General features: G+C 40.3%; 2 protein-coding genes across 3 annotated transcripts; one reads left to right on the forward strand and one right to left on the reverse strand.

Moving 5' to 3' along the window:
• Nucleotides 1–7,227: 7,227 nt before the first annotated feature.
• On the forward strand, nucleotides 7,228–23,184 carry LOC131224693 (uncharacterized). The gene is made up of 4 exons (XM_058219998.1): nucleotides 7,228–7,583; nucleotides 8,033–8,215; nucleotides 11,628–11,866; nucleotides 22,678–23,184. Exons 1-4 carry the CDS (start codon nucleotides 7,302–7,304, stop codon nucleotides 22,922–22,924), a joined length of 951 nt encoding a protein of 316 aa, XP_058075981.1. The 5' UTR covers nucleotides 7,228–7,301; the 3' UTR covers nucleotides 22,925–23,184.
• A 1,559-nt stretch (nucleotides 23,185–24,743) lies between these two features.
• On the reverse strand, nucleotides 24,744–57,593 carry LOC131225097 (probable acylpyruvase FAHD1, mitochondrial). 2 transcript variants are annotated; one of them, XM_058220517.1, is made up of 7 exons: nucleotides 57,399–57,592; nucleotides 53,704–53,869; nucleotides 38,485–38,537; nucleotides 28,521–28,583; nucleotides 26,674–26,724; nucleotides 26,482–26,599; nucleotides 24,744–25,105 (listed from the first exon to the last, which is right to left on the reverse strand). In XM_058220517.1, exons 1-7 carry the CDS (start codon nucleotides 57,579–57,581, stop codon nucleotides 24,993–24,995), a joined length of 747 nt encoding a protein of 248 aa, XP_058076500.1. In that variant the 5' UTR covers nucleotides 57,582–57,592; the 3' UTR covers nucleotides 24,744–24,992. The 2 variants fall into 2 exon arrangements, with proteins under 2 accessions (XP_058076500.1, XP_058076501.1); XM_058220518.1 differs by lacking the exon at nucleotides 28,521–28,583 and having other exon boundaries at nucleotides 57,399–57,593.
• Nucleotides 57,594–72,089: the final 14,496 nt, after the last annotated feature.

The raw sequence follows: 72,089 nt of genomic DNA on the forward strand, positions 1-72,089 counted from the left end.
GTGAAGTGAAGTGAATTGACAGCGAAGTGAAGTGAAATGACCGCGAAGTGCGTGGAAATGGTCGTGAAGTGAAGTGAATTGACCATGAAGTGTGTCGAATTGACCGTGAATCAACACAGAATCGCCGGAAATGACCGTGAAATGCATGGAAATGACGGTGAAGTGAAGTGAATTGACCGCGAAGTGAGTGGAAATGGCCGTGAAGTGAAGTGAATTGACCGTGAAGTGCGTCGAATTGACCGTGAATCAACACGGAATTGTCGGGAATGACTGTGAAATGCATGGAAATGGGCGTGAAGTGAAGTGAATTGACCGCGAAGTGCGTGAAAATGGGCGTGAAGTGAAGTGAATTGACCATGAAGTGCGTGAAATTAACCATGAATGAACATGGAATCGCCGGAAATGACCGTGAAGTGCGTGGAAATGACGGTAAAGTGAAGTGAATTGACCGCGAAGTGCGTGGAAATGGCCGTGAAGTGAAGTGAATTGACCGTGAAGTGCGTCGAATTGACCGTGAATCAACACGGAATTACCGGGAATGACCGTGAAATGCATGGAAATTACTATGAAGTGAAGTGAATTGACCGCGAAGTGCGTGGAAATGGCCGTGAAGTGAAGTGAATTGACCGTGAAGTGTGTCGAATTGACCGTGAATTAACACGGAACCGCTGGGAATGACCGTTAAATGCATGAAAATGATGGTGAAGTTAAGTGAATTGACCCCGAAGTGCGTGGAAATGGCCGTGAAGTGAAGTGAATTAACCATGAAGTGGATTTTTAACCATCAACTCGATGGATTCTTGGAAAATTACTATGTTGGTTGGCTAAATTAGCTTCTCCTACCCCAAAATCTTATATGGTATGTTAAGTAACTCATTCTAATTTTGGAGATATACCTGTTAAATAAATAGGTAAAAAAATAAATTAAGAGATAGAAAAATATTTTTATATACTTATATATACATATTTACATAATTATGTATTTGAGAAAAATGTAAGGAAGAAAGAGTTCTCCACGTAAAAAATAAAAATAAAATAATAAAAAATAAAATAAAATTACAAAGTAAAACAGCGAGTCGGGGTGGACCCGGTCACTGGGACAGGGAATCGGGGTCGACGACCCGGTCGACCGGATCAAGGCTTTTTTTTTTATTCATGTTGTAATCCTATTGCTATTTATGGGTTTCATTATGATGTATTAATTATATCCAAACTGTCCATCTATTTGGCATACTTGTATTAAGGCTTGAGACGAAAAATAAGTCAGATATAGCTATCAAGGGGACCACACCTTAAAAGGCAGTGGAGGATTGAACGTTTACCATTGAAATCCTTTCATTGGTCACAGAAGTTTTGGATTATTATGAATTTTTTTTTTCCTCTTCATTCAGGTCTTTGTGACCTTATGAATAGATTGGATGGAAAATATATGTTACGGTGGGCCCTACAAAATTTTTAACGGTGAAAATCAATTTTCCCGTTGCTTGTTGTGGTGTGGTCCGGTTGATCTTTGGGTATGATTTTTTTTTTTGATAATGCTCCGAAATGATCTCGAAGTATGGATGAACGTTGTGGATATAATAAATACATAACTGTGGGGCCCATGCAACGTTGATATCGTTTGAACCGTTCGTACAATTCGGAGTTCGAGGAGCGTAAGCGCTCGCCTTCGAGCACCAGGCGATCCGCCTCAGGCAGGAAAGCAGGCGCATTTTCGACCTGAGAAATGGGGCCGTACAGCTGGGGAGTGTTCTTGGAAGCTAAAAAAACGAGTGGGCTTAAAAAGGTTGTGGGCCATATACTAGTCGTACATTTGGAAATTTCTCTTTTTCCCTTGTCATTTTAACGTGAAAGCAAAAAATGAGGCAGTTACAAAGGTTAAGTGGACCACAAAGTGGGGATTGAAAGTCCACCATTAAAAACTTCTTATGAGGTGGAGAAGTATAGGATCAAAGCTGACATTTGTTTTTTAACTTCATCCACGTTTACATGACCTTATCCTTATGAATAGGTTGGACGGTAAACAAACATCACGGTGGCCGTTAGAAAGGTTTCAACTAAGGTTGTCATCATCACTTCAGCTTTCTTAGGTGTGATCCACTGGAGGTGTCGACCCGCTTCATTTTTAGTATCATACCTTAAAATGATACGAGAAAAGTAATGAACGGCATGGATAAAAAATTACATCACGGTGGGATGGTAGGACGCAATCTGCGTCCCAAGCTCAGGAAGGTTGCAACGGCAGTTATTTCTTTCCCCAAATTTTCCTTTTGTCTAACCCACTTGAGTTTTGTATCAACATAAAATTTGGCTGCACATCCTAAAATGAGCTCGTAAAATGGATGGACGAAATGGATTTTTCACATACATTACAGTGGGCCCCACCCAGCATCCTTCCGCTGGAACTTCCTGAAAGGCTTTAGCAGGAAATCCTCGTTAACTAACGAGTTCCATATAAACACGCTTGGTATCTGCAGCACCCTTTGCATGGAAACGGATCTACTCCCCCTGCCACCAGCTCCGTGGATGGTGTTCGGTTCTCTGTGGGCCCACCATGATTTATATGTTTCATTCATTCTGTTCGTACATCCCAAAAATTAGAGGGATATAAATCTCAAGCTGACCGCACCACAGGAAAACAACAGTGATTGGATATCCACCATTAAAATTGTCCTAAGCCTGCTGTATGGTTTATTTGACATCCAAAAGTTGTTAGGTCATACAGTCCCAGATAAAGGGAAAAAACAAATATCAACTTGAACCAAAACTTTCATGGCCCCTAAAAAGTTTTTAATGGTCTACAATCATTCAACACTATTTCTTGTAATGTGGTCCACTTAAGATTGAGATATATCTCATTTTTGGTCTCATTACATAAAATGATCTATGAAAATAGATAAACGTCATGAATGAAATACATACATCATGGTTGGGCCCACAGAGCACCGACCATCAGCCTTTGGATGGTGGCAGGGGGAGTAGCCAATCCGTTCCCCCTTTGCACGATTCAAAGGACACGGATTTCCTGCGAAAGCCTTTCGCAGGAACACCCTTTATAAGAATGTTGGGCAAGGCCCACCGGAATATTTTGGAGAAATACGCTTTGTTCATCTGTTTTAGGAAATCATTTTAGGACAGTGACCAAAAATTAGGTCGAACCAAATCTCAAGTGAGCCACTGGAGAGTTCCGTATCAGGATATTTTTTCGATTCTTCCACTTTATCTTACTGAGAGTGACCTTATAAGCTGTTTGAATGGCCTATAGACATCATAATATAGCCTTGGAAGGTTTCAACGGTACAAATTTTTTATGGACATGAAATTCCGTACCAGGATTTTTTTTCGATTCTTTCACTTTATCTTATTGGGAGTGACCTTATAAACGGTTTGAATGGCCCATAGACATTAGAATGGAGCCTAGGAAGGTTTCAATGGTACAAATTTCTTTCCCTAATTTTTTCTCTTGTGTGACTCAAGTGAGTTGTGGATCCAACTCATTTTTGATCAGACATCTTACAATGAACTATAAAAACGTATGGAAGGGATGGATTGATCAAAAACATAACGGTGGGTCCCACCCAGCATGCTTGTGAAAGAACTTGGTGCGAAAGGCTTTCGCAGCGAATCCGCGTCCCGATTCAAGTGCCCATTGCTTGCATTCAATGCGGCATTTACTCTCCAGAGAATCAATCACATCACATGCATGCACGGTACCGAACCATCTTCCCTATCCCCATGCCTCCTCCGTTAGAGGGACATCCGTGCCATGAGAAACCTAGTCCCTTCTGTTAAAATCACCTGGATCAGAAATCAGGCCACTCCGATCATCATGTGGGCTGACTCAACATACAAGTGCGGCCCACCTAATCAGTGGATCAGTCTTATTCTTGGTGATAGTAACCTTCATGGTGGGGTGGCCTACCGTTTCAATGGTACTGATGTCCTCCATAAGTGGTATCTTGTTGCGAAAGATGGCATGTACTCAAGTTGTGGTACCGCTGCAAGTTGTGGAACCCGAGTCCGAGTGGATTAGGGCCTGTTTGGGAGCGTGGATTTGGAGGCCCCAGGATTGGCAACCCACCGGATTGGCAATCGCCCGGCATGTTTGGCACCCTGGACTGTAAATCAACTTTAATTCAAAAATACCTATGCATGCATGGTATATTTATATGGGTTTGAGTTTAATTATTAAATCAACTTTAATATTCCTAATTAGTGAGATATATAATTTTTGACACTATGGTTGTGATAAGCCTGCTGAAATATATGCTTTGCCTGAAAATGATGAAATTCCAAGTCTCAGATGGACTGCAAGCACGAGATCATGTCTGAGTGACTAACCAACGATTTTTAATCGTTGATTAATATGGACAATGTTTGGATGGTGCTGGACAATGTTTGGAAGGTGCTGATTTACATGGATAATGTTTGGACGGTGCTGATCATCATTAGTGGGCCTTATGCCCAATAAAATGATGGTGTACAGTGACATACATGTTACACCTGCAACTATTGAAATGATTTTAGGTGTAATCCAAGCTCTCACCTTGGATTGCAAACCCCCTCAAAAAGGGGATTGGAAACCCCTGGATTTGCAATCCCCGATTACTTTATGCTGCCAAATAGTAAGGGGATTGCCAATCCCCTCCATCCCCCACCAATCCACGGTGCCAAATGACCCCTTATAAATGGCAAGGACTGAAATGAATCCATACCATTCATTTAATCTATTCTTCGATTAACAGTCAACAATTGAAAAATCAAACAGAATCTTATTCGTTTGGACAATGACCTTAAAATTAACGACGATGAGAACGGTGTGAGCAGAAGAAACTGTTAGATTGAATCTAGTCAACCGGCCCTTCAATGTAGCTTTCATCAATGAAGTACGTAGTTCCCACATGCACCTCTGCAGTTGCACACGTGCCAGCCAATCATGTATGCAGATTTTTTTTTTAATTTTTTTTTACGCACGCATCGGCTAGTGCACACGGGTTGGTTCGATCCGGTTCTGGGGTGAAACCGGAACCGAACCGTTCCTAACGGTTCTCGGATTTTCAAAATCGGAACCAGACTATTAGCACCCTAGAATCGAACCGGAACCGGACCATGAAAACCGGTTCGGTTCCGAAACGGTTCCACGATTTTGGACTTTTTAAAATCCAGCCCAATTGTGACTTTGCTTGATTGAATTTACAGTATCAATATATTATACTTGTACACTTAAAGCTCATATGAGTTGACAATTGGTCATTTCAAACATTGTATCATTTGATACATGTGCTCCTAATATCTCATGTATATTAAAAACATATTTCAAAAAAAGAAAAAGAAAAAAAGATTGAAATATTGGCCATAACAACTGGTATTTGGCTCATAATGATTAGTCATTTGACTGGTATAACTTGATATAACAGGAGTTGAAATCTTAATTTGGATATTTCTATTCAGTGTGAGGGCCATAGCCAAAAAGAAAAGAAAAAGATAATCGATGGTCTAGATCAATGGTGAGAGCATTTTGTAAAATGATCAATACATCCTATGATTTTGGATTCACAGTTCGGGTCCACGGTTTGGATTAACGGTTCGGTTCGGTTTTATGCGCCTTTAAATCGAAACCAAACCGTATCCAATGGTTCTTGAATTTTTAGAACCGGAAACGGAACTGGTGCAATCTATAACCGAACCAAACTAGACCATTTGATCGGTTCCTATCCGGTTCCACGGTTCTACCGGTTCGATGTGCATCCCTACCGGCCACACACGTCGTGGTGGGATTTCGAACCCACGAACTCGTGTTGAAACTCCTAAGAATCTGCCACTGAAGCAAGGACCGGAACCTTGTAAATGACCATATGGCAAAATCAGCCCGGTTAACTCATCATGTGAGCCACTCCAATACTAAACGAACGAACCGTTTCAAAAAACTTGCAGAAGGCCCCCATTCTTTGCATTCAGATAACAGGACCGTCCATATTTTCAGTTTTCATGCATGTTCATAATAAAAAACGTCCACGAACCACTCAGATCTGCCACGAACGAGTTAGATTGGTACATGTTGGCTGCGTGTAAGGGTGCGCGTCAAACAAATTTATGGACGTGGATTGGGTACTACCCGTTCGTCCCTGGCCAGGAATGGATGAGAACGGATTGGCTACTCCCCTGCCACTAGCCCGGTGGCTGATGGTCGGTGTTCAGTGGGCCCCACCATGATGTATGTGATTCATCCATTCCGTTCATCCATTTTTACAAATAAATTTAGAGCCTGATCCCAAACATGAGAGGGATATAAATCTCAGGTGGACCACACCACAGGAAAACAATAGCGATTGGATATCCATCATTAAAATCCTCTTAAGGCCAAATGTACTTTTTATTTGACACCCAATCTGTTGATTAGGTCATACAGACGCAGACGGGAAAAAGGAAAGGTTAGCTTGATCCAAAACTTTTATGCCCCGAAAGGTTTTTAATGGTCGACGTTCATTCAACACTATTTCCTGTAACGTGGTCCACTTGAGAGTGGGATATATCTCATTTTTGGTCTAAAACCATAATATGATCTAGAACAATATATGGACGGCATGGATGAAACACATACATCATGGTGGGCCCAGAGCACGGACCAATAGCCATTTTGGCTGGCGGCAGGGGAGTAGCCAATCCGTTTTCGGAATGGACAGGGCTCTGAGTGGCCACCGTAATGTATGGGTTTTATCCACACCGCCTATCAATTTTTCCATGTCATTTTAGGTGAAAATCAAAACGGGAGTCAGATCCAAGGCTCCAGTGGACCCTACCAGAGGAAGCAGCGGTGATAAGACACCCACCATTGAAACCTTCTTAGGACCGACCGTGATGGTTAGTTGAAATCCAACCTTTTCATAAGGCCACGTATACCTGGTTGAAGGGGAACAACAAATATCAGCTTGGATCCGAAACTTCCGTGGGCCCCAAAATTTTTTCAACGGTGTACGTTTAATCCCACTGTGTGGCCCAATTGAGCTTTGAAACTGACTCTTCTTTTTTTTTTTTTTATATACTAATATGATATGGAAAATTGATGGACGGTGTGGACAAAACCCATACGTCACCATGGCCCAATCCGGGTCCGTATCCCCAAATCTACCAACTCGATGCAGACTGCAGAGATAGATAAATGCAATCTGACACACATCAGTTGCGGGCGACAAATGTCCCTTATCCAGCGCGATTGACCGGAGCAAGCCTCTTCCTTAAAAGAGAACCAAGAGAGGAAACCCAGAAGATAAAGTAAACGGAATCGAGAGATATACAGAGAGATGGATGGGATCGAGCATAGGATCGTGGCCGTTAATGGCATAAACATGCATATAGCAGAAAAGGGAGATGGCCCAGTGATCCTCTTCCTCCATGGCTTTCCTGATATCTGGTACACGTGGCGGCACCAGATCAACGGCCTCGCGGCGCGCGGCTACCGAGCCGTGGCTCCAGACCTACGCGGCTACGGCGACACGGACGCGCCACCTTCAAAAGACGCCTACACCATCTTCCACATCGTCGGCGATCTCATCGCTCTCATCGATGCTCTTTCTCTACCCCAAGTAAATAAAAAAAAATCCATTAATTAATATTAACTGAAATATTAAATAATGAGAAGTGATCTTTTGCTCGTAGGCGCATGCAATCTGTAGTCGTGCTTGTTGCTCTAAGAGGCTTGCCCAATCTAATCGGTTCATCTGAGCCGTCCATTAGTTCATGCCCACTCTTCATGGTCTATTTGGAAAAAATTAAAAATAAAAATGTACCAATTGGATGGTTCTGATTAGAGTGGATCTTTTTTGTGGCTGATGTGGTGCAGTTTGAACTTGGGCTGGACTAAATGGACGGTGCTGATCAATTGATCGGACTGCCCAGGTTTGTCTATGCAAATAGCAGTATGGGAGCACTAGGTACTGGTTTCTCAAAAGTTATTATGATTATGGTTTTGTTTTTGTATTTTTTTTTTCTTTTTATTTATACTGTTTTGGATGGACGGTGATGATGGGGTCAGGTGTTCTTGGTGGGCCACGACTGGGGTGCTTTGGTGGCTTGGTATTTTTGCTTGTTTCGACCGGACCGGATTAAGGCGCTGGTTAATCTGAGCGTTTGCTTTAGGCCACGTAATCCACAGAGAAAGCCGATTGAAACGCTCAGGGCCGTCCTTGGCAAGGATTACTACATTTGTAGATTCCAGGTTCTCCTTTGCTTTTTTTTCTGTTTGTGAATTTCTTCTTTTCTTATGTGAATTTCTGTTTGATGATCTGGACCGTTGATTCATAGTGAACGGCCATTAATGGTCATGGGCCAAACATTCCAGTGGACCCACATTGGTAACCTTTTGGAAGAAAAGGGGGAAGATTGTGTGCGCACAGTGTGCACTGGGAGATCGTACGCACACTGAATGTTAATAGGTTTTTTTTTTTGAAATGGGCATTTGAAAATTTGCATTTTGAGCTCATTTTGAAATGTTCTGGACTGTTCATTCCTAGTGGACGGCCATGAATGCTCATGGGCCAAAAATTCCAGTGGACCCACATTGGTGGTCTTTGAAAGAAAAGGGGGGAAGATTGTGTGTGCACAGTGTGCACGGGGAGTTGTTGCGCACACTTCTCCTGCTGTTCAGGTGGTGCTTGGCGGGAATCTTAATAGGTTTTTTGAAATGGGCATTTGAAATTTTGCATTTGGAGTTCATTTTGAAATTTTTGTTTAATGGTGAGAGATAATATGCTCACTCTCTGTGCTCACTGTGCGCATTGAAATCATTCTCTTTAGAAAAGGGTCTACAAAACTCGGTTGCTGCTTCATACAAAATTATAGTTCCCCATGATTGTGGTTTCTCAATAATTGTGATTTTTGATCTATAGCCCATTCATGGATCCTTCCGATGAGTGAATGGTTTGGATTGTCTGTGGCTCATTCATGAAGCCTTAGGATGAATGAACGGTTTGGATTCATCATATGGATGCGAACCTTGGAGGAAAGTGCGACCTATGTTACCTCGAGGTGAATTGCGATAAAAGATGGGATATGCGGATATAGCAAGGGAAATCCGACATGGAAGGATGGGGTCTGCCAAAATCTGGTTAGGCTTAATACTGATTTTGCGGCCTCTCATACCTGAGTGGATGCCTTAACATTGTACTGTTTTTTATTAAGATTATTTCACACACACACACACACACACACACACACACACACACATATATATATATATATATATATATATATATACATACATATGGCGCTGTATGCACCAACCCTGGTTGATTTGCATACACTCCATTTTGATTTTGGCAATTGCATGGTACAAGTGAGAATTAATGTGTGTATGCCAATCAGTGAATCAATGAATTAATGTGGTGCTGTATGCACCAACCCTGATCGATTTTAAATGCATTTTTATAGCAACAATTATGCTTTTACATAGATTATAAATGAATATACGTACATAGATTATAAATGAATATCTGATCCATTTAAAATGTGGGCCTCACACCCACACTGAGAATAATACGCATCTTATGGGCATGGGTATGTTAAAGAAGGGATCTTTTGGTAGCTTGGATACATCCAAGGCAGTAATTGCAAGGTAAGACAACCAGGGATCAAACTCCAGATCACTCACAGACATGATGCTGTCTCTACCAACGCAATTAACGAGCCGGAGAGATTAAGGCAATTTATATTGAAAAAATTCCTAAGGACCTAGTTTGAGAGTATTTTGCCGATTTTAGAAAGGAATGATGTTTGTGAAGCCTTGTGGAGTATGTGGTATTTATCCAAAAGCTAGACTCATGTGCTGTTGTTATTTAAGTACAATGATTTTTTGTTCGAAGATGTGATTTAGGTTTTGAGATCATTGTCTAATTGGGTATTTGCTTAATTCCCTTTTAGTTAGGATGACGAGGTCTATCACGGTATTGATGGAAGGAAGGTTAATCTTGTAAATCAAGTATCTGTAATTGGAATGGCCATTACGGGTCACTTTTCCATAATGCCCGTAAGGACTCTATAACGTGTAACGGTTGCTGCCGCCACCTTTACGTAACAGCCTTTACGGCCCCGTAATGCCGTTATGGCACGCCATGGCTAGGAGCTGAAATTAGAAAGGCAATTTTACTTTCTGAAATTCAATATTTTCAAGAGTCTGCTTGCTCAATGATTATTTTGCTTTTTTTTTTTTCCCTATGAAAAAGAAAGCTCATCTGTGTTGACTTAGTTGAGATTTGACTTGTGTGTTATTGCACACTAGTCTGGCAATCGGGCTGTTTGGATGAGTCCTCTCAATTATGTGGCAGCTGGAAGAAGTCTAGGTTGAACCCAATTAGAAGGGTCTATTTAAATTGGAAGCTGGAGACATTTCAGTTCAAGTGGTTTGGATTATTGGGGATGTGAATGTGCTGCTTGGGTCTTATAATAACCATGGAATTCCTCATGGTACACAAGGCAAACATTTGTGGGGATTGGGACTGTTCATTTTGTGGACTGTCTCATGATGGTAAGTAGCCAAAATTGCAGTAAATGAACAGCACAGCGATTCAGTTCTTTTGAGTTGTTCTGGTTGAATGTGGATCAATGCTATGTTTTGAACCAACCATTCCTTCCTCATTAGGTCTTGTTTGGCAGCATGGAATCGGAGGATTTGTGGGGATTTGCTGTTTTTGGGTAGCAAGGCATTGGAATGATTTGGATTTGAGAGGAATTCAAATCCCCCAAAAGAGCTCCTTTTGAACTCCCACCTAAGAGCTATGATTTCAAATCCACTTGGATTCTGTACAAACTCAAATTCACCTGATTCCACAGGATTTCAAATCGTGTTGTGAAACAAGCCATTACAGCAGTTGTATGACTACAAATAGTCCAATCTACTTGAGGTGGCCCACCAGATCAACAATACCAATCACAATATGTGTTTGCCATGTGAACTGAAGGGCAGCTGCAGAGAAGAGTGGCATACTAACGTTCCTCTTAAACTAAAGATCAATTCATTATGGAGCAGAGAATTTTGCAATGAGAGTAGGCGTATGAATCCATTCAGGCAGACAGGTGTGTGTTATATCAGAGCCGCTCATCCAGACATCTCACAATTTAAATGGCATGTCTCAGAATTCAGTCCTATGATCATCAAGTGCGTCGTATGTATACAAGATAAATGCATTGCTAATAGGATCAATGGCCCACATTAAACACACGCATGTAGCCTACCTGATGGTCAGCTTGGCCCGATCCTTGGTAGACAAGAATATTCCTAGTGGGGATGGCCTGACATCTTCACACTGGAGCTAGCATGTGTCGTGTCACATCTTATTTCCATGGAATTTTTTGTGGTAACACAAGGAAATTTTGGGAACCAAACCTGGCATTCCGCTAATAATTCTACTCCAAGGTGAACACCATTTTCTAGCGATTACATTCCTACCTTTTCAACATGGAATTTAATTCTGTATTTGCCGAAGCTGTTTGTAGGCATTCTCATCTTGTGTAAAGTCATCTTGGGGAACATGCTGTAAATGTAGGCAGTGTTGTTATTGGTTGTACATAGTTATGTCTTTCAATGCCATTTTTTTTTTTTCTGGGCTAACAAAACATCAGTTGTTATGATGCAGGAACCTGGAGCAGCTGAATCTGAGTTTGCTATGATTGATATGGGAACACTCATCAAGAAATCTCTAACTCTTCGCAATCCAGGTCCTCTAATTGTACCTAAAGGAGCTCTTGCAGAATCGCCGCCCGAACCAATTACCTTGCCCCCATGGTTGTGTGAAGAGGATATTGATTATTATGTCAGTAAATTCAGCAAGTCAGGCTTTACTGGAGGACTGAACTACTACCGAAATATAGATCGGTATGTTTTCTACCAACTTCTTTTTAATTGTTATAAGTTGCTGATTTGAAATATGTCTCTTATTAGAATGACTACTTATCTATGTTTTCCATGTGAATAAAATGCCTTTTCTTTTTCTTTTCTTTTTTACCTGTTTTGATGGAAGCAGTTCTGACCCCCATAGTTCAAAAACCTGAAAACTTGACTTGACTCAATGTCCCATCAGCTTGGGTTGACTCGATGTCTTAAGATGACTCGACTCAATATTTTAATATATAAATTAAAAGTGTTTGGAGTGTTATAAATACTTGAAAATATTTGACAGGGATAAATACCAAAAAAAGAGAGTAGCGGTTTAACACAATATTTGTTAATAGCACACTTGCCAGTCCTTGCTTGTGGAGGTCAGGTTGTGAGTTTGACTATAGCTGGCCACATTTTGCCTTTTATGCCTAAAAGGCAGTTGACCCAGCCATTAATTTGGATCGAGTCATGCTGAGTCATTTGAGTTGACTGAGTTTTCAAGCAGATCCGATGAGTTTACCAAGTCTAGACCGAGTTCCCAACAGACTCGGCTCAAAATCTCATTGAATCTAGTTGACTCAACTCACCAAGTTTTATAACTATTTTCTGACTTCAAGAAACTCTGCTATGCCTTTTATATATGGCCGTCAGTCTCGAAGGCCCTTTTTTTTAACGATTTCTAAGCTTAACAAATTGTAAAAGAATCATAATTTGTTAATGTACAATGTTCTCGTGTGGCTCATAGTTTTACATTTGAAGTGAAATGTTATGAGCTTGATGTCTTCATGAGATGTTCACTGTAGAGTTTTAATCTATATCATGTTCAAACGTACTTTAAGGTACTTTAAGACGTGGATGTTGTCAACTGTATTGGATGCTATTAGGTATTAGGAACATTCAAATCACATTCAAACAAGGGGGACATTCCATATTCAAGTGGAATAAACTGAGTTGCAGGATTTGAATTGGTTCTCTTTGGGACATACCATTGTTGTCCTTGTATTTCATTGATCTTGAACTTGCAATGGTAGTTACTTGAAAACAAGAATCCCATTGACCACATTACAATGGCACAAGGGGGAAATGCCATATTCAAGTGGAATCAACTGAGTTGTGGGATTTGGGCCGTTCTTGTTTAGGACATACCTTTGTTGTCTCAGTTCTTCACTAATCCTGAGCCTGAAATGGTAGTTATTTGATGACTACAATGCCAACACCAGTTAGGATTTCCCTATTTGGATCCTAGGAAGCATTGATCTCGAGCCTGCTATGTTAGTACTTGAGGGCAATGTGTCACATTCTTACCTGAGGAGCCGTACGCTCCTCATGATCTAGGATATCGTGAATGAGTGAAACCCTGTTTAGTTAATGTTACCACCTGAACTTGCCTATGCTAGCAAGCTAGAAATGACCAACTAAGGCTTGCCACCTCACATACACTGCCTGAAGCTGTCAATGGCACCTCGTAAATACAACTTTCAAGGGGCTCGTGTTCTCCTTTTAGGACCCAAGTTCTCCTTAAGTTTCATCATCTGCAATAGGTATGTGTCTCTTTCCTCATCTTTTTGAGGGGACCCAAATATTGTTACAAATATCACTGAGATTTTAAAAATATCCTGATACTTTTAAGAAAAATTGTCCAGGCGATATTATCATGTTAATAGCACGAGTTTTCAAAATTTAAGTTCTTAATTATTTATTATTTTGTGACGAAATAATACATATCATGATTACTTAGTCAAAATTTGTTGTCCACTGTATACACACATATATGATTACAATTTTAAAATATCTCATTAAATCTATAATAAATAAACATTATATATATAATTTTATTTTTAGTGAGATTTTCTTGATAATTCCCCCCCCAAAAAAAAAAAAAAAAAAAAAACCTCAAAAGTATAAAACATCTTCAGAGAAATTCCAAATTGAGAAATTGCCAAGGCTGATATATCATGATGGGTAAGAGGGGATCTAGGCCATGTCCTCTTATCATAGAAAGACCTCATGAAAAACTAAGTGTTGGATTCCGATTTAGAAATGTGGTGGAATTAAGGGTTTTTGAAAATTTGGATTTAATGCGTACAACATCCTGTTGTAATAATCCTAGATTTCCATAAATATACCATTAATCAATAGTTTAAATCATAATTCCATGCAATGTAAATCACAATATAGTTTTTCTCCTTTCTTTTTGTCGATGCAAATCCTCTAACGTAAGAGGCCTCTCCACGATCCATCTTAGGTGAAGGGAAACCGACAGTCGCCATTTAAACCTTAGGTAGGGGTTGAGGTTTAGGTATTCTATAACGGTAACGGTGGCTGTAATGTCCACCACCGTTACCTTTACAATACGGGTAGTAATGGATGTTACGACCCCCATAATGGCCATTACGGTTTATATATATATATATATATATATATATATATATATATATATATATATATATATATATATATATATATATATATATATAATTTTTATTATTGAAATAAAACTCAAAAAAACCTATCTTCTCTTCCACATAATGTTGAAAGAAAAATCCAAAAAACCTATATTTGTCCCGTAACAAACCATTATAGGGTTGTTAGCCCCTTTACAGGGGGCGTAATAAGCCGTTAATGGTAGTTACGAGACATGTTTTCCATAACGGCTATTGTGGCTGTTATGACTCAAGTGTAACGGTTGCCACCATTACATTTACGTAATGGCCTTGGGATCATAACATTCCATCATGCTTTATAGCCAACGTCCATGGCGGCCCACTCTGTGGTGACACTCACTTAGGCATCTTTTCCAAGTAGCCCTTTCCAGGCATGGTAGCTGCACTCTGGTTGTCTATGTGGCTCTCTCCACTCATGATAACTGCACTTTGGTTGTCTAGGTAGCCCTCTCCACGTCCTTACAGCTTCCACTCTGGTCTAGGTTTCCTTTTACATAGGTTGCCCCTTCTAGGACTTGGACATGATACCTGATGTTGGCTTTGATGCCAATTGTTAAGAACCTCACCAATACGTCGAAAGCCCCAAGGTTGATGGTATGTGTAAATTTAGGCTATTAAACGGTTGGGATCCTAAAAAAATGTCTAGGACTCTCTAGTCTTACTCCCCTCTGAGATAGGATTTGCTTATATGATGCTCCACCACCTTACAAGTAACTTTTGTGTACCTTAGTCTGAAGTTTGTCAATCCGCCTCATCCATGCATGCACTCACCATCCAATCCCTCCACTGTCATGACCATCCATCAAAGATCTATATCTCATGGAGATCAAATAGTGGACGATTAGATCTGGACCATCGGGTCATCATCAAGTGTGATCAAAGTATTTTTAATGGTTAAAACAAAACTTCAATGGTTTAAAACATTTGCAAAGCAATTTGAAACCTCTTTTAAGTATTGGACCTGGTGGAAAACTTCTTGATAAGTCCTTAATCTAATTAGATCTAGCTATAAACATGTCCATAGGTAAAATCCAATGGATTCCTTATTAGCCTGTGCGAGAATCAACTGACCCTGATGTATTCCTTGATTTTTTTCAAATGTAGTCATAAACATGTTTGTAGGTAAAACCCAGTAGATTCTTTATTGGCTCGTGCAAGAATCAACTGACCCTAATGGATGTACCTAGATCTACAACCATTTTTAATGGCCACACGGTAGCTTGATAAAGAGAGCGAAAACCATCCAATTAGGTTCATGCATCATGCACATCCTCGACTCTAAAAATTAATCATCTTTCTATGTAACATCAAGTCCAATCATCTCGATCTCAGTCTAAGCTAATGGGCCCCTAAACTAATGACTTGAGCTTGATCAGTGTTCGAAATATCGGTATCGCACCATGTATCGCACCCTTGGGATCAGATACATATCGGTTATCGCACGGGATATATTGTTTGTATCGCGTAATTTATCGCACTTTTCGGGAAACATGGGGAAACATTGGGAAAATTGTTGAATTTTTCAATGAAACTTCAGGGACTATTAAAAAATATCTTAACACACACTTTTAAATTATAAAATCTGAAAAAAGAAATGTATATAATAGGCTTCCTTTGTAAAGAGTCCTAAGCTATGCGCTGGCTGATTGAACTAATGTAACTATATTCAAATTGAATGCATACCATTAATAAATGTATTAAAACATGTATGAAAATATAATTAATTCATAAACATACCCATCAATAATGTGACTAGCTGATTTTTGGGGCATGATGGACGTTTAATGCTCACTGTTTCATGTCGTGCGGCCCACTTGATCTTAGGATCTGCCTGATTTTTGGTATCATGCCTTAATATGCTATGGAAAAATGGATGGACTGAGCGGATTTCTCACAAACATCATTGTGGGCCCCACCACGAGCCCCATAGGTTCATCCATCTCTAACTTGGTCCTAGCGAGATGCGAATTGCCTACTGATCTTAGGGCCTCACCATAATATATACATTTTATCCACTTTGTCCGTCTATTTTTTCAAATAGTTTTAGACCATAATCCCAAATATTAGGCAGATTCAAATATCATGTGGACCACACCGTTGGAAGCATGGGCAATATGAAGTTTTTAATGATGTGTTAGTGGAATTTGGTCTGCTTAAATTTTAGGAGATATATATATATATATATATATATATATAGTGAGGCACTCAATCACCACTATTTCTTATGGTGTGGTCCACCTAAGATTTGGATCTGCATAATTTTTGGGACCACGCCTGATTCCTAATATGGGTTGGAGAAACGGATGGATAACATAGATATACTACACATCGGTAATGTGATGTATATGTTTTATCAGGGGTTTGTGGGGCCCAATTTAATGTATATGTTTTATCCACGCCATCCATTCATTTTAACAGCTAATTTTAAATCATGAGCTAAAAATGTAGGGAGATCTAAGGCTCAAGTGGACCACACCATATGAAGCAGTGAGGATTGAACGGCTATAGTTGAAAATGTCTCGGGGGCCACATAATTTTTGGATCAAGATAATATTTATGTTTTCTCTTCATCTAGGTCTATCGGATCTTATGAACAAATTGGATGGCAAATAAACATCATGATGGGCCCTAGGAAAGTTTCAACAGCGGGCATCATTGTCACCACGGCTTCCCGTGGCGTGGTTCACTTGAGCCTTAGATCTGCCTACTTTTTAGGCTCATGCCTTAAAATAAGGTAAACAAATGGATGGACGGTGTGGATAAACCACATACATCATGGTGAGCCCTATATATTCTGATGCAGGACAATTAACCACTTGCTCTAAAAGCTCGAACTGTTAGAGTATGATAAATTAATCCCTTTATCTCATAGCTCAGGCCCCACATCTCATGGGTTAGGACCTCGGCCGAACCCCCTTCGTGGGCCCCAAATCACATGGGCCGCCCACCCCGAGTGTGTCCCCGCATCCCACGAGCTACCCCACTCGAGCCCGGTGTGAAATGCGCATTAATCACCCCTGGTAAGGAGTCTCGAACACGAGACCTCCCCCGTGGGCCCCAAATCGCATGGGTCACCCACCCCGAGTGTGCCCCTGCATCCAACAGGCGACCCCACTCGAGCCCAGTGTGAAAATGCCCCTGCATTAATCACTCCCGGTGAGGAGTCTGGAACACGAGACCTCCCGCTCTGATACCAATTTGATGCAGGACAATTAACCACTTGCTCTAAAAGCTCGAACTATTAGAGTATGACAAATTAATCCCTTTATCTCATAGCCCAGGCCCCACATCTCATGGGTTAGGACCTCGGCCGAACCCCCTTCGTGGGCCCCAAATCACATGGGCCGCCCACCCCGAGTGTGTCCCTGCATTCCACGAGCTACCCCACTCGAGCCCGGTGTGAAATACGCATTAATCATCCCTGGTAAGGAGTTTCGAACATGAGACATCCCCCGTGGGCCCCAAATCGCATGGGTCACCCACCCCGAGTGTGCCCCTGCATCCAACAGGCGACCCCACTCGAGCCCAGTGTGAAAATGCCCCTACATTAGATTCCCCCCAACAAGACCGTCAATACCCTCTGTCGAATTTGCATGCGTCCGTGTAAAAAAAAAGACGCGGATTAGCCTTACAGGTTGAGTAGCGAGACTCGCTACTAAAGTAACGTCACCAAGTTCTGTGGGCCCCACCATGATTTATGTGTTGTATCCACACCGTCCATCCATTTGGAGAGATCATATTAAGGCATTATACAAAGAATGAGGCAGATCCAGAGCAGTAGTGGACCCCACCAGAGAAAATAGTGGGGAGAGTGACTCCCACCGTTGAAACCTTCCTAAGGTCCACCATGATGTTTATTTGATATCTAACCTTTCCATAAGTCAACAGAGACATGAAATAAGGGAAAAAACAAATATCAGCTTGATCGAAAACTTTTGTAGCCATTAGAAGTGTTTAATGGTGGGTGTCACTCTCCCTGCTGTTTTCTATGATGGGGTCCACTGGAGCTTTGGATCCGAATCATTCTTTGTATCATGCCTTAAAATATTTCTCCAATTGTATGGACGGTGTGGATACAACACATACATCATGGTGGGGCCCACATAACTTGGTGACGTCACTTTAGTAGCGAGTCTCGCTACTCTAAACCTGTCAGTAGCTAATCCGCGTCTGTAAAAAGGCACGCGTGGCCTTTTTTTTTTTTTCGAAACAGAGGTACCCTAAATCCCCAAAATCTCATTTTTTTTCTCTTAAATACACTCCACATCTCCGATTTTTCATATTATTTGCCGAAATTGAAGGGAATCGAAGATTTTCTTCATAGTTACCTACGAACGGCGCATGGCTTCAATCGATTGCCCACCAAATGCAACTTTCGATAGGCAATCTCTTTTACGGGTAACCAAATACACTATTTTGAAAGTATTCCCCTTATATATATATATATATATATATATCGATTTTCTAGGGCTGTTACTTTTTTTTTCCTTGACATTCCCGGCCCTTTAATTGTGAAGGAAATGTTAAAATTCCTGATAAAAAACGGTAGAAATGATAATATCTATTGATATCGCACGATATTTTGCGATATCTCACGATATTTTGCAATATATCGTACGACACAGGATTTTTCGAATTTTTTGTATTTCAAGGGCCTTCCAAGAGGTTTCGTATCGCTCGCCATTGATGCCGATAGTATTGATATTACGAACATTGAGTTCGATCCACCAATGCAATTGCCAAATCCTATATCCATGGCACACTCACACTTCCATATGGGGTAGAGGAGAATGCACAATTGACACCTAGTCGATTTTCGATCTATAGTGATAACTCTACCCATCCTGACCCAAGTAAGTCCCATCACAAGATGACCGTACATCTCATCATAGGATGTCCACATGTATGTCCTAAGTACATGTAATGGTCATTGCACAACAAGGTACCGAGATCCATGGATCACAACTCTCATTGGTTAATGATTGTCGTGTCCAATCTCTAATTCCCTAAGACTACTAGAGGAGTCACTCCTCACATAACCCATATCTATGTATATTTAAGGTGAAACCATTAACTGGTGCACATCTTCCTGTCTACAATGGACACATGGTCATCATGATCTATAGGTGAGATCGCCCGTGGCACATCCACATGCCAGTGGATTCATATTGGTTTTCTAGGACACAACTTCAACACTAAGGATACCATGGTGTCTACATCAAGTAAAAGATCTCTTTCCTAGAGAAAGGATACAATGGTATCTACGAGGGGGATGATAACTCTTTGGCTTCTAAACCATAACTGGTCTCCCTTCACTCATGCACAGGGATGTTTGCTTAAATGCATCCTTCATGAACACCGGTATTCCTCATTATGGCCCACTACAGGACTTGTTGCACCTACCCCTATCTCCCTTCGAGCACAATGGTGATCTTAAGCTCTGCTATGAGTTAAAAGGAGTACACCAGATGCACTCACCTCATCATCACTCTGTTAAGAGTCTACCTTGGCGTATGCCCTTCTCTGAAGTACCACCATGCTCACCTTCATAAACTATGGAAAAGAGCTAAGCCACATGGCATAACCTTCATTGACCACTTCGGCATTAGCATACCTTCACTATGGTTCTGACCGAACTCGACAGGGTGCAAATAGATGTGCTATAACATTCAGACCCTGTCCAGGCACAACCTCTCAGCTTCTGTGCTTGTTTTGTGGACCAAGGTGTTAAGAGTCTTAAGACTTGATGAGTCCACTGCAACATATCCAAGTCGACTCAGACATGGTCTGACTGGTCCCAAGTCAACTCAGACATGGTCAGATCCATTCCTGTTTGACACCATGAGTCAGTCGGATGAGTCATCCCTACTTGACTGAGTTGCGACTTGACTTGAGAGTCGAGACTGAACGAGTTGGTCTGGGTTGCCGAGTCTTTTAACCTTGGTGTGGACCTCTACACCTTCCAACTTTTCTACTACTATAATGCCACTGTCCAGATTTGAGGCTCCCAAAACATTGGTGTTTCAACTCAAACCTTGGTACCAAGCTGCGAGTGGTTGGGGGTGACCAGTATAACCACTGGGCTGTGGCTTGTTCACCATGGAACTCAAGGTTGTTCTACAAAAACACCCTAGTGCTTTGCTTACACTTTTCCAATTGTTCTATGATGCTTTGCTTGCACTTGGAGAGTTGTTCCATGAAGCTTATCTGTGCTTCCTTCACATGTCCTGATGAGTTCATTGAACACTCTTGTTTTCTTTTTCTAGTTCTACAAGCTCTATGGACTCTAGCAATATTGATCTTGACACTTAATGATGAGCACCATTATGCTTTTCTTGGGTGCTTTTGAGGGACTTGTTGTTCCCAACACTCTCATACATGCAACCAGCTCCACTGGGTGTAAACCCGTGATTGAACCATGGCAAGCCGATTTAGGATGAGATCCGAGTCAACTCAGACTCGGTTGAGTCCGCTCAGGTTCGGCCACATGAGTCAGCATTGAAAATATGCCTGACCTGGCCAAGCCCTGACCTGACTCAGGATCGGAAGAGTTACGGAGTCTTCATTCCATGGACTGAACATGGTCATATGTGAACCTAACACCATATAGACGCTCTCTGCCCATGGCTCCATAGTAGTGAATGATATCGAACACAAGTGGTACGTCTCTATAGTGCATCCAATTCAATTGTATATCCAAACACTGCCATTTTTGCACACGGGGCAGAGGCCATTGATTCAGTTAGGTATTCATATCCACTTCGTCCTGAGAGGGAGATCAATGGAAAGTGAATCAGAAAAGCTGCCCCCTTTTTAACCGGTTTCATGTTCATTCCCTGCATGTTTTGGGAAACCAAAACCAGAATTTTCAGATTCAGCCTCTGCAGATTAAACATAAAAATCCAAAAAAGTTGGGATAGGCCTGAAACCTCTTGAACCGGTGAATTTTTAAAACATGTATACTATATATAATGCAAGCAACAAGGGGAAAATGTCCCATGCAATTAAGCTTACGCTGCTCCATCCTTCTGCTTCTCCCTCTTCTCCTCCTCCTCTTCCTCCTCCTCCTCCTCCTCACCCAATTACAATCAACAAGGCCAAAGCTCAAAACAAACATAGAACACAAGACATGCACTAGAGAGCTAGTCAGCACAGAGACTATGGCAGGCTAAGACGGCAATCCTGCCGCACAACCCAGAATCTGCTTAAGAACTGAGGAAATGGAGGATTTCATGTCTCTCCAAGGTTTGGAAATCACTCATCATGGAGGCTGCCCACAAAAATTTTCTTTTTTCCTTCGAGAGGGGGCTACAATCAGATTCACTTCATAGTAGTGAGAGATGATATAACAGATTATATTACTAGAAAGTGAACCAAAGGTCCAGAAATACAAAGCAGAAAAGCAAAGGCAAGATAAACAGAAATAGTGGGTTGGGTCCGATGATGGCCATTTAGACAACGACAAAACTGAACCTAAGCCACACCAAGGGACCAATCAAAGCTTATATCTGCAGCTGACATTCTTCTGAAGATAGAGAGGCCCACTCAATGCGTTGGTGGGGACTCTCTTGCTTTTAACTCTGGTACAGTAACATGGTTCATATTCTTGCAGTAAAAAAAAATAAAATACAGGTGGAATACCATGAACTCAAAATAAATCATATAAACATGGGAATTGATTTAGATGGATCTTAAACATAGATATATAATTATTGCTATTTTAATTGGGTGATTGGTGGATAGTTAATGGGCGGCAGAACAAAAGCAGTCAATGGTCCAAATTCAACAAATAAATGCTTACTGATATGCTTACAGTAAAAAAAATAAAAATACACGTGGAATACCATGAACTCAAAATAAATCTTATAAATCATGGGAATTGATTTAGATGGATCTTAAACATAGATATATAATTATTGCTATTTTAATTGGGTGCTTGGTGGATGGTTAATGGACAGCCGAACAAAAGCAGTCAATGGTCAAAATTCAATGAATAAATAATTACTGATCAGCGATTACGAATGTCAAATCAATTCTAATTTTGAAAACCAGCATATCTAATGTGGGCCTCACAACTACAATTGTTTCATTGAGCTGATATATATGCTATGCACATTGCCAACATATCAATAATCACACTCTGTTAGGTAATCAAATAGCTACTGCTTCTCCACCCATGTCTTCAAAACCGCCTTCCTCTATTCACATGCAAGGCATGTGCCACGTCCCTAGTCACTCGCAATAGACACAAGCTTCAGATTTCTCTATGCACCTCCTTAATGATAGGCAATGCCACATCACGAAATGCCTCATGTTTTCAAATCCTATGTTCTGTCTATGCTATCTCACATGATGCATGTGCAGCAATTGGGAGCTCACAGCGCCGTGGACTGGGGTTCAAGTGAAAGTACCTGTGAAGTTTATCGTGGGCGACCTGGACTTGACTTACACCACTCTTGGTGCCAAGGATTATATACACAATGGCAGCTTCAAGAGAGATGTTCCATTCCTGCAGGATGTAGTTGTGATGGAAGGAGTGGGCCACTTCCTCAACCAGGAAAGGTCAGATGAAGTCACCGATCATATCTATGATTTCTTCCAGAAGTTCTGATTTCTTCCAGTTCTGATCTTTGTTTTGGTGAGTCGACCGTCATCTTTAAATAAAGCGACTGCTTGACCAGTGGGCCTTCCCTACTTTCGAGTTGGAATCTACTGATGTTGTGTACAATCTCGGTGGCATATAATCTTGTTCTCAAGATTCATTAGTTCGCATCCAATTACTGCGATTTGCCCGATGTTTCTTGCCATTCCAGAAACTCTTTTTATCAGAATTTGTTTTCATCTTTATACACATCGTGAGATCATCTGAGATGACGCAATAATCCGGATCTTGTTTTAGTGGCTGCTACAAGCACCCTAGGGCCTGTTTGGATTCGCATATAGTATTGTATTGTATTTGGGTACTGTTCATGTATACATTGGACGGTTTTCAGAATACATCCAAATCAATCAGATACTAATCAATGTTTGGATAGGAGGTATTGTTTGGCATCGTATACAATACTTTATACAGATCAATGTTTGGATAGGACGTATTATGTCTGCGTATTGTACAATCTTAATTGGGTCGGGTGGCATGTTTGACGTATGAAACTTTTTGATTTCTAGCCTAGATGATTTTCACGTTGAAATGTACCAAATGAACAGTTCCGATCTTACACCGCATAGGTACCAGATATCTTGTAATCGTACAAATTTCAAACTTTCATCCGCTACCGAATACAGCGTAATGAATACGAAGTATTGATGGCAACAGAACCTACTGACAATACTCTACCGTCGGTTCGAAAATTTGGTTGGAGTTTGTATTTGCACGCATGGGATTCAACTCCTATTCACTCCAATCCAAACACGGTAAATGTCAAATCATAACTTCTAATACGATACAATACATCCCAAAATGCGTATCCAAACAGGCCCTAGTGTATTAAGGATTCTCAGGACGCTCTTCTCACCATGTTTTGGCAATACATACAAACACTGCCCAAATCTCAATTTTCTCAACCAATTGTTTGTATAGTTCTTTTCATGGTGACTGGAAGTTCAGTTTCCAGAACAGGGACCCACAATGTTACTCATCCTTTTCTACAGGGCTACATACCATCAAAGACACCAAATGCTTGTTTTATGCCACTGCACCGAAGTTGTAGTAACGCACACTTGGTCTGTCACGGTTGGTATCTCAGCTCCCTATATTAGGGCCTGTTTGGATGCATTTCTGTTAAAGGGTTATCTGCAAAGTGTTTTCATGCCTGCCTTATGGGTTAGAGAGTCAGCTTTTCAGTAAAGATTGGTTTTCAAGGGTTGGCTTTTTGGTGTCTATTTTGCCGAGCAGGGGATTGAGACACATCACCAGGGTATGCAAAAGTGTAGTGATCAAAATGCTGTTTAGGCCTCCAATGGCCCTTTTGAGGGTACATCCAAACAGACCATGGGGACTTGGATAAAGCATGCTATGTACAAGCAGGCCTCCGGGGCTTCGAAATGAATGTTAGAAGCCCTTGATCACATGCCATTGAATCATGAGTTTAGTTTGACAGATGGGTAGAACATGCTAACGTTGATTGATGCTAACGCTAACGTTGATTCGGACACCCCAACTATTCCATTAACGGCTTACAAAATGGATATCAGGCTGGATAAGAGGACAGTGTAGACTGTCTCTTTTTTTTTTTTTACACACACCCACGCACGTTGTAGTGGGATTACACCACCTATGGGTATCGAACCCAAGACCTCTTGTTGAAACTCATCAGAGTCTACCACTGAGGTAAGTAATGTGTCCAATACAGCTTATTTTCACCAAAACATGGTGCAAACGAATTTTGGGCCATCTGTCATGTTTATGGTGTAGATGTTTCATTGCATAGTTCAAGAAAGCTTGGGCAGTTTTATTCAGCAAACTCGGCCAATTATCCGAAGTCCATATCAAAGAAGTGAAACATACAGGAAGCTCAAGTCTAATCAGTCTTTATTCAGAACAACGCTATTTCTTAAAACAGTTGAGGGTGGATGGCTTCGAAAATTTGGTGTCACAATCGATGCCCGCAGTTTGATAATGCCTCCCATTGACAGGAATGTTTACCACAGAAACTGACTCATGGCCACTGTAAGGGCTGTCAACAGCTTCCAGGCCTTCGCTTCTCAACATTGAAGTTGACATCTATAAGTCCTGTTATGCCTGCAGTCACCTTCTGGCCTGCTCTTACGGGACCCACACCCTTTGGAGTACCTGCACAAAGAGAACATAATTTGTTATCATAAGCTGAGGGTGTGTTTGGATGCAATATTGATTTGAATTGCAATAGTCTAACAAAGTGGAAATGGTGAAATTGTGATTTCTTCATCATTCATACTGAGGGACTGATTGGCTATGAATATCATTTTCTGGATAGCGGTGTGTATCTGGATCAACATAAAACTGGATCACTTGCTTGCATACATGATTATGCAGTTGGTTCTGTCGCTTCAGTGGAAGAGCCAGAAGCATAGCCTGCATTATTTTCAAGTCAAACATGATTAAGCATAACTGCCATTTGAATTTTATCACTTAGAAACTTCCTTGGTGTCTGTCAGCTCCTCTCGATTAAGTGACTATTCACAATTCACTTCACTTGTACATCCAAAAAATGCTTGAAATATCAAGCTAGTGATGTGATCCGGTATCAAAGCTCGACGTATCCAGACTAGCCCAAGTAGGGCAGGTTGCGTCCAGTCAGGTTCTAGTCTGGGTGCCATGTATTACCTGAGGTACTGGATCCTGTCTAGACAGTTCGGCAGCCATCTTATATTGCTTTTTGGAGTGGAACGGGCGGGTGAAGGTTTTTTTTATTTTATTTTATTTTATTTTTCTTTTTGTGTTTTCATGTTAAGGAATCCAAATATGGCAGAGACAAACCCCTATCCCTAATCTCTTTCAATACCTTTCTCTGAAACATTATCTTCTGAAATAAAATGAAGAAACCCTAATCTTTGGAATTAAGAATGAATTTCGAAAATATCAGAACGAATCAAAGAATAATAGAAAATCGATCACCTCAACCCAAAATCAGAATGAAATGGAACACTAAACACCATTGCAATATCAGAAAGTGCAGTTTTCGATTTAGAACACTAAATCCAGAGATAAATGGGGATTGATCTCTGAGAACGGCCTCTCTATCTCTATATAATATTAATTATATTGCACATGCACACACAGTATTAACAGGGTATCTGGCTGCTACCTGTTTAGGTAACTGAGTCTGAAAATTGGATCCAGATCTGTTTAAATAGGGCCTACAGATCTGAGTAACCGTTGATAGCCCTATTTGCCAATTGATATTCTAGACATGCTCATACCACCATGGGTAAATCTTACTACTGCTCAATCAATATCGGAAAGCAATAGTGTCACCTCTGCTGCTGAATCTTTACGAGGTGGACCAAGCAGGGAGGCAATTTCCATCACTGTCCAGTATCGATCAGATAGTGATGAGATTTGATACATTTTCTATGGGTGTTTCACACCAGATACCCATTCCTCTCTTCAAGTTAGCTTCTAATGTGCCAAGAATAAATATATTAAAAGGTGAAAAGAAGGTGATATTGGCAACAAAACTTCCATACCAGTTAAGATAACATCTCCTTCCAGAAGTGTCATGATGGAACTGATATGGCTCACCAGGAATGGGATCTTAAAGATCATATCCTTGGTTGTGCCCTTTTGTTTTATTTCATCATCAACCTGGAAAAAAAAACAGTCAGTTCTTACCACGTATGGTTTTTGCAAAAAAAAAGAAGAAGCATGAACTAGGGAACCTTTAACCATAGCTCCAGGTTATCAGGATCCGGCACCATTGACTTGGGCAGCTGCAGAGAAAAAAAGTCACGAGTCATTATAAAAGAGAGGCACGTGCTCCAGCTTAGAGGAAGTGTCAGAAAGTAGCATCAATTAGGCTCACATCAATTGGATGAGCTACTTCTCTATTTGCTTACTAGTAAAAAGGACAACACTGAAATTCACATTGTCACGGGAACATTTGGATATTATTCATAAAAAGGACAAGCAGTGTTCTAGTTATCACCAATATTATTGATAAAAACAGTGATAATATCGGTATTGCAAAGCTGGTGATACAGATATCACTAGAAATACCAATTTTGCAAGTATCCGCAAAATATCAGTGATATGTCGCTAATGTATCGATGTTGTCCGCTCTCTTTACAAAATCTCCAATGTATAGATTATATCGACGATATTATCACTGATACAGCTCAAGAAGGGGGAATAACATGTGTAATACTATGTAAATCAGAAAAAAAGAAAAAGAAAAGGAAATTTGTTGTTTTTTTTTTTTTTTTCCTTTTCTTTGAAACTTTTTTGTGGGGATCCGGTTGGGGAGTAGAATTCGACCACTACTCTTCAATTTCTGTGAATCAAATACTTCATTTTGGGAGAAAAATAAGGAAAGGGGAAAACATGCGCAAAAATTGCAAAAATCAGAAAAATATTTTAAAAAATGGGAAATTTACTACTATTATTATTTGAAAAAATTTATAGGGATCTGATTGGGGAGTAGATTTCGAGCACTACTCTTCAAATTTTGTAAATCCAATCCCTTCATTTTGAGGGAAAAAATAGAAAGCAGGAAACATGCATAAATACTTGAACAAAAAAAAAAAAAGGGAATTCGTTTTTTTTTTTTTTTTGGGACATCTAGTTGGGGAGTGGACTTCGACCACTCTTCAATTTTCATGAATTAAATACCTCATTTGGAAAAATTAGGAGGAGAAAAACATGCATAAATATTGCAAAACTAGAAAAAATTCAGAAGAAATAGGATTTTTTATTTTTTATTTTTTTGGAGATCTAGCTAGGCTTCAATTTTTAGAGTTTTTTAATTATTTAAAATTTCCTTAAATTTTCTAAATGAAAAAAAAAAATCGATTTTATTCAGAAGAATGCATGTATGAAAGAATGTATGTATGTGTGCACAGATGGTTGGATGATGGATCTATGTATGTATGCATGCATAAATAATAGTTACTATTGCACTTAAATTTTTTTTTTTTTTAATTTTTAATTTTATTTTAATGATAGCACATGGTTTAGGCCCCTACTAAATGGAAACTCATTATGTATGGTTTTTTTTTTTTTCTTACAATCTTTTGATTACTATGTAAACATGCGTCTTTCAGCATCTCCTGAAGTTTCGCTGAAAAATTCCACATTTTTTCGCCGAAGTTTCATTATCGATATATTTCCAGGTACTGGTGATATTATCAGCGATATTGATGCATGCATCTTTCAAAAATAAATAATAAAAAATCTCTGGTCAACAATACATATAACGGCAATCTAACATTGTTTGCTAAGTACCCCCAAATTGGCTTTTGGTTGAATCTGTCACTGGAAGCGACTTGCGTTTGAGCAGAAGGATCATATGGGGAAGTGCAAAAAATGAAAAATGGATGGGTTATCCCGTTTCAGCCCCCAAAATAATATTTTGTTTGCTTCAAGTACTACATGAATGAAACCCCATCCACAAAAAAAGTACTAATAATTAATAGTGTCACGGCTGGAAAAGCATTTTGCTCTCTGATTCCTGAGGCACTACCAAGTTCCAAACATATAATAAAAGGTATTTGTGAAACCATTTTCTTACAAGTTCACTAATGGGTGTGAAGGTATCCTGCCCCTTAGCCACTGTCCATGGAAGACCTGCAGACTAGTGAATGAACAAGAAAACTGCATGTCAATGTTCACAACACTGATTGGAATGTGATGAACCATGAAAGAATGTCACTGTAGATACTGATCTCTAATGAGAACAAAGCTGACCAAAGAATATAATATGAACAAAAAGAATACAACAAGAGTCATTACAATCAATATACTTAATGATCTCATAGTAGAATGCAAAAATATGAGATTCACTAAGAGGCAAGAGCCCATATGAGTGCACAAAGGAGCCCATGTGCACGCCACCCATATGCCAAGGTAGCGCATGTTTGCAAGATCCAACTCATCCATCAGGTGGGTCCTGCAGTGCAGATGGCCTTGACCAAAAATCGGGCCCATCTACTGCTTAGTTGAGCTACAGTTTACAAAACAAGTGGATGGTATTAGCAAAGTTTTCCCAACTCATCCTTCCATTTCAATCTCACAACATGTTTGGTGAGTGGATTGGTCTGGTTTCTGGGCAGGAGCATCCGCACAGTGGAGCCCAACCGATGGATGGCTTGGATCTCACATGCATTTGCCATGCTGGCGCAATGGGTAGCGTGTATTGCAAGTAAATAAAAGCAGTCTTCTAGGAGTCTTCTATGAGTAAGCTACGGTCTTCTATGAGTAAAAATAAATAAATCAGCCTAACGATTAATTTAAAGATGGTAACTAGAAAAAGTTAATACAAGTTACTAAATAATTAAACTACCACAAACACACAGCATTGCGATTCCAAGATGCCATTATCAAGAATCATTCACCACCATGTATTGAACAAAATATGCTTGATTCTTGTACGAGCAAGGCATAAGGCTGTCAACAGGACAAGTCCAGGCATATTCATGTTAGATTTGCTCAATGACTCTCAATCGAGTGGTCCTCTTCTTATATAGAAATTATTTTCCCTAATTACAATATATCCCTTAATTACAGTATCCCCTAATTACAACATAATATCTCCTAATTACAATAGCATCTATATCCCCTAATTACAGCATAATATCTCCAAATTACAACATCTATATCCCCTGATTACAGCATAATATCACCTAATTACAGCATCTATATCTCCTAATTACAGCATAAAATCACCTAATTACAGCATCTATATCGCCTAATTCATGAAAGATATTTACAGACCTATTTCCTAAATAACTGTACAATTTATTTATGGTAAGTATGTTATCAATCCTACTAACATCCCCCCTCAAATTGATGCTGGTAGATCAAGAAGCATTAATTTGCCAACAAGAAACTGATGACGTAATCGTGTCATAGTTTTGGTGAAGACATCTACTATCTTAAGGTCGCTTGAGACATGTGGAAGAGAGATAACCCGAGTATCAACAGTTTCCCGAATAGAATGACAGTCCACCTCGATATGTTTGGTACGCTCGTGATAGACGGGATTGGTAGCGATCTGAATAGCACTCGTATTATTAGCATGAAGAGGAGTGAGAGTAGACTGAGGAAAACTTATTTCAGCAAGCCACGGAGCCACATAATCTCTGAGCAGGTTGCCGACATGGCACGGTACTCGGACTCGGTCGAATATTTGGAAACACGATCTTGTTTCTTACTCTTCCAAGAGATAAGTGAATCATCAAGAAACATACACCACCCGGTGACAGACCAGCGAGTATCAGGACATCCTGCCTAGTTAGCATCACTAAAAGCCATAAGGCGAAGAGGAGTACCAGTAGAGAAGAACAAGCCACGGTGAGAGGAACCCCGGAGATATCGAATAATTCGGCGGACCGTGGCAAGATGAAGGTGGTGAGGAGACTGCATAAATTGACTGACTTGTTGGACAACAAAGGAGATGTCAGGTCGTATAATAGTGTGATAATTGAGATTACTAACTAACTGTCGAAACACCATGGGATCAGGAAGGAGATCCCCCTCCTCACATTGATACTTGAAATTCACTTCCAAAGGGGTATCCACGGAAGAGGAGTCCTGCAAACCAGATAAGGAAATCAAGTCCTTCGTGTATTTATGCTGAAGCAGGAAAACTCCAGAGGAATTGGACTGAACTTCCAAACCGAGGAAATACCGGAGAGGACCAAGATCCTTCATGTGGAATGAATCATGAAGATGCTTCTTGAGTTGATCAATGAGGGCAGAATCAGTCCCAGTGATGATAATGTCGTCGACATAAACCAGAAGAAGAACGATACTAACAAAAGTCGTATGAAGAAACAACGAAGAAGCATATTGGCTTTGGATGAAAGAAAATCGAAGTAAAGTAGCCCGGAACTTATCAAACCAGGCCCGGGGAGCCTGTTTCAAACCATACAAAGAGCGCTTCAGGTTACACACATTCGACGTCGACGACGAGCAAAGGCCAGGAGGAGGTGTCATGTAAACATATTCCTGTAAATCAACGTGAAGAAATGCGTTCTTCACATCCATCTGGCAAAGGGACCATCCCTGAGAGGCTGCAATGGCAATAATAGTACGCACAGTATCATTTTAGCGACAGGAGCAAAGGTCTCCTCATAGTCAAACCCATACTCCTGGCGGTTACCAAGGGCAACCAAACGAGCCTTATAACGGTCCACAGACCCATCGGGCTGAAGTTTCATTGAAAAAACCCACTTACACCCAATTAGCTTGACATGAGAAGGATAGGGGACCATGTCCCAAGTCTGATTTTCTTGAAGAGCTTGAAGTTCTTCCTGCATAGCCTTTCTCCAACACTCATGTTTATCAGCTTGTGAGTAGGAATTAGGAATCGACACAGTTGATAAGGTAGCCGCGAAGGAGGTATGAGGGAAACCATACCTATCCGGTTGATGAGAAGTACGACCAAATCGTCGATGATGGTGTAAAACGAGATCAGGTGGCAGATCAGACTCAGGAAGGGGTAGAGTTGGTCGACAGCGTTCATACACAAAACTAGGCTTGAAGCGTTCAGGAGGGCACATCAAATCATCAAAGTGAGGAAGAACAGAAACAGCAGGAGATGATGTAATAGAACTAGGAAAGAAATATTGATGCTCAAAGAAAACGACATTACGAGATATATGAAATTTATTAGAAGAAGCATCACAGCACACAAATCCTTTTTGAGATAAGTTATATCCCATAAAGACACATTTCATAGATTGCGCAGAGAGTTTGTGACGTTGATGCGAAGGTAGATGCACAAAATAGACACAACTAAAAGTGTGTAAGTCAAGAAAGCTTGGGTGTTGTTTATGCAAACGATAGAATGGAGAGTCGAAATTTAGTACTTTAGAAGGCAACCTATTAATTAAGTATACTGCTATAGCTAAAGCTTCAACCCAAAATTTAGGAGGAACAAAAGATGCAAGTAATAAGGTCCTAGCAACATCTAACAAATGTCGATTTTTGCGCTCAGCCACGCCATTCTATAGAGGCGTATAAGGACACGAGTGGTGAGAAACAATTCCTTTGTGACGAAGAAACTCAAGAAATTCATTAGACATATTCTCCACCAGAATCAGATCGTAAAGTCTTAATGCTAGTGGTAAATTGATTCTTAACATATGCTAGAAACGATTTGAAAACAGCAAAGACTTCAGACTTATAGCACAGAAAATATACCCAAGTATGCCGACTATGGTCATTTATGAATGTCACAAAATATTTATAATGAGCATGAGAAATGACAGGAGTAATGCCCTATACATCACTATGAACAAAGTCAAAGAAATTCTTTGCCCTACTCCCGGAAGAAGGGAAGGGAAAAATCTTACTTTTTCAGATTTTACACGTAGAATAATCAAAAGAAAAAGTATGAGACAAAGAAGAATCTTTTTTTCCCAGCGAACCAGAATTCAGCAAATGAAATATAACAACATTGTTTGGATAGCCTAAATGTTTGTGCCATACTTCACAATTATTGGAGACAATAGTACAAGCCAAAGAAATGATACTAGGAATGGAAAAGTATAATGGAAACAGTCTCCCAACTTTAGGCCCCTTCGCTATTGTCCTTTCCGACACCGGATCCTGCAGATGACAACCATCACGAGAAAACTGAACATTGTAATTATCATCCACTAATTGTCCAACCGAGATAAGATTCGTAGAAAGCCCAGGTGATACAAAAATATTAGTAAGTGATGGTGCGATATCACCAACCTCAGTAATCGGTAAACGATGGCCATTAGCAACTTGAATATTAGAAGAACTAGTGTACTTACGAACATTGCTAAGCATATCAGGAGAACTGGTCATGTGATTGGATGCGGCGGAGTCAACAAGCCAAGATTGAGAGGGTATAGTATGTATAGTACCCTTACCTTGCAACCCTAAAGCGGAAAATGCTGATACAATCATTTGCTGCACCATTTCTGGTGTAAGGGCAGGTGTAGCAGTAGTGGAATATGACACTGGAGCGAGATTTTGAGTGCTGGTTACCCCATCCGAAGTGTGGCCAGTAGCAGTAGCATCATAAGCATTCACGGGTCGGTTTTGAGGATGTGTTGGGCATTCTTTGATGATGTGCCCCTTCTGTTTACAGTAGTTGCAGAACTTTTTAGCACACTGGGCAGCAATATGCCCATAATCTTTGCAACTTTAGCACTGAATTATACGCATGTCCCAAACCCTCCCTTTGCCTTGAGCAGTGTATGCGACAACATTCTCTTGTGGAAGCGAAGATTGAGTAAGAAGACGTTGTTCCTCTCGAAGAAGTGCTCCAAAACACACGTCAAGAGATGGTGAAGGATCCCTGTGCATCAGGTTGGAGCGAATAGACTCGAATTCTGGCCTTAGTTTCATTAAAAACTAGTTTCTTTTGCTAACTTCATGGATTGCTTGAACAGCAGAGAGGGATTCGGCCGACACGTCGGCATACACAATGTCGGAAAACTCAGTCCAAAGATTCTGAAAACCACAAAAATATTCCTGAACAGAGAGTGTACCTTGGGAATAGGCAGCAAGATCAGTTTCCAACTGAAATCGCCGGGTGGAATGATCGTGATGATAGACCTTTTTCAAGTACTCCCACATCGATTTAGCCGTCTTGTGCGGCCTTAAATTGAGTATAAGCAGTGGATCAATAGACCCAAGAATCCAAGTCATCACGCGAGCATCTTTCACCTTCCATTGAACCAACGTTGTAGGATCGGTAGGTGCTGGATCACTCCCATCAACATGACCCCACAACTCCTTTCCCATGACAAAAAGTTGAAACTGAAACTCCCAAGCAGCATAATTCTTTCATGTAAACCGAGTTTAAAAGACTTCTGAGTTGGAGTTGTTAGCCATAACTAGAATCTCTTGAAATGCACTAAAAAAAAACTACAAACCAAAACCCGCACCCAAGAAACCAGAAAACCAGAGCCTAGAACCACGAAAATTAGACCAAAGACAAGGTTGCAGAGAGTGGCTCTGATACCATGTCAGATTTGCTCAATGACCCTCAATCGAGTGGTCCTTTTCTTATATAGAAAATTTTCCTAATTACAATATATCCCTTAATTACAGTATCCCCTAATTACAGCATAATATCTCCTAATTATAGTAGCATCTATATCCCCTAATTACAACATCTATATCACCTAATTATAACATCTATATCCCCTAATAACAGCATAATATCACCAAATTACAACATCTATATCCCCTAATTACAGCATAATATCACCTAATTACAACATCTATATTGCCTAATTCAGGAAAGATATTTACAGATCTGTTTCCTAAATAACTGTACAATTTATTTATGGTAAGTATGTTATCGATCCTACTAACGATTCATACCTGGCTAGTTCGGGCTCCAACTCATGTTGAGTTGGGTACCACCGGGTCCAAGTCTTCGATATTTTAGATTCCAGACCTGGAAGTGGCCAGGTTTCGAGTATCCATCAGGTATGTGGAACTCAGGTACAGGGCAGGTCTTTAGCAGCAAGTAACCACAGAAGGAAATGTACAATCACGCCTAAAACAATGTCCCCATTGTTTCCTTTTGTGTGGCACACCTGAGTTATGGATTAGTCTGAAATTCGGGTGTAGGGCTAACATAAGCGGTTTCATCAGATGAACAGGTTGGATGGCACACATGCATCAAGATAGACCCCAAGCAACTTTATGATAATGCTAAATATTCCTCTGGTTTAGTAATGATTACTTATTGCATTGAGCCATTTTAGTAATAAATAATTAGTGTAGTTACCAAAATAATAATAAGAAGAAATAAATAAATACTTAGTGTGTCCATTGATAGCTTGAGGCGTGCTGGCACATAGTTTTGTGCTCTTGTTGAGTATGATGCTTAATACACACAATAGAAATGTACATGTGGCCGTACACTAACCCAAGCTAAACTGACTAAATTCTGGAACCCACCGTTTCTAAGCCACAATCCCAAAATCAGATTGGTTGAGAAATTCTAACCTTCGATTTGTGGACACTTGTTGGTTAAAATGGGACCACTGGATAATTTTCATTTTGACATAGATTAGTATTTGGCCAGGGACTCGAGACCCGACCCGACCTGACCCGATTTTAAATGGATCTGATGTCCCAGCCAAACAAGACCTGATTTCTAAGTTCGGGTCTGAAAATAGACCCAGACCCATTTGAACAAGGGTGAGGTCCTTCAGGAGACCACAGATAAGTTAAAAGGGCCAAAAGCATAACAGACCCTAAACACACCATGCTTCCTAAAGTACTGTTACCATTTGGTGAAAAATCCAATGTAGACTGCAGAGAAATAGAAGGTACAAAGTCTGCAACATGTAAGGCTTTTTTGAAGGTCTCGATGTAACCTTGATGAGATTTCAAAGGGGGGGTGCATCCCACAGGCCACCCCACTCGAGCCCGGTGTGAAAATGCCCCTGCATTAATCACCCCTGGTGATGAGTCTTGAACACGAGACTTTCCACTTTGATACTACTTTGATGCAGGACAACTAACCACTTGCTCTAAAAGCTTGAACTGATAGAGCATGGCGAATTAATCCCTTTATCTCATAGCCCAGGCCCTACGTCCCATGGGTTAGGACCTCGGCCGAACCCCTCTTGTGGGCCCCACTTCACATGGGTTCCGCTTCGCACGAGCCACCCGCCTGACACAGGCAGCCTACCTCGAGTGTGTCTCTGCATCCCACAGGCCACCCCATTCAAGCTCGGTGTGAAAATGGCCTTGCATTAGAAAGCCACCCTTTTTTTTTTTTTTTAAACTTTTTATTTTAATATGTAAGTTTGGCTCAAACCCGAGACTGCTGAAATACACCCTGTCTACCATTAAGGTACATGCATAACCCAATAATGGTCATATTCAGATAAGGTGTGTCAGTTGAAGAATTCAATGAGAGGCCTAAAGCAGTCCCCTCATACATGGTTTTTGATGAATTTAACAAGGTGGGGATGGCTTGTAGGTTTCAACACAGCCAAGTTGATCACTCAATGTTTATTTGGCAAAGTGGATTGAACCTAATTGTGTTGGTCATGTTTGTAGATGATATTATGATCATAGGGAGTGACATCAAAGGTACTGAAGAAATAAAGGAATTTCTTCAACAACATTTCTAGACAAGATTTGGTACAGCTTAGGTACATCTGGGGTATGGAAGTTGCCAAAACAAAAGTCAGCATTAATTTATGTAAAAGGAAGCATGCTACAGATCTACTAACAAAGACTGGGCTGCGAAAAGCCTGTTGAAGCCCCTTTGGATCCAACTCATACGTTAGTGATTGAGCAAAGAGAGTTATTTAATGACACCAGTAGGTACTGCAGGCTGGTACATAGGGCTAGCAATGGGCAGGCTTCGGGTTGGTTAAAGCCAGGATTTTGAACTAATCAGGCCAGGCCTCCCGGGCTAAGGCGATTCAAAATATTGATTTTTCCTAGCCCAGGCTTGGCCCATTGCCAGCACTACCAGTAGGTAGACTCGTCTACCTAAAAATTACTTGGCTAGATATAACTTCTGTCGTTAGCATTGTGGGTCAATTCATGCATGCTCCCAGGGAGCCAAACTAGGATGTTGTTTGTATTTTGAGCATGGTGTGCCGTAACGGCCGTTACGTAAAGGTAATAGTGGCAACCATTATACATTACAGGGTTGTAAAGGCCATAACAACTGTTATGGAAAAAATAACCCGTAACAGCCCGTTACACCCCTCATAAAGGCTGTAATGGCCTTATAACAGTGTTATGGGATCAATACAGGATTTTCGGGTTTTTTATTAATAAAAATAAAAGAGACTGTAACGGCCGTTATAGCCCATATCATAAAGGTAACGGTGGTGGCTGTTACGGCCACCATTACCGTCATGGAATACCTTGATTTTGAGGTATCTCAAGGAGCTCTAGGGTGAGTGTCGTTGGTCAACTTCAGATAGAAGACTAATCTGACGCCAACTTGGCTAGATCATTGTTTGATAGGAGGTTGGCGACTAGGTATTGCACGTTTGTGGGTGAACTTGGTCACACAGAAAAGTAAAAATCATTGTTTTGGCCTGGTCAAGTGCAGAAGCGGAGTAAAGACCTACATTTGACACTGCCTTATTGACTTTATTTTGCATACCAATGACTGATGTTTAGGTTTAGGTTTATTGATTTATATGGGGAATTTTTTTACTTATAAGCAATAACAATATACTATTAAAAATATTCATCCAGATCATTTGCTCAATTGGTTAATGTATGCCGCTACTAGAGGGGAGGTTGGAGCTTGAGTCCCGCTCATGTACTGGTTCTAGTCCTGCCTAAACTGATTGTGTAATCCAGACCATAAGGAAGAAGAAGAAGAAGAAGCGTTTAGAATTGTGACATTTTATTATTTAAACATTTGCGTGAACAATGTTGTTGAATCGCACTTTTAAAACTTTGACACTTTGTTATGAGGCCATAACGGCCTCATAACAGTGTTATGGGGTCGATGCAGGATTTTTGGTTTTTTTTTTTTTAATCAATAAAAATAAAAGAGACCATAACGGCCTTTATGGGGTTGTAACGGTTATCAATAAAAATAAAAGAGACCATAACGGCCTTTACGGGGCTGTAACGTCCGTTACAGCCTGTATCGTAAAGGTAACAGTGGTGGCCGTTACGGCCACCGTTACCGTTACGGAAAACCTTGATTTTGAGGTATCTCAAGGAGCTCCAGGGTAAGTGTTGTTGGTCAACTTCAGATTGAAGACTAATCTGATGCCAACTTGGTTAGATCATTGTCCGATGGGAGGTTGGTAACTAGGTATTGTACGCTTGTGGGTGAACTTGGTCATATGAAAAAGTAATAATCATTGTTTTGGCCTGGTCAAGTGCAGAAGCGGAGTAAAGACCTACATTTGACACCGCCTTATCGACTATATTTTACATACTAATGACTGATGTTTGGGTTTAGGTTTATTGATTTATATGGGGGATTTTTTTACTTATAAGCAATAACAATATAATATTAAAAATATTCATCCAGCTCATTTGCTCAATTGGTTACTGTATGCTGCTACTACAGGGGAGGTTGGGGCTTGAGTCCTGCTGATGTACTGGTTCTAGACCTGCCTAAGCTGATTGTGTAATCTAGACCAAAAAAGAAGAAGAAGTGATTAGAATTGTGATATTTTATTATTTAAACATTTGCATGAACAATGTCGTTGAATCTCACTTTTAAAACTTTGACACTTTGTATACATGTCCAACAACAACAAGTGTCTACATTTTGCCGCCAAACATTAAAAAAAAAAAAAAAAACAAAGTACATGAATAATGGAGTTCTTTTGCATTGTAAAACTTCAAAGTGAGATAGGAGAGTAGCATAATATGACTTAATTATCTTTTTTTATTTCCTTCTTTTCCTTTTAGTCAACCTTGATCCCTCAGCATAGAGGTCAAGTGATGAAGCTCACTTCCACCTAGGACAGCTCAAGGTTGGCACTACTTAATTATCTTATTTCTGCAAAGAATGAGAAATGAACATCCACCTTGGCAGAAGATTGGATTTCCCTTGCAGTCATGTCCAAGGCAAGTGCATAACCTGAAACATCCATTAACGGCTGATAAACCAACGATGTCATGCAAATCAGAGTAATCATACAAAAATGTGAAGAAAAATGTCTCAAACAATTGCATGGATGAGTATCACATGCAATAAAGCATTCATCCATCAACTATCAAACTACAGTTTTGACAAATATGCATGTGAAACAAACCACCAAATAAAGAATAGATTCCAACAGGTTCCTAACACTTTAATACAGGTTCTCCGTGGTCAAACCCAAACTCTAAGAATCAGTGTTGTATGCTAGTAAGTGTTGGAGAAAAATGCCATGCTCAGATCAGTAGCTCCACAATTCATGTCAAGTTTCATGTAAAAGAAGCTATTTCTAGAAAGTGATACATTGCAAAACATACATGCATTAAAAATTCTTATTTATTTATTTATTTATCAGTAGCAGAATTTATTCAAGAGAGAAGGAACAACAAGAACAGACAGGACCACCTCAAAATGGGCAGAAATTCATTTTGATTGACCTCCTCATGACAAGAAACCCTTTCACCAGACTGAAATCATCCCTTATGCCTCCACAAATTCCCTGAAAACAAAAGCCCGGGAAGCTAATTTAGGTTGCTTCTTGGAACAGAATTTGTCAACAGTAGAATTTATTCAAGAGAGAAGGAACAATGAGCCTGATCCTGATTAAATCTAATAGGCCCAAGTCTGGACATGATTAAACCTAATAAGCCCAAGTCAGAGCCGGAAGACCTAATAGGCTTGAAGCCATCTCACGTAACTAAAAGGGTCATTAGTGGTTTTCATCATTATAATTTATAATTATATTTGGTTTAGATAGTTTAAATATAGAATGGCAATGCTAGGCCCTGGCCTAGGCTGACCAGCCAATTACTTACTACACCCATAATTCTCCAATGAATTCTGATAATTAGGCCCATGCCCAGCCCAAATAGTAATTTGGCTTGAAGGTTTAGGCCAGAGCCTTGTCTGCATGCCCCATTATCATACTCGAGCCTGAATCTTGTCAGGCTAAGAACAAAAGATGGATGAACTGGACCTGCCCGTTTACAGCCCTAAAACTATTTCACCCTCTCTATCAGCTGGCTTAAACAGACTAAACCATCACTAATCAATAAAAGGCACAATCAGCAAAGCGTCTGACCTATGGGATGCAGTAGCAATAATTCCACATGCGTCCAAGAGATTTGCGATCAACTGACTCATAGACCAGGCTATCCCAAATTGGCTAAAGCACGACCACACGACAAATGGGCAAATGAGCAAATAGATGATCCACAGTTTCTGATTTGCTCAAACACAAACTGCAGCCATTGTTAATCATCTTCTGTTGCATTGCAGACCAAGGTGTCCCAAAATGGTTACGTATCGGCCGTAACGGCCGATACATAACGGTAACGGTGGTACCCGTTATGCGTTTCGGGGTTGTATCGGCCGAGTCTATATTCTGTACACGTAACGGCCGTTACGGGCCCGTTACGGGCGTAACGGCCATTACTGACCCATAACAGCTGTTACGGGCCTTTAAAAAAAAAAAAAAAAAAAAAATATACCTGTTTTCCTTTATTTTCTTCTTCTTCTTCTCTTTCTTCTTCTTCTTCTTCTTCCTCTTCTTCTTCTTCTGCGGCTGTGGCTGCGGCTGCGGCTGTGGCCTTCTTCTTCTTCTTCTTCTTCTTCTTCTTCTTCTTCTCTCTCTCTCTCTCTCTCTCTCTCTCTCTCTCTCTCTCTCTTCTTTCCCTCTTTCCCTCTTTTTTCTTCTCTCTTCTTTCCCTCTTTTCTTTTTCGGTTTCCCTCTCTTTGTTTTTTTGTTTTTTTTGTTTTTTTTCAGGCGTACCGCGCACCAGCTAGGGGTACGTGTCACGCTAAGACGAGCGCTGACACTCTCGAGCTCCGAGTTGTACGAACGGTTCAAAGGAGATCAAAGTTATATGGGCTCCACAGTGATGTATTTATTACATCTACACTGTTCATCTATTTTCAGAGATCATTTTAGAGCACTACCCAAAAAATGAATTATATCCAAGGATCATCTGGACCGCACCAAAAATAGCAGCGGAGATAATATTTTCACGGTAAAACAATTCAAAGGGCCCACGGTAACGTTTATTTTCCATCTAATCTAATTTGATCAGACCTGAGTGGGCCCCACCATGATGTATATATTTTATCCATGTCGACCATCCATTTTGCCACGTCATTTTACATTAGGATCTAAAAAATTAATAATATCCAAATCTCATGTGGACCACACCATAGGAAACAGTGGTTATAGAATGCTCATCGTTAAAAATTTCTTAAGGTCCATTGTAATGTTTATTTTCAATCTAACCTATTAATTGGGTCACCCTGACGTGGATGAAGAGAAAACACACATGTCAGCTTGATCTAAAACTTTTGTAACCCCCAATAAATTTTTAATGGTGAACGTTTAATTAGTGTTGTTTCTTATGGTGCAGTCCACCTGAGCTTTGGATGTGCCTCATTTTTGGGCTCATGCTCTAAAATTATTTGGCAAAATGGATGGACGGTGTGGATATAACACATTCATCACGGGTGGGGCCCAAAAAACTTTGACACGTGTGGTACACTTCACAATCCAAGTCCCGCCTAATTCGAGCCTTAAAAAATTGTACACGAGACGTATATTAACTTAAAATTTAGCAATTAAATTATGAACTGCAAATGCTAACTCATAATGCCAAAATCAAATTGTTTGAATAGTTTTAATTGTTAATTTGTGGACTTTTATTTTTTTAAATAGGGTCTTTTGATTTTTTTTTTCATGATTTACTATCCAATAAATGTCCACCAATTCATAAGTAGGTTAATGACAATAAATCGCATGAATTTGAGGCCGATTTGGTGTATAGATTGGTCCTCCAAGTCAGCACCAAATTGACAACGCCATCTACCTGAATTTAATTTCATTTTTTAAAGAATTATTGGGAGAAATGATATCAAGTTGTTAAGTATATAAATTAAATATTTAGAAAATTAAATATATAAATTTTGTAGTCAAATTCAGGTTATTTGGTTCATAAATTTATTAGACAGTCCGATACGACTTTTTACCAAAGAGTGGACAGTTACATCACCATAAACATGTTCCAATTTATAAATGAATGCATATTTGGAATGCTTAGAATATTCCGGATTTAATCCATATTTTTTCATATTTTTTTAGCAAAATTTTTTTTTTACACCGTTACGGGCCGTTACGCCCCCGTATCGCCGTTACGCCCTCGTATCGATATCGGTTTCGGAGGGCACCGTTACGCCAACCGATACGAATACGGGACACCTTGCTGCAGACGTTCAGTCACCAACACCTTATAACAGTCATCATCCACTCAACTGCTAGCACTCCTGGAGGACCAAAGCCAAGTCATCGGCATGTCTACATCCTCTAGCTAGAATGCAAGAGTAAAAGGAATTGTTGGAGAATCCTCCAAGTCAGTCTGATACAGGCTGAATTGGGCCTAAGATCCATGGGCAGGGCCAGGCCCATTACGCCCAAGCCCCACCAGTAGCCCATCGGTAAGGAGGCCCAAGCTTTCTAACTAGCCATGTAAAATCAATCAGCTAGCCATGTAAAAAAAAATCCATTAGTCTCTTATCCATTGAGCATCTTTTGTGATTATGCTCTTCTATTTTTGTAACAAGTCATTAATTGTTAATGGCATTAAGAACCTTCCTTCTTTGTATGTCTACGAAACCCATTTAAGGGCCTTATATAAGTAGTCTCACTCAAGGCATGTTTGAAGTGAATAATATAAAAAAATTTCTACTTTGTTTGTGATTCTTGTTCTCGGCTTGAGGTACGTTTGGGCAAATCCTTCCCATCAGCTGGCTGCAGTAGATTGATATCAAAGCGGGTTCCAACAGCTGGATCAAAGTCCTGGACCAACAACAATCACAATATTCTGATTCCAAGTTCTTGAATCCTTAATTATTATTATTATTATTTGCATATTTTCCTTTATTTTCTTCATTGCATCCATTCATTCTACTCCTTTCACCTTTTCTTTTCTTCTCTTTTATAAAGTGTAAGGGTCCAATTGACAAGGGAGATTGTTGAAAATTTGCCAGACATCTACCCTCCAATTCCAGTATATTAAAAGCCCAAAAAACCAGCCCATTAAAAAAAGCCCATTAACATTCCAAGTTACAACCCTTGTTCCAACTCATTAAAGTTCAAAATCTCAGCCTGTTAACAATCATCTATTCTAGCCCAGAAACTATGCTATATTCTATCCAATACTTTGCCAACATCACTTCCCTAATATGCTGTCCACCTGTAGTCGTCACACTTGTCAAGGGAGGTTTACTGATCAACAATGAGATAATTTCATCATCAAGCTATTTGGAAGGGTGGCCAGCTTGGAAGTCGTTGTTAACTAGCTACGGGGAGAACAACACGAAGAGCAACCTGACTCCACCGAAGATCCTAATAGTAACCCAAATCTACAACTAGGTCTCCAGCTAAAACCTTTGGTGAATTAAAATGGAACCGGTCCACCGGAGTTTGTCCATGACTTCATGCAATGACTCTCTGCAGAAAGAGCCCACGACAACTTGATAGAAACACCCAAGAAAGATGATATCACCAAGAAAGCATGAGTTGGAGTTCTGACTTCACTGGTTGCCTTAAGCAAAGGCTTTTGTCGATTGGATTACAACACTTGAAGATTATTTTTCATGGTAAGACATGGAAGATATCCAACAAGTGGCATTTGTCAAGACCAAGCTAAAGGGCCGAATAAGAATCTAGGGGTGAAGTATTGATGACAAGAATCTCATTATGGGTTGCCCTACTATCATCAGGTGGGCTAACATGAGAGAGAAGCTAGAAAGTATTTGCCTTTAGAGTATATGATGGGGACATCACGCGCACACGTGCACTCATGCCGCTCCCCCCACGCACGTACGCTAGAAGGAGGGCCCCACCGTTGATTTAGATCGATGACGACGTCCAGGGAGGGCCTCCTAGCTAGAAGATGAAGTTTTGATTCAAAAGAGTGGGCCTGTTAGTCAAGAAAAGCCCATCATGGGATCTCATGATCGTGGCTCACTAGTCAGATTGATTTTATATTTTAGGTTTTGCTTATTAATGTTATTTAGAACATTATAGACGCTTTAGATTTCTTTTATTAGTTTTTATATTGGTTTACTTCATCACCAAGTAATAGGTTACACACATGACGGGAGTTTTGGAGTATAGGTTTTTCTTATAAATAGGCACCCCTTGTAGCTTTTTTTCCATTGATTGAAGATTAATAAAAATTCTGCATTTTCCTACTCTCTGAGTTGTGAAGCCTAATTGAGTGTGAAGCCCTCCATCGAAGGGTTAACAACAGTGGTGTAAAGCCACATCTATCCCGATTCACTCCCATCCATCGCCATCTCTACTACCCATCTTCTACCATCCCTTCTCATCTCACCCCATCATTTACACTTTGAATCAATCATCTATTGCAGCAATTCTCCTCCCCACAGCAGAATTTCAGAATCTGGCCCTACAGGAGGGCTGAAACTTCGGCGGAGTACCACGCATAAATCGTACATCGGATCGAGCTGAGATTTGAGGGTTTTGGAGTCCATCCCTAGTCGACCAGGGCTAAGGTGGCATTTTTTCTTAATAGTGGGCCCCGCACACGTGCGGCCGAGATCACACGTATGTGCGTCTGGGCCATTGTTGTTGTCCACGAGTGCGATACTTCTCTGGTTCGTCTCTCTCCTCTCTTTCACTCCGCTTTCACCCAAAATCCCTAAACGTAACCTTAAATTACTCAAATCTCCAATTTTATGCCCCTTTTCTTATCCTAGGGTTCCTTGATTTGAAATTGGTAAATCCCTTGAATTAGGGACTGATTACTATACATGTGTGGATGATTATTTCTTATCTTTGAGTATCGTTTGGTTCATAATTTTTATTGATCCAGCCCTATCATGTGTAGGCCTGGACCCGCATAGATTCCCCTTAATTAAATGTTTGGACTTTCATGTGGGATATGGAATTTGTGTAATTTTTTCTGAACTAACGTGATCTTAAGCCTGAAATCTCGCATATCATATTTAATTTTCATGTCCTGCATCAAATTTGGTATCAAAGCCTAGGGTTCTTGTAGGGGAATTCATTACATGTTTAGGGTTTAGTTGTTTATGTCCATTACGCATCAATTCTCATCATATATGGCTGTTTAGAAGTCCATAAACCCTGACATAAGCTGTTGAAATTTTTTGTTATTCCCTTATTTGAATTATTTTATAAATTAACTTAGCTTTCTATTTCTAGGTTTAGAAACTTTCCTTTTCTGTTTTTTAGAAACTAATTTTTTAGAAACTTTCCTTTTTCTTTTTCTTTAGAAACTAGGTTGTTTTTTTAGAAACTTTTCTAATTTGTTTTTTTTAGAAGCTTTCCTAATTTGTTTCTTTAGAAACTTTCCTAATTTGTTTTTAGAAACTTTCCTTTTTCGTTTTTAAAAACTAGGTTGTTTCTTATATTTTGACAACTATATTGCTGAATTTTGGTTGACACCCTACACTAAACATGGAACAATTGCAAGAGTCACTAAACAAGCTGTCCCAAAAGTTGGAGTTTATGATTAAGTGCTTGGAAATGGACCAATGCTTTGAACAGCTTGATGTACGCATTACCCGACTAAAGACCATCGCCAAGACAAACCCCACCATTGGGGTGGATGTTCAATCTTAGGTAGGTGACCTGAAGGATAGACAAATGAATGGAGTTGGTCAAGGAATCAATTATGGGTGTGTACCCGTGCACTCGCCCCATGAGAGACATCAAGACCACTATTTTGAGGGGTACAACATGTGCAGCCTTATGGCTGGAGAGAGTGCACCAGAGGCTAGTGTAGATTTATTCCCTGAGGTCATTCGAGTAATGGATGAGTTACGTGATGTCTTTCCTGATGATCTACCGGATGCGTCTCCCCCTAGGAGGGATATAGAGCACACAAGAACATGAGACACCGTAATACCTACAGCCGAGTTTGTGTTTAATAGTTCTATCGATAGGTCCACAAGTCTCAGTCCTTATGAAGTCGTTACTGGTTATAAACCTGAGAAACCTATTGATATTGTCCCTATGTCACTGTCCCATAGGCCGTCAGAGCCTGCAGAGTCTTTTGTGCATTACATTCATTCATGGCATCAAGAAATCGGGCAAAAGATCACTACTAGTAATGAACACTACAAATTTTCTGCAAACCAACATAAACGTGTCAAAGAATTCAATATTGGGGATTCTGTGATAGTCCACATCTGGCCCGAGCGGTACCCTCCGGGAGCCGTTCGTAGGTTACACGCGCGTAGCGTTGGACCATTCAAAATTATAAAGCGAAACAGTCTCAATGCATATGAGGTAGATCTTCCACATTCTATGGGAATTAGTTCTAAATTCAATGTGGAGGATCTAGTTACTTTTCAGGTGATCACTGATACTTGGTCCGGCCCTTCGCCTACCCGTCCTCATTCCCCATATTTATCCCTTGAACCATGACCCCTTCCCGACCCATTTTTCCAGTCTCTACCTCCCATACCCACTCTTCCTGACCTTTCTTCCTAGCCTCTACCTCCCATACCTACCATTCCCGACCCATTTTCCCAGCCTCTACATCTCATACCTACCCGTCCTAACACATATTCCCAGCCTCTACCTCCCATACCTACCCGTCCCGACCCATTTTTCTAGCCTTTACGTCCCATACCTACCCTTTCCAACCCATTTTCCCCGGCCTCTACCTCTCATACCTACCCGTCCCGACCCATCTTCCCAGCCTCTATCTCCCATACTTATACTTCCCGACCCATTTTCTCAGCCTCTACCTCCCATACCTAACCTTCACACACTCAAAAAGGAAATAGATGATATCTTGGACCATCAGATAGTTTCAACGTCGAACGATGGGTTTCAGAAGTACCTGATTAAATGGAAGTCACGCCCAGCTTCAGATAGCACGTGGCTCACTGAGGAGGAGCTTCAGAGACTTGATCCTGACATCCTGGAGCGGTTCAGGAGTTTTATTTCGCTAGTGGTGAAATCTTCGCAGCTGGGGAGAATTGATGGGGACATTACGCGCACACGAGCACTCACGTCGCCCCCCCTACGCACGTACGCCAGGAGGGCCCCACCATCGATCTAGATCGATGACGACGTACAAGGAGGGCCTCCTAGCTAGAAGACGAAGTTTTGATTCAAAAGAGTGGGCCCGTTACTCAAGAAAAGCCCATCATGGAATCTCATGATCGTGGCCCACTAGTCAGATTGATTTCATATTTTAGATTTTTCTTATTAATGTTATTTAGAACATTATGGACGCTTTAGATTTCTTTTATTAGTTTTTATTTTGGTTTACTTCATCGCCAAGTAATAGGTTGCGCACATGGCAAGAGTTTTGGGGTATAAGTTTTTTTTATAAATAGGCACCCATTGTAGCTTCTTTTTCATTGATTGAAGATTAATAAAAATTCTGCGTTTTCCTACTCTCTGAGTTGTGAAGCCTAATTGGGTGCGAAGCCCTCCCTTCATCGAAGGGTTAACTACTGTGGTGCGAAGCCACATCTATCCCGATTCACCCCCATCCATCGCCATCTCTACTACCCATCTTCCACCATCCCTTCTTCTCATCTGACCCCATCATCTACACTTCGAATCAATCATCTATTGCAGCAATTCTCCTCCCCACAGCAGAATTTCAGAATCTGGCCCTACAGGAGGGCTGAAACTTCGGCGTAGCACCACGCACAAACCGTACATCGGATCGAGCTGAGATTTGGGGGTTTTGGAGTCCATCCCTGGCAGACCAGGGCTAAGGTGGCCTTTTTCTAAATAGTGGGCCCCACACACGTGCGGCCGAGATCATACGCATGTGCGTCTGGGCCATTGTTGTTGTCCACGAGTGCGGTACTTCTCTGGTTCGTCTCTCTCCTCTCTTTCACTCCGCTTTTACCTAAAATCCCTAAACCTAACCCTAAATTACTCAAATCTCCAATTTTATGCCCCTTTTCTTACCCTAGGGTTCCTTGATTTGAAATTGGTGAATCCCTTGGATTAGGGACTGATTACTATGCATGTGTGGATGATTATTTCTTATCTTTGAGTATCGTTTGGTTCATAATTTTTATTGATCCAGCCCTATCATGTGTAGGCCTGGACCCGCATAGATTCCCCTTAATTGAATGTTTGGACTTTCATGTGAGATATGGAATTTGTGTAATTGTTTCTGAACTAACGTGAAGCCTGAAATCTCGCATATCATATTTAATTTTCATGTCCTGCATCAGTATATGGATATCCTTCTCTAAGAGCTCCTTGCATTAGAAAATAGAGAACTTTATTGGTGAATGACTACACAGAAATTCAATGAGCTTTCTATCCATTGTAAGTTTGTAGGGTGAATGACTACATTGAGAAATTCGATGAGCTTTCTATCCCCCGTAAGTTTGCAGTGAACTCTTCTTGAGAGTATATTTGTAACAAGGTGACACTGTTGATTAGGGAATGGATCCCCTGATTGTTTAGTGTGGGTTGGAGGCCATGTTTGTATAGTGAGGGCCCGGGCTTGTAGTTTTGTTTTGCTTTTCTTTTTTCTTTCTTTGTTGTCTTTTTGTATAGTTTTTTCCTTCTCGAATGTTCTAGCATAATAATATTTTCATCTTTCACAAAAAAAAAAAAAAAAGTTTGCAGAGACCGATTGTGTAATGGCTGATTGCTATCGGGCAAGGTTATGCCAAGAGATCCAACACGATATGGTCATGTATGATTTCACATCAATCGACGATGTTCATCAGAAGGCTTGATGAATTGAACAACAAATGCGGCAATCGACTCTCTAACGGCCTGACTCTCCAATAGGGGAACCTTCTGTGAGGAAAAGTCTAGATCCACATCTTAACTGGACTCCACTGTAAGGCTACCGGTCACCTCCCTACCCCTTTTAGTAGTGTCCACCGATGTAGACTCCACTTGTAAGGCAACCACAACCTTTATAGCACCCCTTTACTGCAAAATTCATACCAGAGCAACCAACGCTGTGGGGACATGATACCAGAGAGCGAGGTCCTAATCCTAATATCACCCAGATCCATAGCTCAAGTGGTAGACTGAGTGAAAGATACCTCGTTTCAATACTGAGGTCTTGGTATCGATTCCCTAGTGGGGGTGGCTAATAGTGAAGTGTGAACTGACAGTGGGTGTACTAACAAGCTAACAACAAAGAATAAAAAATTAAAAAAAATGGCGAGATATTGACCGTTATCGTTGCAGACAAAGCAAACACTTTTCTAATGATTGTCCACGGGCCTTAAACCTCCATTACTAGGGTAACGAGGAGCCCTACTACCAAGATGATCCCGAGTCCTACAACATGCACATCGAGACGAAACAAACCTATGTAAATGCTACATCACAACCAGAGGACCGCCTTGTTGAAATCTCAGTTGAAGTTGATATTCAAAGCCCTACTCTAATCATACGTCGCGTCCTTACCACCACCAAGGAGGAAGCGAAAAACTAGGGACGGACTGCTATTTTAGGAATTCGGATAAAGTGTTAAGGTAGGTTATGTAACATGATCATCGATGGCAGCAATGCGATTAATATCTTTTTACAAGAGGTAATTCATAAGCTCAAATTACCAACTAAAAAGCATCCAAAACTACATAAAGTTATGTGGGTCGATCACATTGACATAATCATGATTCGAAGGTTTTTTGTCCTTTAAAATCGGCATCTATGAAGACGACATTAGACCTGACATAATTCTAATGAATGTCACCGACATCATTCTTGGTTGACCCTATCTCTTTGACAAAAGGTACAAAGCAATGGTGAGGCTAACTCGTATACTTTTCCATAGTGAGGTAATTGAATCCACCTTCGCCCATTGCAACCTACATAACCTCCTTCATCTGCACCACTCATCACTAATATCGACTACTCTTCCGAACTCGTGTTCTCACCATGAGGAAGTTCGAGGAAGAGAGAGCAAGGAGAAATGTGTAATCTTCGCTCTAGTCACAAAATAGGTGCAAGAGCCTATTATTGATCAGGATGAATCTGTTCCTAATGAAGTCAAATCTATGCTCTATGACTTTCAAGATTTGATCCTAATGATTTGTATGAGGAATTGCCTCCGCTGTAGGATATTCAACACGCTATAAATTTAGTTCTCAAAGCACCCTTACCTAACTTACCAACATACCAAATAAATCCAACTGAACATACCAAGTTGAAGCATCAAGTTGATGAGTTGCTAAAAAAGGGCTACGTAGCCTAAGCACATGTGTTGTGCTAGCTCTCCTCATGCTTAAGAAGGATGGAAATTAGCATATGTGTGTAGATAGCCAAGCTATTAATAAATCGTGGTGAAGTACCACTTCCTTATTCCTCGATTTGATGACATGTTGGACCTGATGCAAGGTACTGGCGTCTTCTTCAAGATTCATAGCGTATACCACCAAATCCGCATCTAACCTGGTGACGAATAGAAGACGGCATTTAAGATGAACAACGGTCTCTACAAATGGTTGGTTATGCCATTCAATTTCACAAATGTGCCCTATCACTTTTCATGCGTGTCATGACGCAGTTGTTGCACCTTTTTATTGGCAAGTTTGTTGTTATCTACTTTAACAACATTCTTATCTTCGAAATCCTTTGTCGCAAGCGCTTCTACATTAATCTTAACAAGTACACCTTCATGAGTACATCCGTGATCTTCGTAGGGTACATTGTCTCATAACGAGGTGTAGAGGTGGACCCTGCCAAGGTGAAAGCCATTGTTGATTGGCCAACACCTACTACTATCTCTGAAGTTCGTAGTTTTCATGTCATCGCTACATTTTACAGATGCTTTGTGTGGAACTTCAGCAACATCATGGCTCCGATCACTAATTTCATGAAATAAAGAGAGTTTCGATGGACAAGTGCAGCAACAAGAGCATTTGATAGGTTCGAACTTAAGATGACAGAAGCTCCAATTTTATGCCTTCAAGACTTTGAGAAGGCATTTGAGGTGAATTGAGACGCTTCTAACATCGACATTGGTGGGGTTCTCAGTCAGGAGGGCCATCCAATAACATTTTCCAACAAGAAGCTCTTTGATGTGAAGCAACTGTACTCCACTTATGACTTGGAGTTTTATGCCATTGTTCAAACTTTACGGCATTGGCATCACTGTTTTCTTAGTAAGGAGTTTGTCCTATACTTTGATCATGAAGCACTCAAGCATCTAAACTCTTAGCAAAAGATGAGTGCTCGTCATGTCAAGTGAAGTGCTTGCCTATAAGAGTTCTCCTTTGTCATCCATCATAAGGCTGGCAAGGGCAATCAAGTTGTTGATGCCTTGAGCCGTCGTGCACATTTCTTGTCATCATTGTCTGTAAATGATCTGGGATTCAAAGAGATACGGCATGAGTATGCGGAAGACAAGGATTTCAGGTGAATTTATAAGGGAATTCTTAGTGGAGATCACGTGAGACATCCACATTTCAACATACATGATGTCTACTTGTTTCAGAGGATGCAACTTTGCCTACCCGCCACGTCCATCTGAGAGTATGTTGTGAGAGACTTACACGCTAGTGGATGTGGTGATCATTTAAGCCATGATAAGATCCTAGCCCTTGTTGGAGATAGATACTTTTGGCTTCATCTAAAATCGGATGTTGCGAAAATCTACTAGTTATGGAGGGCTTGCTTGCCTACTTGCTAAGGGTCAAAAGAGACAATGGATTGTATCGACCACTACCAATCCCACATGCTCCATGGAAAGATATCAGCATGAACTTCGTTCTGGGTTTGCCAAAGACTGCTCGGAAAATTGATTCAATATTTGTGATGGTTGACTAATTTTCAAAGATGGCTCATTTCACACCATGTTCGAATACAATAGATGCCATCAAGATTTCTCAATTATTTTTTCGAGATATTGTTAGTTTTCGTGGGTTTCCAAAGATAATCGTTTTAGATCATGATACCAAGTTCACGAGCTATTTTGGAAAACTCTGTGGACAACAACAAAGACCAATCTTCATTTCTCTAGTGCCCATCACCCTCAGGCTTATGGTTAAAAGAAAGTGGTCAACCATAACCAGCGTAAATTATTACAGTGTCTTGTTCACAATGATATAACTATGTGGGACCTAGTAATACCCATGGATGAATTTACCAGTAATAAGTCAATCAACAAGTTCATGGGGATGTCACCTTTTGAAGCAGTGATTGGTATATGTTTGCATCTTCTAGTTGATTTGGTTCCTTTACCTATACAGTCGATAACAGGTGCGGAAGCTGATGACTTCATTTGCCATATGCAACAATTGCATGATGAAGTTCGATGTAATATCGTCGCATGTAATGAACATTATAAGCAACATGCACATGCATGATGCCGCTTTGTTAAATTTGCGGAAGGCGACATGGTTATGGTCTGTATTCATCCTGAACGGTTACCCCCTAGGTTCTCGAAGATGTTCCATACTTGCAGTGCGAGACCGTTCAAAATAAAAGAAGATCAGTGTCAGTATTTTAGATCTCCCACTAGATTTACCTATCACTCATACTTTCAATGTGAAAGATCTTTTCATTTATCATGGGCACAATACTAATGATGTTATTGAGAAATAAGTTATCACACTTATAACCATTTTGCCATATACAAACACAATCATTAATGTTCTTAATGACTAAATCGTCTCCACACACCAAGGTGGTTACTCGAAGTTTCTCATCCGTCGGGAAGGATGATCTCTCTCTAATGCTACATGGATTACAACTCCAAACTTTCAACACTTGAATCTTGACCTCTATGAGCAATATTAGGCTATTACCTCACTGAAGTTGAGTTCTTTCAAACCGAAGAGGAATAATGTAGGTTGAAATGGGCCCAAGATCCATAGGCCGGGCCTGGGCCATTAGGCCCAAGCCTAAACCCCATAGTTGGCCCAGCTAGCTATGCAAAATCAATCAGCCAGCCATGCAAGAAAATTCCATTCAATATCTCTTATCCATTAAGCATCTTTCTTGATTACTCTTCTATTTTTGTAATAAGTGATTAGTTGTCAATAACATTAAGAATCTTCCTTCTTTGTTCATCTATGTAGCCTAATTTAAGGGCCTAACATGAGTAGTCTTAGGCACCTTCGAAATGAATAAAAAAAATTTCTGGATATTATTTTCTACTTTGTTTGTGAGTCTTGTACTTAGCTTGGAGGAGCCTAAGTTTGGGTGGATCTTTCCCATCAACCGGTTGCACAGGAGTCCCACTTTTAAATTCTCTTATCCCTCACATCTGATGACATGACCACACCCTCCAATACCAACCATGAGGCAGACAAGATCATTAACCTTATCCCCCTCATCTTCCTTTGAAGCAAGTGATCCACGCAACCTGGGACCCCTCTAACATAGGCTTTGACAGGCGTTAATGCCTTTGGTCAAGGCAAGCCTATAGAGAGGCCAAAAACTGAAAAATGTACAAATCTTTAACAGATATGAGAGTCCAATAATTCTTAACAAATGCCAAACATCAGAGCCGTAGTATATTATCACTACATAAGTGAGTAACGAAACAATCAATATTGATTTTGATGTAGTTAATGATATAAAGAAGAACATTTTGGGAAAAAATTGACAAACAAAAACCTCTCCAAATCTAGAGAGAAAATTAAAGTAAACCCTCCACTGGCCAGGTTTCCTAAACCATTGGAATTTGAATGGAGAATCCCAACCTATGTTGAAAAACACCCAATGGATTTATTTATTTTTATTTTTATTTTTAAGAGAGAGAGACCCATTGCACTTTCAAACATTAGCAACTGCAATTTGCGCCATCCTAGTTTACTAAAAGCTCTCAACCACTTTGGAGGCAGCTCAAGCTGTTTAAACCAAATCAAATGGTTGAAATCATATGCCATAAAAGACAAAAGTATTTGGCTCAACACAAGGCTACACCTCATATAAAATTCCTAGCAGAAGATCAGTTCATGGTCTCACTCACAACACACAAATACACTAAATATATGTAGTAGTAAATACCTATGGAACACGCTCATACCAAAATATCAGTTCATAGTCTAACTCACAAAGGAAGACATGCATTTAGAGTATCCAAACTATAACATATATCACCCATGATGCCCGTACCTCCGACATAGTCCATAGCAGATCCCTCAGCAACATCGCGAGCTTTCTCCCCAATAACAACTGCTAGCTCCACTTCATGATCTAATGACTCCAGAGAATGTGGAATTTCTATAGTTCCTCCATTTTGCAGATAAGATGATGTTGGCTTCAAGAACAATACTGGCTCCTGAAAGATGAAACTTTCCCACATAAAGCATAGTTTGAATAAATGTCAAACTTACTTTTTGACAATTGACAACTTAGTTTTACAATGATATCGTACAAAGATAAATGGAACTCTGAGGGAGAGGCAATAAACGCCATAACATATACAATTTTCTCCGCTCTCCATGCACTACTAAGCTCAGACATCAGTCAATCTGGTTTCCACCTCTCAAAGTATGATGGCAAGGAAACATCCATGCTCACTCCAAATGAAGGTCTCATCTCTAGGGTGCAAATTTCCAAATTTCCTTGAATCCAAAAGAAATTCTCATGCTGGAAACATTCATCTCTGTTCTTATCTGAAAGAAACCAAGGAAATCTCCAAAACTCACTCTTCTAAGAGGCCTACTCGTTTACATTTTGTGGATCTCCCCTGGAAAATAATACATTGCAAACTCCTAATTCATCTCTTAGAGCCTGAATTTCTGCCTCATTTGCATTAAATGTACCCACTAGACATTCTACTACATAATGTCTCAACACTCTAATCCCGAAGTGACCACGTATCCAATCCATCAAAACAGTATGAACCCTTGTAAGCAATATCCAATAATGCAATACTTCTTCACAAAATTTAAAACCTTCTAGAGATATCAAGCATGTGTTAGTAGGCATCCAGAGCTCAGTTCAAAAGTTCAGTTGCTGGTATAGACCACATGCCTTCAAAAACATGAGAATCTATTCACTGGTGCACAAGGGGATCGTGAGGTATTTTATTTTATTTTTCCTTTGTATTCTTTTCATGTTGCCACCCCCACTTGGGTCATTTTTCCTTTTTAATTCCTAGTTATTCTCCAAGCTTTAATTCATGTTATATCATGCCAACAACACTTTGGTCGTGTTGCCAAGTCACTGTACTTTTTAAACCCAACCTGACAGGCCTAGCAGTCTAGGCCCGAGCCCATCCTGACATGGGCCTGACCTGCTGAAATTGGAATGACCTTCCTATGTAAGTCATACGGCTGCTCTAGGCTCCAAATTACATTTATCTTACTTCCAAGTTAAACTTGAAAGGAATGTAATTGAGATTTGAGCCCTCCATCCTCAACATGAACACAAAGGAAGGTAATTGTAATGAGTTTTTTTTTTTTTTCGTACTATGGCAAAGTGTGATGGATGATACACATACACTTAGAAACCACTTCGGAATTGCATACGTCACATGTAAGCCAAATTAAAGTGTCCAAATTATGAGCCACATTTTAGATGTATCATGACTGAAAAGTTATGCTTATTTGATTATCAGGATGTCAGATTAGTGGATATTTTATTGGGCAGTTAAAAATGAAAAATATCCAAAGGTCCCATTTTAACAAACAAGTGTCCTCTGATCAGAGGCTAGGATTGTTCAACCAATATGATCTTGGGACTTTTAACTCAAAGACTCCTAGCTCCATAATTTAGTCAGTTTAATTCAGTTAATGTATCCCGCGTGTACAATTTATGAGAGCCTGCATATCTAGCGTCATAGGCAGGTAGAGTATCAAATAACTCCTCAATTCCAATTTGGTAATTTCTTCTCCCTTTGAACTAATTATCGATGTTTACACCTGGCCAATCACGACTAGATCAAATAGCCCAGAAGAAGTCACGTGGCAGCCATGTCACACGTGGTGTAGATGAACTTTAAAGTGAGGAGCTAGAGATGTGTACATGTGGGAGCATTAAGTGCTAGAATTTCATCAAAAGCAACTCTCTGCAAAGTAAGTTCCATCAAAGCAAATCTTTAACAAACATTAAATGTTAAAATCCCACCAAAAGCAACTCTTTGTAGATGCAAAAGCCTAGTGACATGAGGACTCCAGCAACGTTTCCTATGCAAAAGTCCAATAATGTGAAGACTCCAGTAAACCTTCCTATGCACAACTGGAATAACAACAGGCGTACAAGATCTCTTGTACACATGGCCTAATACAATGGGCTACGCTTATGTGGAAAATCAATGAAAGTTGCACAACCAACCATTCAAATCTCTCAAGTTACCAAATCATACACAAAGCTACCGCCTCTTAGAAATCTATAAAAGCAGCATTCGAAGAAGAGCTCGTGGTCCTCGCCATAAACAATCAATCTCTTCACAGTTCCACATTGCCTATCCGTTTGTCCTCCATGGATGTTTATTAATTTTAGCTTCTTAGCTTAGCCACTCCACTTTTGTCTAGCCATTTTACAGCAAGTTCGGAGCCATTAGTTTAGCCCAGTTTCACTATTGTCCAATGCATCGCTGCAGAACGCACTTAGAAGTATATTAAATATCCATGACCTATTTGTTGGATCCCTCATATTATTGAGTCCTTAATACATCTTTAGTCACATCCTGCCGACTTCACACAACGATCGTCTGGTAACTTACAAGGTTGTTTTACTAGCACAAGCCGTCGTAGGTATTTTACTTTTCCCTATGCTTAGTTTAATTTTCTAGTGGTTGATTGTACTGCTTTAACATCCAAATCAATAGAATCGACAATCCCACATTATTTTAATTTGGTCCAATTCTTATCGCTTTACGGAGAAACCTGATTTGTTATCGCCATTGAGAGAAAAGTCCTCGGTTCTAAGGCAAAAAGATCCCATTCAAAATGACTAACCCTTCCCTTTTAAAATCACATGATCGCTGTAACAATTGGCAGCCGAACAGTCAGGCCAACCTTCATAGATCTGGTCTTAATCCGGCTAGTTTGGCACCTGGGGTCACAGGCATTCAATCGATTCGAGTCGAACACGACTTTGACACACTCGACACTAAATCTAATCACACATGTTTGACTGTTTTCGGGCCGTTCGTAACACGTGTGGCCACACGTCTGGATTGAACATAAACAATCACAATTCGATTTAATAACAAATCCAAATGCACCCTATACAAGGGATTCGCATCTTCTATGTTAATATTTTAAATCTAACATAGTATTTTAATTTTTTATTTTATTTTATTTTATTTTATTTTTTTAAGGAATGCTAATGTGCAGGTTGCTGCATAAAAATCCCATGCAGTTCCCTCCTTCCGCTGCAAGTGCTGTAAGTAGCAATTGCAGCTGGGCGATTAGACTGTTTTCCGGTGGGCTACCACGTTGATAGGCCACGTCCCAAAAAAGCGAGGGGATCGGACTGCTGCGGCCATCCGATAAGTGGGCCCATGTTTGGGTAATCCAGATCATTGATCTGTTGGGTCCCACAGTGGACAGACCGCAGCCAAAAATTCTCACCGATTTGAAGATCGCATCGGCCGATAGTTAAACCACGGTTGAATTTCTTATCTTAACCGTCGATTCGTTAACCAAAATCAAAAGATGGTCTGTATTTACCCAACTACGGGCCCCACTTGACAGTAGTACTGAGGAGCCGTACCGTTATGCAAAGATGCCGGCCATGGATCGTACAATTCCTCCCATCTAAAAGAGAAATGTTTCAGAAATTCTGCCCTAGGCCTCGTATATCTGATCTTGAAAGATCGAACGGTGGAAAATGTAAATAGAGGGAGAGAGAGAGACCTTGGGAACGGCGTTGCCGAGCTCTTTGGCGTGAGCAGCGTAGTTTCTACCAACGGCTATGATCTTGGTTCCGATGCTTATAAGCTTCTGAGATGCCATCATCACCGTCGAATGCTTCCGACTCGTTCTTGCCTGAAACGAAGCGGTCGGTGGTGAAAAATGGAGACAACATGACGTAGCCATTTTTATTTAAACGCTGTTTTCGGAGAACGATTTATTTTACTCCAAGCCCAAGTTAGCTAGACCTGTTTACTTATCGGGCTTCATTTTCGGGCCCACTAGTAAGCTGGACCTGCTAGTGTTGATGCGCCGCACACGGTTCAGTTCGGTCCGATTTTGTTGTGAAACTAGAACCAAACCATTCCCAACGATTCCAGGAAAACCAGAACTGGAACCGAACCGTTTGCACCCTAGAATCGAATTGGAACTAGATAGTAAAAAAACAAGTTCAATTCTAGTTCAGTTCTACTGCTATGGGCTTTTTATAATTCGACCCAAATTGCAATGTCTTTGTTTTTTATAATCCAGCCCAAGCTCACTTTGGAAAATTTTCACGGAGAGTAATCTTGTCATGATTTGTTTTTATAACCGTTTCTTGTTTCCAAAATGATTTTGCTGCCAATGTCTAATCATGTTGTGATCCACTTGATGAATGGTCTTTAAAATAAAAAAAATAAAAAAATAAAAAATTATAAATTTAAATTTAAATATTTATTGACCAAGGGGTTCGGTTCTAGGGTTTGGTTATATGATTCGGTTCGATTCTACAAAACCCCAAAACAAGAACTGGACCGAACTAATCGGCTCTTTGATTTTCGAAACTGGAACCGAAACCAGTGGCACTTCACAACCAGACCAAACCGTACAGTTTGATCGGTTCCGGTCTAGTTTACCGGTTTTGCCGGCTCCATGTGCACCCCCAATCGATGGGTCAGGTTCGGTTCAGGTCAAGGTTAGCCAAGCCCAATCCATTTAATAAATGGGCCAAGAAATCTGGCCCTCACCAACCTGGGACCAGTTACACTTACCTTATGAAGCAACCCAACCCACTCAAAAACTTCTCAAGCCGGTCCAATCCAACCTGAACCATTTAATTGTAATTGGGTCAGGCTCAACAGACCTAACTCAGAATAGTTCACTCAGCTACAATTGTTTGATATGAGATATGAAGCAGCCGGTGCCTTCCACCAGGGCTACTCGTTCTGTCAATCGCCCCTTCCTTGAACTTCTTCTTCAATCAACATAATCGATCAAAGACTGAGCCCAACTTGCAATCCGGTGCATCTACCCATGGACGGTTTATGCCTATGGTGGAGATTTGGTTGGGCCCAAAAATTATCCTACATTATAGGATCATAGCCATCAAATCTTTGATTTTTTTATTTTATTTTTTCCACTGTTGAATAGGGGCTGTTATATTTTCTTTCTTAAAAAAAATTATTTAGCCGCAATATGTTAGATGGTTCGTGTACGGACCATCCACATTGGGGCCCATCATATCAAAGGTTCCAATAATCGAATCATGAACTTCCCAATATACTTTAATAGATATTATCAGGTCAAGCACTCTATATCAGATACAACAGGGCCGCAAATGGGCCTGATTGGAGCCGTACTAGGGACATCTCGAGTCACAAAACAGGCCCATGGGCTTTTCAAACTAAGGTCCAAACCTGGCCAACTATACCATAACTAAGCTCCTATCAGGCCCGTAGGATGGACGATCCCTACGGTGTGGACCCCACCCACGGTTGATGTTTGAAACAAACCAGACGGCCACATGGGCGGTGATTCAATCTGTCGAGTGAGGTCTGCGGGCCTAAAATCACACCAATGGGAGACCTACAAAAGGAGGCCCAAAACTACTGTCGATCCACGCTTCGGAGACAAGTCCATTAATCGGCTGGTAGAGATTACCCAATCTACATGACTTTCCAGCAGTGGGACCCACCAGCGGACAGAAATCTCACTTAAGGTCCATCACTTGGCTATCAACGCATGGGGCCCACATCTCATAATAGGTCATTCCTCATTTGGGTATGAGTAGGGGTGTACACAGAACTAGTGGAACCAGTAAATCGGACCAAAACTAACCAGACCGCACGGTTTCATCCGGTTCCGAAGCGCACCGGTTCTGAAAATCAAAGAACTACTTAGTTTGGTTTGGCGAGTTTTGTAAAACCGAATGGGACCACAGAACTGAACTTGGAACCGGACCTCTCAATCAATAAATATTTAAAATTTAATTTTTATAACTTTATTCTCCTCCTCTTTCGCAGCCTCTCTCAATCTCTCAAGAACTGAGCGAATGAACCGGATTATTATTTTTTTTTAAAAAAAAACATGCAATTTGGGTAGATTATAAAAACAAACTATGTAATTGGAATGGATTATAAAAAGCCCATAACCGTAGAACTGAGCCGTAATTGAACCAATTTTTTAGGATCCAGTTCCGATTCAGTTCTAGGGTGCAAATAGTCTGGTTCTGGTTATGTTTTTCCTGAAACCATTGGGAACAGTTCGATTCCGGTTTCATCTCAAAACCGGACCAAACCGAATTGTGTGCACCCCTAGGTATGAGCGTGGAGATGGAAGAAGAGTATTGACACTTTCAGCAGCACCGTCCGTGGTGGGGGCCAACAGATGAATGGTCTGGAACTTGCACATGTGCACTGTCACTCTATCTTCCTCAGTGCAATTTATAATAACTGATGAACCAAGAAAGCTTAATTGGAACCTGATTATCAATTTCGTATTTTGCAAAAATTGCGACTTAAAATCTGTTTGGTGGACACTTAGAAATGAATTTATCTTATTTTAGTTAATAGTAATTACATATTAGTGATCATATGTCTTTTTTGGCAATTGTTAGAAATAATATCTGATAATCAACATTCATCATCTCTAGTATATAATTATCACTATCTAAACGACATAAGTTCATTTTTAGACTTATGTCAAATAAACCTTTCTTATAAATCTATGTATTAAAAAGTATAACTTTTAGTAGTCAATGACAGTCCCATCAGTCTAAGCCATCCGCTTAATTGGCCAGTAACTGTTCAATCAACACCTTATTTCAAGATTGTCAGCAAAAGCTGCTATCAATAGTCCACGAAGAAGATTGTAATGATTGATTCGAATGGTACATAAACTGCCAAGAAGCATCGCCTAACGTGACTCAATGAAAAAAAATGTAAAGCATTTGCATTAGAAAGATGAAAATTGCGTATTAACCATGCCAACAACTAGTTGCTACTGGTCAGTGTTATGTGGGGTTTCCCATGATGTATGTGTTTTATCCATTATGTAAATCCACCAGTTTTGCTAGCTCATTTAATGCATAGAGCCAAAAAATTGAGTAAATCTAGGTAGACCACAAATTGAACTCCCATTCTTAAAAACTTTCTAAAGTGCCATAAAGTTTCTTTGCCATCTAACCTATTGATTAGGTCACACAGACATGAATGAAGGTAAAACACAAATATCAACTTGATCCAAAAATTTTCAATACCCCACAGAAGATTTTTTTTTTTTTTTGGGCATTCAATAACCACTATTTCATATGGTGTGGTCCACCTGGTATGTCTCATATTTTTTTGGCTCATGCCTTAAAATGAGCTAACGAAATGTACACGTATTGTGGATAGAACACATACATCATGGTGGCCTACAGAGCACTGACCACATACATCATGTTCCATGTCCTGCAGTAAAAGGTAATAGATTCATTGCGTGAAGCCATGTTTTTGCCTTTCAGCCCTCATATTTAAGATGCCCACTTGGCATTTTTTCAGCCTCATATGTGAGAGGTTACAAGATATTCCTATAATTATGTAGGATGTGGATTTCACGCTGACCATGTTACTACAGACATTTATGGTGACCCAAATTGATCAGGCCACCTGCCTATTTGAGTGTATGCTTGACCTAACAACTTTCAAACTGATTTACATAGGCTCATCTTTGATGACTACATGTGACCAATCAAATTCTGCCACGTTAGGTCGTTGAAGTCTACGTCAGCGGGCAATCTCAATCCAATCATGCAAGCCTGGTTGCAGACAATTCATGTCCGGCTGGCATCATCATTCAGTGGCTTTCTTATTTGCAGGCATCATTCCCCACTTTTACTAGTGGTGATTGGCCCGGATCATGGTTAAAAGACTCGGTAACTTGTCTGACTGTTTCAGCCCCGAGTAAGAGTTGTGACTTGCCCGATAAGTCAGTCAACTTGTGGTTGCTTGTGATTGGTTTTTGGTTATTAAATGTGGGCGTGCCATAATCGAATTTGTAGCTCAATTCAAGCTGAACAACTATTACCCTAAGTGCCGAGATAGGCAAATATGCATTATATAAAGAGATTGGTAGCTTATTTAGTCACTCGCTCAATGTGTAAACATAATCATATAATATTTAGATGGTAGGGTTCGTCCTCTGATAATGGGTTACACATTTACCTTACATATAGAAGGACTTTTCATTACAGATAAAAGAGAAATGAGAAAAGGTTCTTATAGTTGATCACGGAGAACGGCTGCGGAACACCTTTTTGAGTGGAGAACTAAATCCAGCATGAGCATAAACTCAAATTACATCTAAGATTACCAGCTACTTGATTAACTCTGTGGATTACACTATGGAATCTAAAACAACGGGCTAAAAAGGAAGGATCACACTAAGAAATATAATTTACTTGACAGAAAAAGTAGAATGATTACATTAAGAAATGTAATTGATTGATAATTGAAAGGATAATGTTTAGATTTGATTTGGTTAGTATGAGACTACCTCTTCCTACTGAATTCCTCTACTATTTATAGTTTTATCCTAGCCATCTAGATCCTTCTCACATTCTGACGGTTGCTATAACCATTCAGCACTAGTTGACCCACTCCACTTCTTCTTTTGCCATTGTTTTGTAATCGCCTCTTTATGACTACACCTTCATTGACCACTTAAACAATGATGTGGCATTGTTTGATGCGCTCCAACTGTATTACCATAAAATCATCTTTGTATATCTTTGCAGATCTTTAAATATGCCACGTGAATCTATCTAGATCACACGTAATTTGCTTTGATTGGTTCTCACGAAAAATGACGACAATAGGGATGAACATTGCCCCCCCCCCCCCTTGACCTTTGGAAAAAAAGGTGAAAGTAACATGCGACCCCTCATTAATGCGATATTAATGCACATGGTGACATCCCAATAATCACCCTCGGCCGATTCATACCAACATTTCAGCAATAACCATCATTTTTCAGGACGAGATTTGAACTCCATTACGACACGTGTTCCTACATCGTTTCCCACAAAATCATAATGACACCCTAATAAATGCTCCATCATCTTAGTTGATATACGTGCTGCTTCGATATTCTTTCATCTGACACTTCCCTTTTTCCTTTCCAAGTATTCAGATTTTAAATCTTACTCTCGTCTTCGAGCAATGGTTGTCTCATCGTCTTCCTCTCTCTCATTCCATCAAGACGATCTCTGCCACAGTGATGGATGCCCTTTTTGAAAAATATTCAAATAAGATAGTCTTTAATTCACCTATTGGAGATTATTATTACATGGGTCCAACATTCTCTCCGGCAACAAATGCTGATGACATTATCATGATGGATCCCCTATTTCCCATCTGCCCTGGTGTGACTCTACTAATTTAATCTGGATCTATTCTCAAACCTACCAATGCTCTAAAAAATTTCCGGTCATGGCCGATGCCACTACCAGAATGGGATGCTTGGTTCGTTCGTGTCTCTTCTCAATATGAGGCAACATGAATAAATTTGGACATTTACGAATGCATCAAGCTATCCATCCACGATTATCCATCAGATCCTGCTCTTCTTAACTTAGCTTCAACATTTTGGAGCTCTTCTACCAACACATTTTTCTTCCGCTGTAGCCCCATGAGTCCAACTATCTTGGACATCACAGCTCTAACTTCTTTCCTTTGGTGGAATTGTCTTCCTTGGTTTCGCACAAAAGGAAACCAAACACTTCACGAATAAAGCCAGCATGCCTTATTCTCACTTTATGCAAGCATATAGCAAATGCAGTGGACCAGTTGATTACGAAGAGCATACAACTTTCCTATTTCTCTCGATTTGCTAACATTTACTCTTTGTGAATGCTCTGCAAGTTACAAATGAGTATGTCCATCTGGCCAAGGCACTTGCTCAAGGTCGAAAACTTGCTCTGGCACCTTTTGTACTTGACCACCTATATAGAGGCATCTACAAAATTATCACCAAATACCACTGTGGCTTTTTCAGATGTGGATCTACGAGTACTTCTGCCCCTTACTTGTACATGATTTCATTCATTACGGAGCAGTTTATTCTTCCTAGGGCGAACGCATTATCAATTTTCCTCAAGAAATTTGATCATTTATATATATATATATATATATATATATATATATATATATATATAAATGAGCACTTTGTTTTTTCTTTGGATAGAGGCAAGCAGATTTGGTCATTCATTTCATTCCATGATGGAGAATACAACCATGCTTGGTTTGTTGGTTGATGCGACCAAGAGGATGATCAAGAGGTATCTTAGATACACCTTGCAAGGGAAAGCTACCTTGTTTGTAGAGATCTTCCTTACGGTGGTACAATCGATACTGAGAAAAATGCTGAAGCTAAGATCGAACAACACCATCCTAACTTGCTCGCTTGCCAATTTGATTTACTCTAGTGCATTCTTTGCCCATTTACTCAAACAACCTGCAATCAACCTCCTTTCAATCAATTGATCGCTGATTGCATCAATCTCTATTACTCTCTCCAGTCTACCTTTTAGTTAGCTATCCTGACTCTAGGTCTTTCTTGTTATCCAAACCAGCCTTAAGTAATGGACACTTTTGCTGTTTGGTGGGATAACCACTATAAAAAAAATTGATTAATAAATCTTTGCAAGACATCATAGCTCAATTATCTTCTACCATGGAGCTTAGAGGAAAGAAAAGAGTAGAATCTCAATCGGTTACAACTCCTAGTCGAAGAATAAATAAGCTTAAGACCTAATCAGTTGCTGCATCTTCTCCATAAACTTCATGGCGTCAACTGTATACAATATAGATTCAAAATCTTTGGAGAAATTTGACCTTCCAAGTTAGATAGGTAGTTGGCCAAGAAATTCGCTATGGCCTGACCCTTTACTTCTTTATGGAGAACATAACAAAGGTCAAACTTAGATAAAGCTAATACCAATTTGCCAATTCAGCCACTTAAAATCGGTCGATTCAGCATATGTTTCGCTAGATCAGTCACTACTATTACATTTACTTTTTCGGCTAATAAATAATGTCTTAATTTAGATGTTGTGAAGTACAATGATAAGCATACCTTCTATATGGCTGAGTAATGTCTCTCAGTATCGAGCGACGTTAGACTCAGTAATAACGCATACATTATTTCTGGTCATCATCGTCCTGGGCTAAGAGTGCTCCGATCAACTCTACTGATGTTGCAACATATAGCTTGAGGGGTTGACCTTCGACTGGTGGCATCAACACTAGCAGCTTCATTAGAGATCCCTTAATTTTATCGACTGATGCTCTGTCTCCCATTTGAACTTGAACACTTGCTTCAGTTTTATTAACGGCGAAAATATATTGATTTTCCTTACACAATTAGATATGAATTGTATGAAATTAACTTATCATAGGAATCGTTGTAGCTTTGGTTTATTCCTTGGTGGATGAGCGTTTATAATCGCTCAAGCTTTGTTCTGATCAATCTCGATTCCTCACTAAGAATCATAGGAAATTTTCAGTAGAGACTCCGAAAGCACACTTTAGATGGTTCATTTTTAGCTCATGGAATCTCATTCGTTTGAATGATTTGCGCAATTGAGCAACATGGTATTCTACATTGGTTGACTTGACCACTACGTCGTCAATGTAAAAATCCATAAACCGTCCGATCATATCGTGAAATATGACATTCATTGCTCTCTAAATATGTGGCTCTTTCATTTTTAAGACCGAAAGGTATCACCACCCAACAATAGGTCCCTGGTGGGCCTGGGCATATAAATGTCATCTTCGATACGTCACCCGTCGCGATATAAATTTGATTATACCTAGAATGACCATCCACGAAAGATATGTGCTCGACAACCCTATCAATTAGCTAATCGGCCACTTGCATCGAATATTCGTCCTTTGGTGTAGCTAGATTCAAATTTCGGAAGTCAATGCAAACCCACAATTTACTATTTTTCTTTATGACTGGGACTACATTCGAAATCTATTAGGCATATTTAATAGGCCTGATGAAACCAACCTTAAAAAACTATTCGATTTCTTCTTTTATTTTGCGGGTCACTACTATCGTCATTCGCCTGGGTGGTTGTTTATGCCGTCGATACCCCTCTTTTATAGGTAATTTGTGCTCGACTAAACCCCGATCGAGTCCTGACATCTCATGGTAATTCCATGAGAAGCAATTAACAAACTCTTTGAGTAAGTTAGTCAATTACATTTTCTCTTGGGGATTTAACAAATCACTGATGAACGTAGACTTTAAGTCTTGGTCAGTCCCTAAATTGACTTCCACTAAGGGGTCTTGAACTTGGGCTCGAGAATCCCCCAGCTTATCAAGGGCTTCTTTAAGCTCCATGTCCTATTATTTGATCGAGACATCCACATGGGCTATGTTCACAAGACTGCCATCACTGGCATCTCTGATGCTTTCTTCAAGCCTTCTTATTATGGCTGTGAAATTAGCCCAACGCTAGCTATCTTTTGGAGTACCAATTATGGGATTTCTTCAATGGTACAATGTGGAACCAACTGAAAAGGAACAATGTCCTTTGGCAGGTTATCGGCTGGATGGATCACCTCTATATATCTTCCACAATACTGTCTGGATTCTTTTTGACAGATATTCCAGTCGGTCGGCCATATTTATTTCTCCCAGTGAACTGAATTGACCCTACTTCTTCGTCATAGTAATAAGCTTCATTTGCATTCGACATGGCCAAGAAGGGTTTATTATCAGTCAAAACCAGTTTAACTTTATCCTGATTCTAAAAAAATATGAACTGATGCAGAGACGATAGACTGCATGCAAATGAATGGATTTGGTCTTTGCTCAGCAGGGCATTGTAGTTGAATGAAGTATCAACCACAAAAACTGGGGCTAATACTATTTTGGTCCCAACAGTCAAGTCAACTGGCAGAACCCCATGAGTGTTCATAATATGATTAGTGAAATTGCCGACAATAACTTCTAAAGGAATCAAATTGGCTACTATCTTTCCCAATTTTGACATCATTATCAGTGGTAAAAGGTTGACAGCGACCCCATTATTGAACAAAATTCTGGTGACGGGGCATCCTTTAAAATGAGCAGATATGTACTATGGCTTAAGCTGTTATATTATGCCATGAGTGGATCTTTATTTAACTACGCTTTCAGACGTGGCTCCCGATTCCACTGTAATCATGTTTACATGTGATACTTCATCCGACTCGGGTTCATTTCTAACCGTCTCTCCATATGAAAAAGAAGCATGTTGTATAATTACCATCGGGGAACTAAACTCTTCCATATCACCTACTATTATACTCGGTTGAGTTGGTTTAGCTTGGAAGCTGGACGGCAACGTGAATACCATATTGCCATGGAACACGATGGGTGGTAATGTCCCAAATACACTCTCCGCACTTGGACATTGCCCTTTTGTGTTTCTAAGTTCTTTTGAGCATTATGATTTCGAATGTGCTTTGTGCTCTCATCAGCCACAACACTCGGTGTAATGCCTCGACATCACCACTAGTTTGTTCACCAACCAATCGTCCCCTCGGAAACATTCATCATTGAGATAATCAGATAGATTATCACAATCATCCTTTTCTTTTGGTCTTGTCGATTCACATAGATGGTTGACAATGTTACCGTCTTGTTCACAGAACACAGGAGGTAAAACCACTTTGACCGTGTTAATGGCCACATGTTCCTTAGGAAAAGAAATTCTCCAAAATGGTTGCAGTTGTATTATTCTCGGTTGGGGCACATCTTTGATTTTTTTTATTCCCTCCTCATGGCCGCTCTACGCCTTTGCCAACGGTGTGTTTGAGTTCTAGTCAATGCTTCTGGTACTATTGAGAATTTAGGATATATGACCCGCTTCCAAACTCCCTACCTAGTCGCTGGAGGTTTAACCATCCATTGCTTTTACGTTTTTTCTTGAGAGTAATGACTAAAGGTTGAAGGCATTTCCTTCAGCTGATGTCAACTGTTACCTTTGGTCCGCGGAGCCATGTATCAGCCTCACAACCTTAGTCGAGGTGGGTCGCCCCATCTTGGAACGGTCATCCTAGCACATTTATTGCATAGTTGTGAGGCTCAACTATTTTTCCAAATTGCATTCGGCTGAATGGTGATCGGGTAGGAAGGTCAATGTCGCCCCTGCTCTGGTCATTGTGGTGTGCTTTTATGGCTGGTTGAGCCAAGATCAACCCTTGGTCATGATCGATTAGCCCTCCTCAGGTTTGTCATTACCATATTAACTTTGATATTGGGAAGGAACGGATCTGTATTAGTTAACATCACTTCCTCACCCTTCTCAGGAAAATTCGGTAGCTCACAGTCGATATTGTCCTGGGCCATGTTCCTGAATACGACACATTTGTTAGTTGAATGGGAATGAGTTTTGTGCCATTTACAGTATTCTATTTTCTATAATTCGTCGGCCAAATGTATCTTATGATTTATAGGAATCTTGATAAACTTTCCAGCCAACAACATTTCAAAAATCTCGTCGGCCCACGTGATATCAAAAGTGTAAACTTTTTTGGCCTTTTTTGCGGTTAATACGATCGATTTCACCTTGACCAACGTTGAACATATGAGTGGCTTCTTAGCTACCGCTTTGGCAATTGCGACCTTATAATTTAGGTCATGATAATATGTCCCAATTGACATTTTCTTTTGCGTAACAACTTCTTGCAAGAGTTCTTCGTACCTAGAGACCTTCTTAATTAGGCCATACACTTCCATGAACTCTGTCCCGATGAACTGCTTATAGAGTTTGTACTCAATTCCGTCTTGTGCAAGCTGCACGAATTCAGTGGTCATAACAACCTTACATCGACTTTTTTCTCTTTTAAACCAAGTAATATAGCTCTCACAGGTTTCTCCCGGTAACTATTGGAAACGAGCGAGGTCGGCCATAATTATTTTCCTATTCTTAGAGAAAATTGTGCATGGAATTTTTTCTTCCATTTCTTGCTAATTATGAATTGTATTTGGCAATAGATTAAAACACCATTTGAAAGTCGCAACTATTAATGAATAACTGAATAATTGCAATTTGTGATAGTCATTTGTTGAGGGTCAAATATTGCATATTAGATCCCAGTTATTACATGATTTTACAAACATGATACTGTTTAACGGCCTATTTTAATCGTGTTTGTGTTGTAAGGTGAATTTAGGAGCCAGGACTGAAAAATGTACTAAAAGCATGAATTTAACGATAAAAAATTACCAAGGCAAGGGACAGACCCTAGGGGACTGAGATGAAGAATTTACATGCCAAAGGACTGAGATTGAAGAATTTACACGCCAGAGATCCGAGGAAATCAAGCAATTCACACTAAAGAGGTCTGAAAATCGTCCAGAATGCAAGATCACAGGGTTCCCACCATCCGTTTGGCTCAAAACTTTATATCTGGCCTGAGGACCCCAAATTAACCGTACACGTCGAATTTCAACCATTGGATCCTTTTGGAAGTATCCCAATAGATAAATCAACCCATAAAACTCTGATCAGGGGCCCACCTGATATCTGGATATGCTTTAATTTTAGTCTCACTCCTTAAATACGATGACAAAATGGATGGACGGAGCGGATTTCACCTATACATCACGATGGGACCCACCCGGAGGGTGTGCGTGTGCATAGCACACGTTCACATGCCGTGCACTGCATTCTACAAAGTCGGTTAGTGCGTGCTGACCGACTCAAATCTCTTCTTGCGCCAAGACGTCTAGTGGACTCGCCGTGCACCGCTGGTTTTGAGTAGTGGTGCCCACCCATCATCCAAATAGATGATCCGGACAGTCCATATGTTCCAGCGGGGGGGCACGACCTAGCCATGGTGGCCTTTTGGCCCCATACACACATAGATCATCGAAAAATGCAGGATGAATGACGAGTTGATTTAATATAATGGACCACACCAAAACTCGATCAAAACCACTCCTTGACTAGTTTTTCGCCAGGAATTCAATGGACGAGGTGAATTCCACTAAAAACATCATTGTGGGGCTCACCGAGAGCTCAGTGCAGCCCTCGTGCGTAAGCTTACGCACATCTGTGGAAACCAGCCATTCTGGGCCGTTATGTGATCCCGATCACGGTCGGATTGATAATCCAAACCGTCCATCGTGTAGGTCATCAAAAAACGTCCCCGTCCCAGGGGACGTTGTGTTTTTGGAAAGAAAGCAAGGAAAGTGGTGATTTTCTGCAGAGTTTCTTGGCTGCGTAAGAAGAGTTGGTTCGTCCGACTCTAAACCGACCTTGCTCCCTCTTGCTATAAAAAAGAAAGAGGAAAGGGAGAGGGGGAGTTATCTTGAACATTTAGAATTCTTAGCCGTGGTGGAGAGCACAACGTGGACGGCTTCATCGAATCCTCATCTTCCTTCCTTTTCTTTCTTTGTTTTTTTCATCTTTCCTTTGAGATTTAGCATGATCTTGATTATGTCAGGCTAAACCTCTTAGCTAGGGCTAAAAGATGAAGCTTGTAATGAGATGACAGATTTTTCTTTATGCCTTTTGATTCATGTTTAAACTGAACTGATTTTAATTCTAGTTTGATTATATAGAATGCCTTTAGTTTTTAATGGTTTGTTGTGACTCAAATTACAATGGATCTGCGATATCTTCTGGTATTTTCCATGCATGTATGGAGGTTATGGTCATAGGGACACTGTTGTTCACCATCGTCTCACGGGCATGGTTGGATGATGAAACCCTCCCTTATGTTCATAACTCTCCCAGATTGGATGTGTATTGGTTAAATTCTGTTGTTTACTTTGTCTCTTGGGCATGGTTTTGTGATGGAATTAAGTCTAATTCTCATACCTCTCATCTCTTGAAAACTGGATCAAAGGAAGTTTAGATTTGATTTTTATGGTTATATCTTCCAACTGGATGAAGATGGAACTCTAAATCCAGATGTGTTCTCGATTCAGGCATAGATCTCCTTAATCTCTACAAGTGGATCCTTGAAAACCTAGTTTCCCACCTTTGAATTTCACAAGTCTTAATATTTCGCCATTACTCTCTTAAAAACCTCTGATTTAGATTACATCTTCTTCTAGTTCTAGTTCAAGTTACTTTCAGATTACGTACAAAGTTCAGTTCCTGTGGATTCGACCTCGGTCTTACCGAGATTATTACTACATCACAACCCTATACTTGGGGTAGTGAACATCATTGTTTGCAAACTCGCCACACTGCATAGTGTTGACTAACGTGCTTGACGGTTGACTGACCAAGGTCATATAAAAATAAGGTAAAATCTGGCCAATAATTTGTGGTGATGGATGTTGCCGATCGATCCATTCATGATAAGGCTTATGATAAATCGGAATAGTATTGCAGCTGAGTCTTTGCCTACAACTTTTTGGACCACTTGCATGATTTGGTCGTGATCCACTTGCTGGGGTTCAACTACTAGTGGTGGATCGAGACTGAATCAGTTTGGACCCTCTTGCAACAACGGATTCTTAGGGAATTGTTGGGGTTATATCCTCCCAATACACCCTAATTTTGAATTTCAAGAATGAAATTCCTAACTTCCCACTCTAGTCATCTAAAATCAGGAGGAGATGGAGCATTCCGTGTTTCCTAAACTAAAATTGGTGGTGGATTCCTCTGAGGAGGGGGTATAGATGGTGGCTAAACCACATTACTGATTAAACTCCCCTCAACATTATATTGCACTGTCGTTGGCATTCATTCGGCTATCATCGACATTAATCGATGTATGGCTTCAGTTTGATTGGCCATGTATCTGTTAGTATTATCAGTTTGAATACAAAATTACTCAACCTAGGCCCTTCCGTATTCCTAAACATGCTGAATACTCAACCAAACATCCTGGAGTACGACCGTTATTTCTTCCGAAGAAATGGTTCTAGAGGTCGACACCCCTTTTTGATTCCCAGTGCCGAGTGTCGAGCTATTATCCATATTCAATGTTTCAGGGGCCGTGTGAACCGGCACATCCTCGGTTAGAGGTGGTACGGTTGGTGTGGAGGGTTCAACCCCAACATTCAATTGCTTATTCTATTAATAATTCTAATGGGAAAAGTTACGCTAGTAAGTTAGATACAGGGTCCCACCAGGCATGCCAAAAACTTGATGGTGCTTGGATTTTGGCTCTTGGATGGGGGCGTGTCAGAATCGAATTTGCGGCTCAATTCAAACTGGACAATTATGACCCCAAGCATCGAGATAGGCAGATATGCAGTATATGATCGAGAACTGATGAGATCAGCCATCTATTCAATCACTCGTTCAATGTGTAAACATGATCAGGTGATATTCAGATGGTAGGGTCTATCCTCTGATGATGGGTTACACATTTATCTCTTGTACGAAAAGACTTTTTCAATACATATAAAAGAGAAATGAGAAATTATTCT

The sequence above is a fragment of the Magnolia sinica genome, chromosome 14 (assembly GCF_029962835.1).
Source record: "Magnolia sinica isolate HGM2019 chromosome 14, MsV1, whole genome shotgun sequence".
Taxonomy (NCBI): Eukaryota; Viridiplantae; Streptophyta; class Magnoliopsida; order Magnoliales; family Magnoliaceae; genus Magnolia; species Magnolia sinica.

Excerpts from the sequence above, each read along its gene's own strand:
- LOC131224693 (XM_058219998.1), top strand. The coding sequence starts at position 7,302 with ATGGATGGGATCGAGCATAGGATCGTGGCCGTTAATGGCATAAACATG. Across the intron at positions 7,584-8,032 it reads ATGCTCTTTCTCTACCCCAA|GTGTTCTTGGTGGGCCACGA; the intron begins GTAAATAAAAAA and ends TGATGGGGTCAG. Across the intron at positions 8,216-11,627 it reads ACTACATTTGTAGATTCCAG|GAACCTGGAGCAGCTGAATC; the intron begins GTTCTCCTTTGC and ends GTTATGATGCAG.
- LOC131225097 (XM_058220517.1), bottom strand. The coding sequence starts at position 57,581 with ATGGCTACGTCATGTTGTCTCCATTTTTCACCACCGACCGCTTCGTTT. Across the intron at positions 28,584-38,484 it reads AAATCCAATCTTCTGCCAAG|TCTGCAGGTCTTCCATGGAC; the intron begins GTGGATGTTCAT and ends TTCATTCACTAG. Across the intron at positions 25,106-26,481 it reads AGGAGATGTTATCTTAACTG|GTACTCCAAAGGGTGTGGGT; the intron begins GTATGGAAGTTT and ends CTCTTTGTGCAG.